The sequence below is a fragment of the Lissotriton vulgaris genome, chromosome 8 (assembly GCF_964263255.1).
Source record: "Lissotriton vulgaris chromosome 8, aLisVul1.2, whole genome shotgun sequence".
Classification (NCBI taxonomy): Eukaryota; Metazoa; Chordata; class Amphibia; order Caudata; family Salamandridae; genus Lissotriton; species Lissotriton vulgaris.
This window is the reverse complement of record NC_141696.1, coordinates 17,925,125-17,997,213: the sequence shown is the minus strand read 5'-3', so window position 1 is coordinate 17,997,213 and position 72,089 is coordinate 17,925,125. Positions and strand designations below refer to the sequence as shown.

General features: G+C 48.4%; 1 long non-coding RNA gene across 1 annotated transcript; it reads left to right on the top strand.

The window, feature by feature from the left end:
• Positions 1–13,246: 13,246 nt before the first annotated feature.
• LOC147693244 (uncharacterized) lies at positions 13,247–54,158 on the top strand. The gene is made up of 3 exons (XR_015299096.1): positions 13,247–13,471; positions 42,537–42,698; positions 53,770–54,158. It is a non-coding gene; the product is annotated as an uncharacterized LOC147693244 (long non-coding RNA).
• The last annotated feature ends 17,931 nt before the right edge of the window (positions 54,159–72,089 follow it).

Below are 72,089 nucleotides of genomic sequence, written 5' to 3'. Positions count from 1 at the left end.
TTCGTGTCTTTCATACGTTTCTGTTCTTGATCCTGTTCTTCTCTAATTCTATTCTGATGGTATTGTAACATTTGTAACATCTGAGATGGCGTATTTGCTTGCCATGTACTCTCAACCTTGTATACACGATTCTTGACTGCTAACAGGGAGTTCTCAACTAACTTTGATACAAAAAGATGCGGGTACGATTCGCTACTTGGTTTAAGACCACTATTAATAATAAAACATTTCTCGAATCTTGAATAAAAGTCACTAGTATCTTCGTCGGGCTTCTGTTTACATGCTGAGATTGCATCCCAGTCTTCTTTTCTAGTTGCCAATAATCTTGGCAGAACCTGTACTATTAAACCTGGTAATGCTTTAGTTTTGTCCCCAAGGCCTACCCCTGGGACACGTTTATTCTCTTCGTCTTCTATTTCTGCCCATACAATCTTTTTCTCTCCCACCTCCCATTCCTTTTCCTTTAGTTTCTCGTAGATGCCCGTGGGCAGCAGTACCTTTAACATTTTCATGATATCATCATATGTGTAATCCCCCATCAGTAACATGTCTTTAAGCTCTCTGTGAAAACCTGCAGGGTCTTTATCATGGCTCGGGACTAGTTTCTTCATTTCTAACAGTTCTAACTTGGTCAGTGGCGTGTGTACATATACACGTTTCAAGAGATTGTCCGCACCCATAACTGGGTGTACTTCTCGTAAGGGGTTCTGACTTTCAATGCCACTCAGGCATTGCATGTGATACGTTTTCCTTTCTGGGGGCGGAGCAGGAACATATTCAGAGCTTATGAAAGTGTTATATCTATGTCGCTGTTCTAGAATTATTTGTATTAACTTAGTACTTAAACCTCTCCATCTATCCATGAGTAGTGCTTCTAATGTTTCGTGTAAGGGACCTGGATCAGAATGTTGGTTTCTGTATTTCGTGAGGAGGTGCTGAATCATGTATACACCTGCTAGTTTCTGTTCGTCTGGGGAGAGGTTCAGAAATGTCTGCGCTAATGTATCATCATTATACATATCCGGATTTTCAGCCCATAATATGGCTGACCGGGCTAGTTCTTGTTCATCCATTGAATTGAGTATATGGTACCCCACTCGGTCTCGGAGTCTTTTATCAGTCTCCTGGAACTGGTGTTCAGAAGAATTCGGGTTTGTTAAGGCAGAGAGGAAAACTCTCTTGCTTTCCGGACGGATACCTTTCCTAAGGTAAGTTCCCTTACCTACATACGCTATAGTATCTGTAGTCTTTTCTGGTTCTTCAAGTTCTTCTTCCTCTTCGGAGGAAGCCTTTTCTTTCTCTTTTTGGTGTATATCTATTACTGCCTTTCTAATTTTCTTGTACATACTGGCTATGCAAGTTCCCCTATCGTGTTTTCCTTCAGATATATTTTGACCCCACTTGTTTAGTGCATCTAATTCACTCTGATCTGTCCCAGGCCTGTCTCGTTCTCTTATTAGGCAATTTATGAAAAAACGTAGTATCTGTGCTTGAACGTCAACTTTCTGTTTCTCCATGGCCTCCTGAATACTGTCAGGGTCTTTCCCTGTCTGAACAAACTCATATATTCTATCTAGGCGCTCCTTCATTCCTGCATAGCATAGCAGAAAATCAGTAGCAGATCTTAACCGTAGTGATGCCATCATCATTACATTGTCTTTACCGGGTACTGGATCATATCTGCAAACTGAAAGGTTTTCCTTGAATACATCAAGGCTAGGAGACTTGAACGTAAAAGGACTCCGCAAGTCCCTGAGCTGTAACCTGCGTGTCAATGGCGGGGTGTGTAGACCCCCGGACGCACCCCCTGAGGCGGAAGCTTGGGCATCATCTCTCGGCGGAGTCTGTATCTGAACTTGAACTTGTCTTTTAGTAGGATCAGGTAGAAGTGGTTTCGGTAGATCAACTTTAAGTGCGGGAAGTGGTGGAGGTGGTGGAACAGGAGGATTCTGTTGTGGTACTGGCGGAATTTGATCTTGGGGCGGGTTACCACCTCCGTCCCTGTCGTTAGGCAGGGCGCGGACAGGCAGATTGGTGTAAGCGGGTGCTACATCCTCTAGATAGGAATTCAGGAATATGTCTTTAGTAGTCTTATGCATTACTTTAGTTGGAACTAATGGTGGCGGTAGATTTTTCGGTATTTCAGAAATGGCCTCAGGCGAACCCTCAGCCGCGAGATACATACCGTTCACGAGGTTATTTCGTGCGCGGTCTACTTGCTCTGTTTTTACTCGGATCCCCTCGGTAACTAACTCGTTTTCTTGGGCCTTTTCTGATTCTTTAAGTCTGTCTTCTCTACGTAGTGCTTTTTCAGCACGCTTATGCGATTCCTTACGCCAAAACTCTATGGCGTCTTTCTGAGATTGTCTGGCTTTCTTTTTCCATAGTACTTCCTCCAGCTTCATGATGCACTCAGCATCCCATGTTCCATTAACAGGCCATCTGTGTCTTTCGTCTAGATGCTTAGTATAGTCGGCCCATAACTCTAGAAATAATATGGCATCTATGCCATGCTTGTGGTACATGAAGTTTCCTGGAGTGTCCCTAGGGGGGATAGGAATTGCTTCCTCTAGTATCCCTTTCCTAGTTCCTATCTGCTTTAATTTGTCGAAAAACGGCATCTTGTTTACTTAATACTGAATGCTCAATCCTCACTACTTAATACTGAATACAGCTAGCTATACAAGAACACAATAAGGCACATTTAAAAACGGTCACATTCATACCACGACATTAATCACATGAAAAGACATTTTGAAACATATATGACTACCCCCTATACTGGATGTACTGCTAAACAGTACAGATACACTGGTAAACAGTGCAGAACTTCAGAATACTAGATATACTGCTAAACAGTACAGATACACTGTCTAAAAACAGTGCAGACCGGACTTGTGTACCCAAACCCGTCTAGATACGTCCCAGCAATGGTACTCACCGGGAAGCACGGAAACAGAAGGCCTCGGAAAACTCGACTGGACTGGACTCGACTCGGCTCGACTTCGGAAAACTTCGGAAAACTGGTGGGCCTCTTGACACCTCGGACCTTGCTTCTTTCGGCTAGGCTCTGGTCGGGATCCTCCGCACTCCTCACCGCCTCGTCTGGGTACTGATCGCAGTCTTCGTCACATCCGTGGGCCAAAGGGAGATGCAGGAAATCCTGCCGGTACGCGTAGTTTCCGTCTAACTGATGGCAGGGGACGGAGCTTGCAACGCACCTACCGGCGCGTGAGGTGGGGGAGGGGTCCCTATTCGGGCGCCAAAATGATGTAAATATATAATTTACCGTCTTAATTTCTATGCAGGTAAGTACTTAATCAATAATAACTCAAATCGGAAAGAAAAAACCAGAGTCCGTGGTGTTAGAGTTCTTAGGGGTTTTATTCCTCAAAAAGGAATGGTCAAGACCAGAATATCATGTTCTTCCCACCGCAGGGGTGGAAGAAGGGATAGAGCGCTACATTTTATTGACAGTACATAGCTTATATACTTAATTCATGTCATAGAAAACAGTACAGTAGGCGTAGCAGCTGAGAGGAGACAAGATAACAGTATCCACGTGTTACTAGTACGTAATCAGAAGGCGTGGACTAGGCGTGAACTAGAGGTGTGTGCTAGAAACGTCACAGGTAGGTGTCACTAGGGGGTGGCACCAAACAGAAATGTTGCAATGTCAGCAGAAATCGGAAGCTTGGATGCGCGTGCAGCTGCATGACGTGTGATAGACGTGAAACTGGAGGGTGCAGGGGACTTGACATTTACACTGACGGAAAGAGACAGAAGTCTGGCATGTCAGATCAACTTGTACTTCTATCATATCTGATATCTGATGTTTGGGAACCATATTATCTGGACAGAAAGGTCTCTGGGGCAGAAGCTATTCTATACTGACTGTGAGTGCGTGTATAAGCGCCTAAGCGTCTGCATGAGAAGCGTGGGGGCATGGGGCCTTCCATGGGAGCATGGTAACAGAGGCTGTGAATTACTTGCACGGAGACAGGTCGGCCCTTTGGCCCTGTAGCTGAGGGGGATGTTTACTGAAGCTAGTAGGCAGGAATGCATTTTCGAGGAGCGGAACAGATAACTCGAAGGTTATAGTCAGTCTTGGCAGGCAGCAGGCTGAGCTGAGCGCGGTGGGCCGCGCTGGAAGTAAGTCAGAGTTCACGGGTACAGAGGCAGCCTGGGCTGAGGCTTTCAGAATCAGAAGCCAGAAAAGAGGCTTGATGGCAGAAATTCAGGGCCTACCTTGCCAGAGCTGAAAAACATGTAAGGTACACTACAAAAAGACGTTGGCATAGCATACTTAGGAACGGACTATTTAATCCTTTCAGGGTGGATCTGAAAGAGGACATGTTAACGTTGGACGCAAATGTATTTGCGTCTTCATAGCTGGCACAGGAGGGAAGTTACATGCACTTTAAGCTGGTACATGGAGACGGTGGGGTACGCGCTAGGGAACACAACTTGACCATAAAATTTATATTTCCTCACTGCAAACAGCCTTCTCTGGCCGATTACATGTAATTGGAGGTAAGTATATCCGTGCTTTCTGGAAACACCCTTCAATGTCCTATTACATGTAATTAGAGGTAAGTAAAGCTATGCTTTTAGCAAACATCTTTCACTGTCCTACTCATGTAATTAGTGGTAAATACAGCTTTACTTACTTCCAATTACATGTAAAAGGGCAGTGAAAGATGTTCTGGGGAAAGCAAAGCTTTACTCTCACCCAATTACATGCAATAGGGCTGTTAAGGGTGTTTCCAGAAAGCACGGATATACTTACCTCCAATTACACGTAATAGGCCACAAACGGCTGTTTTCAGAAAGCATAGCTTCACTTACCGCCAGTTACATATAAGAGGGCAGTGAAGGATGTTTGCAGAAAGCACAGCTTTAAACTCACACAATTACATGTAATAGGACAGTGGAGGATGTTTGCAGAAAGCAAGATTTACTTATCTCCAATTATATGTAATAGGACAGTGAAGAAAGTTTGCAGAAAGCAAGGTTTACTTACCTCCAATTACATGTAATAGGACAGTGAAGGATGTTTGCATAAAGCAAGATTTACTTACCTCCAATTACATGTCAAAGGGCAGTGAAGGATGTTTGCAGAAAGCACAGCTGTATTTACCACCAATTACATGTTACAGGACAGTGAAGGATGTTTGCAGAACGCATAGCTTTATTTACCTCTAATTCCATGTAACAGGACAGTGAAGGATGTTTGCAGAACGCATAGCTTTATTTACCTCTAATTCCATGTACCAGGACAGTGAAGGATGTTTGCAGAACGCAAGATTTACTTACCTCCAATTACATGTCAAAGGGCAGTGAAGGATGTTTGCAGAAAGCACAGCTGTACTTACCATCAATTACATGTCAAAGGGCAGTGAAGGATGTTTGCAGAACGCACAGCTGTACTTACCACCAATTACATGTTACAGGACAGTGAAGGATGTTTGCAGAACGCATAGCTTTATTTACCACTAATTCCATGTAACAGGACAGTGAAGGATGTTTGTAGAACGCATAGCTTTATTTACCTCTAATTCCATGTAACAGGACAGTGAAGGATGTTTGCAGAACGCACAGCTTTATTCTCAGCCAAACCAAACTTCCTACGCCTCTGTGTTGTCCTTGCATCTCGCAAGGAGCGGCGAAGGCTTAAGTAAAATGTGCAAATCCACTCCAGGGCGACCGGCGCCGCCTTGTTTGACTCTGTAAAGAAGTGTAATGCAACGCAGCTGCCAGCATTGTACAGGCGTGCCCTGGATGTGGCCTGGGGGTTCCTGCGCACACACCCATGGGTTCTGACGCATTCCGGATATACCGGCATCATTAATCCTGGAACTGTGTCAAATGGTACATCACCCACAAGAGGCATAATCGTGACACGTATTTTTATTTTTGCTCCTTGCTTCCTCCTTCCATAGATGATGGATGCTGCAGCACATATAGAAAGAGGAAAACGCCTCAGAGGTTTGTTTTTTTGTGGAGGGAGATGTCCCTTCCTGCATAAACCAATCCTGCCTGGAACGCAGGCGCCCGTGCACTATGGCGCCTAGGTGCCTAAGTTGGCGCTTGGCAGCCTCTTGTGTGCCAGAGCAGGTAGAAAGTTGAAGAGCGCCATACCTTAGTAAACATGGTGCTGTTCAGGCCTTCCCTGCTCATGTAACTCAGCACGGCTACCGTGCCTGCTGCCCTGCGCTGTGTGACCTTAGCAAACATGCCACAAACTCACTCCACATCAGCCCACCAAGCTACCTGAGTTAATCTGAAACTCGCAGCTTTTCTCAACCTCCTGAGATAGCTCACTGAAGCCTGGACACAGAGGGTTGCGCTGTGTCTGCAGCAGGTGCTCAAACTCCTGAGATAGCTCACTGAAGCCTGGACGCAGAGGGTGGTGCTGTGTCTGCAGCCCATGCTCAACCTCCTGAGATAGCTCACTGAAGCCTAGACGTAGAGGGTTGCGCTGTGTCTGCAGCAGGTGCTCAACCTCCTGAGATAGCTCACTGAAGCCTGGACGCAGAGGGTGGCGCTGTGTCTGCAGCAGGTGCTCAACCTCCTGAGATAGCTCAATGAAACCTGGACGCAGAGGGTGGCGCTGTGTCTGCAGCAGGTGCTCAACCTCCTGAGATAGCTCACTGAAGTCTGGAAGCAGAGGGTGGCACTGTCTGCAGCAGGTGCTCAACCTCCTGAGAGAGCTCACTGAAGCCTGGACGCAGAGGGTGGCGCTGTGTCTGCAGCAGGTGCTCAACCTCCTGAGATAGCTCAATGAAGCCTGGACACAGAGGGTGGTGCTGTGTCTGCAGCAGGTGCTCAACCTCCTGAGATAGCTCACTGAAGCCTGGACGCAGAGGGTGGCGCTGTGTCAGCAGCAGGTGCTCAACCTCCTGAGATAGCTCACTGAAGCCTGGACGCAGAGGGTGGTGCTGTGTCTGCAGCAGGTGCTCAACCTCCTGAGTTAGCTCACTGAAGCCTTTACACAGACGGTGGTGCTGTGTCTGCAGCAGGTGCTCAACCTCCTGAGATAGCTCACTGAAGCCTGGACGCAGAGGGTGGCGCAGTGTCTGCAGTAGGTGCTCAACCTCCTGAGATAGCTCAATGAAGCCTGGACGCAGAGGGTGGCGCTGTGTCTGCAGCAGGTGCTCAGCCTCCTGAGATAGCTCACTGAAGCCTAGACTCAGAGGGTGGCGCTATGTCTGCAGCAGGTGCTCAACCTCCTGAGATAGCTCAATGAAGCCTGGACGCAAAGGGTGGCGCTGTGTCTGCAGCAGGTGCTCAACCTCCTGAGATAGCTCACTGAAGTCTGGAAGCAGAGGGTGGCACTGTCTGCAGCAGGTGCTCAACCTCCTGAGAGAGCTCACTGAAGCCTGGACGCAGAGGGTGGCGCAGTGTCTGCAGCAGGTGCTCAACCTCCTGAGATAGCTCAATGAAGCCTGGACGCAAAGGGTGGTGCTGTGTCTGCAGCAGGTGCTAAACCTCCTGAGATAGCTCACTGAAGCCTGGACACAGAGGGTTGCGCTGTGTCTGTAGCAGGTGCTCAACCTCCCGAGATAGCTCACTGAAGCCTAGACGCAGAGGGTTGCGCTGTGTCTGCAGCAGGTGCTCAACCTCCTGAGTTAGCTCACTGAAGCTTTGACTCAGAGGGTGGCGCTGTGTCTGCAGCAGGTGCACAACCTCCTGAGAAAGCTCACTGAAGCCTAGACACAAAGGGTGGCGCTGTGTCTGCAGCAGGTGCTCAACCTCCTGAGATAGCTCACTGAAGTCTGGAAGCAGAGGGTGGTGCTGTGTCTGCAGCAGGTGCTCAACCTCCTGAGATAGCTCACTGAAGCCTGGACGCAGAGGGTGGCGCTGTGTCTGCAGCAGGTGCTCAACCTCCTGAGATAGCTCACTGAAGCCTGGACGCAGAGGGTGGCGCTGTGTCTGCAGCAGGTGCTCAACCTCCTGAGACAGCTCACTGAAGCCTGGACGCAGAGGGTGGCGCTGTGTCTGCAGCAGGTGCTCAACCTCCTGAGATAGCTCAGTGAAGTCTGGAAGCAGAGGGTGGCGCTGTGTCTGCAGCAGGTGCTAAACCTCCTGAGATAGCTCACTGAAGCTTTGACTCAGAGGGTGGCGCTGTGTCTGCAGCAGGTGCACAACCTCCTGAGAAAGCTCACTGAAGCCTAGACACAGAGGGTGGCGCTGTGTCTGCAGCAGGTGCTCAACCTCCTGAGATAGCTCACTGAAGTCTGGAAGCAGAGGGTGGTGCTGTGTCTGCAGCAGGTGCTCAACCTCCTGAGAGAGCTCACTTAAGCCTGGACGCAGAGGGTGGCGCTGTGTCTGCAGCAGGTGCTCAACCTCCTGAGACAGCTCACTGAAGCCTGGACGCAGAGGGTGGCGCTGTGTCTGCAGCAGGTGCTCAACCTCCTGAGACAGCTCACTGAAGCCTGGACGCAGAGGGTGGCGCTGTGTCTGCAGCAGGTGCTCAACCTCCTGAGATAGCTCAGTGAAGTCTGGAAGCAGAGGGTGGCGCTGTGTCTGCAGCAGGTGCTCAACCTCCTGAGACAGCTCACTGAAGCCTGGACGCAGAGGGTGGCGCTGTGTCTGCAGCCCATGCTCAACCTCCTGAGACAGCTCACTGAAGCCTGGACGCAGAGGGTGGCGCTGTGTCTGCAGCAGGTGCTCAACCTCCTGAGATAGCTCACTGAAGTCTGGAAGCAGAGGGTGGCGCTGTGTCTGCAGCAGGTGCTCAACCTCCTGAGACAGCTCACTGAAGCCTGGACGCAGAGGGTGGCGCTGTGTCTGCAGCAGGTGCTCAACCTCCTGAGACAGCTCACTGAAGCCTGGACGCAGAGGGTGGCGCTGTGTCTGCAGCAGGTGCTCAACCTCCTGAGATAGCTCAGTGAAGTCTGGAAGCAGAGGGTGGCGCTGTGTCTGCAGCAGGTGCTCAACCTCCTGAGATAGCTCAGTGAAGTCTGGAAGCAGAGGGTTGCGCTGTGTCTGCAGCAGGTGCTCAACCTCCCGAGATAGCTCACTGAAGCTTTGACTCAGAGGGTGGCGCTGTGTCTGCAGCAGGTGCTCAACCTCCTGAGACAGCTCACTGAAGCCTGGACGCAGAGGGTGGCGCTGTGTCTGCAGCAGGTGCTCAACCTCCTGAGACAGCTCACTGAAGCCTGGACGCAGTGGGTGGCGCTGTGTCTGCAGCAGGTGCTCAACCTCCTGAGATAGCTCACTGAAGCCCAGGAGCAGAGGGTGGCGCTGTGTCTGCAGCAGGTGCTCAACCTCCTGAGATAGCTCAATGAAGCCTGGACACAGAGGGTGGTGCTATGTCTGCAGCAGGTGCTCAACCTCCTGAGATAGCTCACTGAAGCCTGGACACAGAGGGTGGCGCTGTCTCTGCAGCAGGTGCTCAACCTCCTGAGATAGCTCACTGAAGCCTGGACGCAGAGGGTTGCGCTGTGTCTGCAGCAGGTGCTCAACCTCCTGAGATAGCTCACTGAAGTCTGGAAGCAGAGGGCGGTGCTGTGTCTGCAGCCCATGCTCAACCTCCTGAGACAGCTCACTGAAGCCTGGACGCAGAGGGTGGCGCTGTGTCTGCAGCAGGTGCTCAACCCAGGGAGTTAGCCGCTGTTCACCTGCTCTTGTACGCTGCGGACACAGGCGCCGATTCTTCCACCTAAAGGCCTTCCAGGGGCTTATTTACTTTTCAGACTATTACCCCCGCCCTCCCCCCTTGAGAGAATGCCAGGCTCCCCCTGCATCTCGCGGTATATCGTGCAACCTGCTGATTGACGTCACACTCCTCCTGGCTTCCAGGTTCATCTGTCCTTAAACACAGGCAGGGCGGGGCTCGGCGCCAGATCCTGTCAGAGGAAGCGGTAATACCGGTTTGACAGGAGAGCTTCTGTTTACAGCCTGTCTTCAGGGAGCGCGGCCTCCGCCCCCTCTGCACCTGACGTCACAACTTAAGGCTACCTATATTCATTTGTTAAGGATCTACAGGAGCACAGGGAGCCTTGGGCTGAGACCACCAGCTCTGTGTCTTCTAGGCGCTAGGTAACCTTCCAGATAGGTATGCCTGGTCTGTGAAGCACCAGTTCTTTCACTCTAAATCGCTGCCCGCTCTCTGTCTTCTAGGCGCTGCGGAATCTTCCAGATAGGTGTGCCTGGTCTATGAACCAGCAGTTCTATTACCCTCCAACGATGCACGCTCTCTATCTTCTAGGCGCTAAGGAGCCTTCCAGATATGTGTGTCTGGTCTATGAAGCTCCAGTTCTTTCACCCTCCGTCGGTCAACGCTCTGTGACTTCTAGGCGCTAGGGAACATTCCAGATAGGTGTGCCTGTTCTGTGAAGCACCAGTGCTTTCAGCCTCCGTCGGTGCACGCTTAGTGTCGTCTAGGCGCTAGGGAACCTTCCAGATAGGTGTGCCTGGTCTATGAAGCAGCAGTTCTTTCACCCTCCGTCGGTGCATGCTCTGTGTCTTCTAGGCGCTACGGAACCTTCCAGATAGGTGTGCATGGTCTATGAAGCACCAGTTCTTTCACCCTCCGTCGGTGCACGCTCTGTGTCTTCTAGGCGCTACGCAGGGCTTTAAGTGGGATGATAAAACTGGGGGGTCTCTCAAAGGGGCGTGGTCAGTGTAATTAGGGGCGTGGCTTTAAATCACTTACACAAAAAATCTGTGCTTAGCATAGTGTGCTGCCCGACTTATATTTTGCTGTTTCTGTCATTGCATCCAGATATTTGATACAAGTAACATCATACCTACATTAATAAGTAAGGGATATTGGTTTTGTCAATGGTTATTACTTGCAGAAGATAAATAAGCTGCAACTATGACTTGTATATAATATTGACAAAGCTTCAAAATAAATCCCTGGTGACCCTACCACAATGATACTGTTCCTGAGTTGCAGAAAGAGAAGGGAAATACAGAAAGAAAATGACTCTTAAAGGATTTCCCTTCCCCACAACGCTCACCTGGCATGACGTCATGCGGTAACTTCTCTACTACTGAGAAGTAGTAAAGTGTGAGCAGTGCACATCCATGTGCCTGCTGTCTCGAAACAGGTCTCTATCAGGCTTTGTTTTGCGCCCTGGCACTTTTTTCGAGACTGCAGTGACAGCAAACAGCTGTCACTGCAATCTGGGGAAAAAACGGACTGCCTGTGTCAGGGCTCAAAACAGAGCCCGATAGAGACCCGTTTCGAGGCCCCCTGAAAAAAACTGCCGGTGCTCAGACCCCTTGAGACCCGGTCCACTTAAAGCCCTGGCGCTACGGAACCTTCCAGATAGGTGTGCATGGTCTATGAAGCACCAGTTCTTTCACCCTCCGTCGGTGCATGCTCTGTGTCTTCTAGGTGCTATAGAACCTTCCAGATGAGTGTGCCTGGTCTATAAAGCACCAGTTCTTTCACCCTCCGTCGGTGCCCGCTCTGTGTCGTCTAGGCGCTAGGGAACATTCCAAGTAGGTGTGCCTGGTCTATGAAGCAGCAGTTCTTTCACCCTCCGTCGGTCAACGCTCTGTGACTTCTAGGCACTAGGGAACCTTCCTGGTCTATAAGGCACAAGTGTTTTGCACTCTCAGTCGGTGCATGCTCTGTGTCTTCTAGGCGCTAGGGAACCTTCCAGATAGGTATGCCTGGTGTATGAAGCGCCAGTGCTTTAACTCTCCGTCGGTGCATGGTCTGTGTCTTCTAGGCGCTAGGGAACCTTCCAGATAGGTATGCCTGGTCTATGAAGCGCCAGTGCTTTAACTCTCCGTCGGTGCATGCTCTGTGTCTTCTAGGCACTACGGAACCTTCCAGATAGGTATGCCTGGTCTATGAAGCGCCAGTGCTTTAACTCTCCGTCGGTGCATGGTCTGTGTCTTCTAGGCGCTAGGGAACCTTCCAGATAGGTATGCCTGGTCTATGAAGCGCCAGTGCTTTAACTCTCCGTCGGTGCATGCTCTGTGTCTTCTAGGCGCTAGGGAACCTTCCAGATAGGTATGCCTGGTCTATGAAGCGTCAGTGCTTTAACTCTCCGTCGGTGCATGGTCTGTGTCTTCTAGGCGCTAGGAAACCTTCCAGATAGTTGTGCCTGGTCTATGAAGCTCCAGTTCTTTCACTCTAAGACCGTGCACGCTCTCTGTCTTCTAGGTGCTACGGAACCTTCCAGATAGGTGTGCCTGGTCTGTGAAGCAGCAGTTCTATTACCCTCCGTCGGGACACGCTCTCTGTCTTCTAGGCGCCAGGGAACCTTCCAGATAGGTGTGCCTGGTCTATGAAGAGGCAATTCTTTCACTCTCAGTCGGTGCACCTGTGTCTGTTAGGTGCCATAGAACCTTCCAGATGAGTGTGCCTGAAGACATGTGTTCTCAGAAGCAGAAGTTCTTTCACCCTCCTTCGGTGCCTGTTCTGTGTCTTCTAGGCGCTAGGGAACCTTCCAGATAGGTGTGCCTGGTCTATGAAGAGGCAGTTCTATCACTCTCAGTCGGTGCATGCTCTGTGTCTTCTAGGCGCTAGGGAACCTTCCAGATAGGTGTGCCTGGTCTATGAAGCAGCAGTTCTATCACTCTCCGTTGGTCAACGCTCTGTATCTTCAAGGCGCTAGGGAACCTTCCAGATAGGTGTGCCTGGTCTATGAAGTAGCAGTTCTATCACTCTCAGTCGGTGCATGCTCTGTGTCTTCTAGGCGCTAGGGAACCTTCCAGATAGGTGTGCCTGGTCTATGAAGCAGCAGTTCTATCACTCTCCGTCGGTCAACGCTCTGTGTCTTCTAGGCGCTAGGGAACCTTTCTGATCCCTGAAGCACCAGTTCTTTGCACTCTCAGCCGGTGCCCCTCCGCTGTGTGGCGCTGTTGTGACTTGTGATGTATAAGTGTTGTGGGTTCTGTTGTCAGCCCTGGGTCCCCCTGCCCTCCGGGCGGGTACATTATTGTTACAGGGGGTGTAGCTCTTTTCCCGGCCCACACTGATTACACAGCCTGATTTGCATATTGTGTAGGGCGTGCGTCGGAGCCTGTAGGGGCCGGGAGTGTGCCACAAACAGGCCCCTAGTCACGCTGTCACCTGGGCACTGCCAGGTATATGTTCCCACGGTAAGTGGCAGCGCCTCCTGCTCGGAGGGGCCCCCCAGTCTGAGTCGGGGTGTCTCACCTTGTACTCACTGACGTCACAACCTACTCCCCACATTCTGGGAAAACTGATGCAGGTCTGGACACGGGCGTTGGAGGAAGGAAGCCTCCCTGCTGGGAAGCGCCCGCCTTGTGCAATCACAAGAGGTGTCATCAGCAGAAAAGTGTTACCCTCCCAGGGTCTCTCTTGCAGTGTCACTCTCCCAGGGCCTCTCCTGCAGTGTCACCCGGGTGAGATCAAAGCCCAGGCCGGGAGCCCTCAGCAGAGCCGGCTGCACCAGCACGATGAAGGCCGCAGGCTCCATCCTCCTCCTCACAGGGCTCGCCCTCTGGGCCGGGGCAGGGTCAGCGACGCCAGTGGGTAAGAGGGGTGTCTGTCCGGACAGGGAGCGCCGTGGGACAGTGTGGAGTCGTGTGCTCTCACTGCATGAGGACTGCTAGCATTGATAGTAATATGATTGTAAAAGTGGCTGGAGTGGGGGCAGCGCCAGTAGGTAAGAGGGGGAGTCTGTCCTGACAGAGGCTAGTGTGGGACAGCATAGCGACAAGCACGCTCCGTGGGAGAGGGCACTCTTACTACACCAACGCTGCTAATCTTAATTGGATTGTTTTTTAAAATATATACATATATGTATTGGTATATTATTTCGAAACAAAAAAAGTGTGTTTCACAGGCGCATGCTGAGCATGAAAAAGTACTCTGCCACGCCCCTCCCCCACCCACGCGCCGCTGCCGCGCAGCCTCTGATTGCCGCTGTCAGGGCTGTCACTGATTGAGACTACAAGGCATGCTATAACTGAGCTAGGTGCAGTACGCAGATGAGACCACTGGGAGGCAGTATACCCAAACAAAGCACCCAGCTGCATTACTGCTCTCGATGTTCAATGCATCTTCAACCTGCTCCCCTTCCACCATCACTACATCTACGGAGGCCCCAAAAAATCAGCAAAAACAACCGCCCATGCATGGCAGTCATGAAAGCCCATGCTTAGAAGTGATAACCCCCCACGCTTAGAAGTGATAACCCCCCATGCTTAGAAGTGATACCCCCCATGCTTAGAAGTGATAACCCCCATGCTTAGAAGTGATAACCCCCCCATGCTTAGAAGTGATAACCCCCCATGCTTAGAAGTGATAACCCCCCACGCTTAGAAGTGATACCCCCATGCTTAGAAGTGATACCCCCATGCTTAGAAGTGATAACCCCCCCATGCTTAGAAGTGATAACCCCCCATGCTTAGAAGTGATAACCCCCATGCTTAGAAGTGATAACCCCCATGCTTAGAAGTGATAACCCCCATGCTTAGAAGTGATACCCCCCCATGCTTAGAAGTGATAACCCCCCACGCTTAGAAGTGATACCCCCATGCTTAGAAGTGATACCCCCATGCTTAGAAGTGATAACCCTCCCATGCTTAGAAGTCATAGCCACCCATGCTTAGAAGTCATAACCACCCATGCTTAGAAGTCATAACCACCCATGCTTAGAAGTCTAAACCACCCATGCTTAGAAGTCATAACCGCCCATGCTTAGAAGTCATAACCACCCATGCTTAGAAGTCATAACCGCCCATGCTTAGAAGTCATAACCGCCCATGCTTAGAAGTCAAAACCGCCCATGGTTAGAAGTCATAACCACCCATGCTTAGAAGTGATAACCCCCCATGCTTAGAAGTGATTACCCCCCATGCTTAGAAGTGATAACCCCCCATGCTTAGAAGTGATAACCAACCCATGCTTAGAAGTGATACCCCCATGCTTAGAAGTGATAACCCCCCATGCTTAGAAGTGATAACCCCCCCATGCTTAGAAGTGATAACCCCCCCATGCTTAGAAGTCATAACCACCCATGCTTAGAAGTCATAACCACCCATGCTTAGAAGTCATAACCACCCATGCTTAGAAGTCATAACCACCCATGCTTAGAAGTCATAACCACCCATGCTTAGAAGTCATAACCGCCCATGCTTAGAAGTCATAACCACCCATGCTTAGAAGTCATAACCGCCCATGCTTAGAAGTCAAAACCGCCCATGGTTAGAAGTCATAACCACCCATGCTTAGAAGTCAAAACCGCCCATGCTTAGAAGTCATAACCCCCCATGCTTAGAAGTCATAACCACCCATGCTTAGAAGTCATAACCACCCATGCTTAGAAGTCATAACCGCCCATGCTTAGAAGTCAAAACCGCCCATGCTTAGAAGTCATAACCACCCATGCTTAGAAGTCATAACCGCCCATGCTTGGAAGTGATAACCCCCCATGCTTAGAAGTCATAACCACCCATGCTTGGAAGTGATAACCCCCCATGCTTAGAAGTGATAACTGCCCATGGTTGGAAATCATAACCACCCATGCTTAGAAGTCATAACCACCCATGCTTAGAAGTCATAACCGCCCATGCTTAGAAGACATAACCACCCATGCTTAGAAGTCATAACCACCCATGCTTAAAAGTCATAACTGCCCATGCTTAAAAGTCATAACCACCCATGCTTAGAAGTCATAACCACCCATGCTTAGAAGTCATAACCACCCATGCTTAGAAGTCATAACCACCCATGCTTAGAAGTCATAACCACCCATGCTTAGAAGTCATAACCGCCCATGCTTAGAAGTCAAAACCGCCCATGCTTAGAAGTCATAACCACCCATGCTTAGAAGTCATAACCGCCCATGCTTGGAAGTGATAACCCCCCATGCTTAGAAGTCATAACCACCCATGCTTGGAAGTGATAACCCTCCATGCTTAGAAGTGATAACTGCCCATGGTTGGAAATCATAACCACCCATGCTTAGAAGTCATAACCACCCATGCTTAGAAGTCATAACCGCCCATGCTTAGAAGTCATAACCACCCATGCTTGGAAGTGATAACCCCCAATGCTTAGAAGTCATAACCACCCATGCTTGGAAATCATAACCACCCATGCTTGGAAGTGATAAACCCCATGCTTAGAAGTGATAACCGCCCATTCTTAGAAGTCATAACCGCCCATGCTTAGAAGTCATAACCGCCCATGCTTAGAAGTCATAACCGTCCATGCTTAGAAGTCATAACCACCCATGCTTAGAAGTCATAACCGCTCATGCTTAGAAGTCATAACCGCCCATGCTTAGAAATCATAACCGCCCATGCTTGGAGATCATAAACACCCATGCGTGAAAGTCATAACGACCCATGTGTGGAAGTCATAACTGCCCATGCTTGGAAAACGTAACTACCCATGCTTGTAAGTCAAAACCACCCCTGCTTGGAAGTCGTAACCACTCATGCGTGGAAGTCATAACTGCTGTGCTTGAAAGCATAACGCCCATGCATGGAAGTCATAAACCCCCATGCGTGGAAGTCATAATCGCCAATGGAAGGAAGTCATAACTGCCCATGCGTGGAAGTCCTAACCACCCATGCGTGGAAGTCATAACCGCCCATGCGTGGAAGTCATAACTGCCCATGCGTGGAAGTCCTAACCACCCATGCGTGGAAGTCATAACCGCCCATGCGTTGAAGTCATAACCGCTGATGCATGGAAGTCATAACCCACCATGCGTAGAAGTCATAACCGCCAATGGATTGAAGACATAACCGCCCATGCGTGGAAGTCATAATCGCCCATGGATTGAAGACATAACCACCCATGCGTGGAAGTCATAAGCGCCCATGCGTGAAAGTCATAAGCGCCCATGCATAGAAGTCATAACCACCCTGTTAGAAATGGGGTCACCAATTCTACGCGGGGTAGCATGGTACAGAGCGGGCAGGCCAAACTCCTGAGGACATGTGTGAAGCATCCACGCAGTACCCACAGACGACACACCAGGCACACCACAAAAAGAGACACTACACCGGTTTGGATGGAAAAGAATAACTCATGCATTGTCTCCAACCTGCAACAGAAATCACAGTAATCACAATGGGGCGCCAACGGGCGCCAGGGCAATGTATACCAGGGGGAATATTTACAGGGAAAATGGGAAAAGCAAGAAGAAGGTAGGTAAGTCCATTAGTTTCCAGGGCTGAAATAAAGACAAAGCGTTATCAAATGACGTGGCACAACAGCACTATCAATGTGAGGGAAAGAAACACAGTATGACCTGCATGGGCGTCTCCTGCAAAAAAGAAACAATAGGCACATAACATTAACATCAGGCCTAGACATGTATAATCATCTGAGCATTGGGCCTAATCGCTAGGCAGGGCACCTCAATGTCACCAGTCATTATAAAGGGAGTAGGGCATAGCACCTCAGGCCCACAACATTAGGCAGAACCTTAGCATTGAAAAGACTAGGCACCCAAGTCCGGCATCACCCCATTAACAGTGGCATCACACATGAGGCAGGACCATCTGCAAATAAACTTCATAGCCTGACTTCCACTATCGGCATGGGATCAGGCAAACTCATTACTGCAGGCACAAACCGGGAATCTGAACCACCAGGGGCCCACACCTACGAGTCTCTGTCCTGGGGGTAATGGGCCTCCACACTGGCAATGTCCGCGGGAGCTTCTGGCTCCCCTTGACCCAACGTTGCAGGGGCCCGCTGACAGACGGGGCACCTGGAGAGCAACACTGTTCCTGGGGGTGGGCACCGACTCTGTGCCCCGACACACCCCCAACCACCACACAGCCGAGCCCCACTCACCGGGCTCCTCGGGATCTTCCTCTGGCTCCGGGCTCTCACTGGCTCCAATGCGGTGTAAAGGGGGCAGGCACTGTCAATGTGCCTCAAGGCCCCCCTCCGTTTCCTTCCGAACAGCCTTTGGCTCAGCAGGGCTCTCCTTCCACTCACGGGAGCCCTGCAGGCTCTCCCCGGGCTGCAGGCATCCTCAGGGCTGTCGGGCTAGCGCAGGGGAGGCTCCCGCCTGGCTCCTTGTTCTACACGGGTCTCCCTCGTCGCCACGGGGGCCCCACAAAGCCACCTCCTCTTTCCAGCTTCACCCAGGTTCCCTCCTGGGACCCGGGGCTTCCGACGGCCTCTTCTCGCATCTCGGCCGGGCGGCAATAAGCGCACAGCGTGAAGGGCGCACCTGCAACCGCCAATCCTAGCGCGGCTTGCAGGGGCGTGGCAGCCTCTGCCAATGGCTGCACGGCGGTAAAGGGGGCATGGCGGATGACGTGGCCGGTGCCCCCGTCATGTGACAGCAGCCCTCTCCGGCTTCACGGGCCCAGTGCGGCCCTCCTCGGCACTGCAGCGGACCTCTCCTGGCTCCGGGGGCCGCCACGGGGGCGCAGGCGGCAGCGGGCACTCCTCCGATGAGGCGCCGGTGACTTAGCAGGATTATGCCTCCCGCAGTGGCACTGGGGCTGCGGCGATAATTCCCCGGCGGCGACGAGGGGTAGGCTCCCTCCGTTATGGATCCCGCTACGCAAGGTAGGCACTTGCTTGGGAAGCAGGCAAATGAGGGTTAGGCACCCGCTTTGCTTTAAACTTGCATAAGGGCACCGAAATGTGGGGTAGGCTCCCGCAGTGCTTTCAGGCAGAATAGCCCCCACAGCACACAGCGCTTTGCAAGCAGGGCCCAACATGGCCTTGGGGCATCCGGCGGTAGCAGCCTTCAGTGATTCAGTGCTAGGGAATTACAGCACTCAGCAGACACAGCGCTTCTTCTAGGCACAGCGCTTACAGGCACACAGCGCTTCTTCTAGGCACGCGCTTTAGGATTGTGGCGCTTAGGGGGCAGACAGTCCCAACAGCAAGCCCCAGGGGGGGGCAGGGGTCCAGTCCAAGGCACTCCTTCCTTTCCAGGCGCTTTTAGGTGCAACGCTTGCGTGGCGCAAGGTCCCAGCAGATTCGGGGACCTAGTCTGGCCCTCCTTCTCCAGGGGCTAGGGAACAGAGCAGCAGGCACTACTGGGCCAGGTCAGCAGTTAGCGGGAACTCATCAAAACAGGGCGGTAGGCCTTAACCATCCCCCACTGTAGCTTGGCCCTCCTCCTACACAGCAGCCTGAACTCCTGCAGTGGGGCTTCCACTAGCCCTGGGGAGAGTAGAGAGGTTCTAGATGGGTGCAGGGTTCAGCACACAGGCCCAAGTGGCGGTATCCCCTGGCAGCAGGTCACCTCACGTTCCTGTCCCTGCTCTGTCACAGCATATGGTGGCACAGCCCACTTATTTATATGCCCCTCACCCCCTCCTTCCAGACAGTGCCAGAAGCTTCTGGAATCCTCTGGGGAACTGGATCTAACTGGTTCAGGGGGAGGAATATAGCACCATGGGTGCCAGGCTTTCCCTCCAAATGCTTTGGTGGCTGGGTACCAAACAACTAGACCGCTAACCTACTGCAGTCAGTTGGCACAACACATAGCCATGGCATCCATTTTAAATACAGCATGTTACCAGGGTACATTTACACAATGGGGGGGCTAATAAGTGCACATACCATTGCATTACATTTTCACAATACACAGGAAATCTCATACCGCACATGGCCTATACAACCTTCTTTATCATGGGGGAGACATCCTAAAATAGGGGGGTAAAAAGCGAAAAACTTTGGGAAAATTGGCCAAATCCAAGACACCCATGCATGGAAGTCATAACCGCCCATGCTTGGAAGTCATACCCACTTATGCTTGGAAGTCATACCCGCCCATGCGTGGTAGTTATAACCATCCATGCGTGGAAGTCATGAACGCCCATGCTTGAAAGTCATAACTGCCCATGCGTGGAAGTTATAACCACACACGCGTGGAAGTCGTAACCGCCAATGCTTGGAAGTGATAACCGTCCATGCGTGGAAGTCATATCCGCCCATGCTTGGAAGTCATAACGCCTGTGCTTCTAATTAATAAATGCTCGTTCTTCAAAGTAACACCCCCCATGCTTGGAAGTCATCACTGCGAATGCTTGGAAGTCATAACCGCCTGTGCTTCGAATTCATAAATGCTCATGCATCGAAGTCATAACCACCCATGCTTCGAAGTCATAACCACCCACGCTTGGAAGTCATAACTGCCCATGCGTGGAAGTCATAACCGCCCATGCTTGGAAGTCATAACTGCCTATGCTTCAAATTCATGAATGCTCGTGCTTTGAAGTCATAACCACCCATGCTTCGAAGTCATAACCACCCATGCTTGGAAGTCATAACTGCCCATGCTTGAAAGTCATAATCGCCCATGCTTGGAAGTCATAACCACCCATGCGTAGAAGTCATACCTGTACATGCATGGAAGTCATAACCACCCATGCATGGAAGTCATAAGCGCTCATGCGTCGAAGTCAGAATGGCCCATGTGTGGAAGTCATAACTGCCCATGCATGGAAGTCATAAGCGCCCATAAGAGGAAGTCATAACCACCCATGCTTGAAAGTCATAACCGCCCATACATAGATGTCATAAGCGCCCATACATGGAAGTCAAAACCGCCCATGCTTGGAAGTCATAATGACCCATGCGTGGAAGTCATAACCGCCCATGCGTGGAAGTCATAACTGCCCATGCATGGAAGTCATAACCGCCCATGCGTTGAAGTCAGAATGGCCCATGCGTGGAAGTCATAACCGCCCATGCGTGGAAGTCATAACCGCCCATGCATGGAAGTCATAACCGCCCATGCGTGAAAGTCACAACCTCCTGTGCTTTGAATTCATAAATGCTCATGCTTCGAAGTCATAACTGCCCATGCTTCGAAATCATAACCATCCATGCTTGGAAGTCATAACCGCCCATGTGTGGAAGTCATAACAACCTGTGCTTTGATTTATTAAATGCTCATGCTTCCAAGTCATACCCTCCCATGCTTGGAAGTCATAGCCGCCTGTGCTTCGAATTCATGAATGCTCGTGCTTCGAAGTGATAACCGCACATGCTTCGAAGTCATAACCACCACGCTTGAAAGTCATAACCGCCCATGCTTGGAAGTCATAACTTCCTGTGCTTCGAATTCATAAATGCTTGTGCTTCGAAGTCCTAACCGCCCATGCTTCGAAGTCATAACCGCCCATGCATGGAAGTCATAACCGCCCATTCATGGAAGTCATAACCGCTCATGCGTGGAAGTCATATCGGCCCATGCTTGGAAGTCATAATCGCCCATGCGTGGAAGTCATAACTGCCCATGCGTGGAAGTCATAACCGCCCATGCGTGGAAGTCATAACCGCCCATGCATGGAAGTCATAACCGCCAATGCATGGAAGTCATAAGCACTCATGCGTGGAAGTCAGAACGGCCCATGCGTGGACGTCATCAATGCCCATGCATGGAAGTCATAAGCGCCCATGCGTGGAAGTCATAACTGCCCATGCGTGGAAGTCATAACCGCCCATGCGTGGAAGTCATAACCGCCCATGCATGGAAGTCATAACCGCCCATTCATGGAAGTCATAACCGCTCATGCGTGGAAGTCATATCGGCCCATGCTTGGAAGTCATCATCGCCCATGCGTGGAAGTCATAACTGCCCATGCGTGGAAGTCATAACCGCCCATGCGTGGAAGTCATAACCGCCCATGCATGGAAGTCATAACCGCCAATGCATGGAAGTCATAAGCACTCATGCGTGGAAGTCAGAACGGCCCATGCGTGGACGTCATCAATGCCCATGCATGGAAGTCATAAGCGCCCATATGTGAAAGTCATAACCGCCCATGCATAGAAGTCATAAGAGCCCATACGTGGAAGTCATAACCACCCATGCTTGGAAGTCATAACCGCCCATACATAGATGTCATAAGCGCCCATACATGGAAGTCAAAATCGCCCATGCTTGGAAGTCATAACCGCCCATGCATGGAAGTCATAACCGCCCATGCTTGGAAGTCATAACGACCCATGCGTGGAAGTCATAACCATCCATGCTTGGAAGTCATAACCGCCCATGTGTGGAAGTCATAACAACCTGTGCTTTGATTTCTTAAATGCTCATGCTTCCAAGTCATACCCTCCCATGCTTGGAAGTCATAGCCGCCTGTGCTTCGAATTCATGAATGCTCGTGCTTCGAAGTGATAACCGCACATGCTTCGAAGTCATAACCACCACGCTTGGAAGTCATAACCGCCCATGCTTGGAAGTCATAACCTCCTGTGCTTCGAATTCATAAATGATTGTGCTTCGAAGTCCTAACCGCCCATGCTTCGAAGTCATAACCGCCCATGCATGGAAGTCATAACCGCCCATTCATGGAAGTCATAACCGCTCATGCGTGGAAGTCATATCGGCCCATGCTTGGAAGTCATAATCGCCCATGCGTGGAAGTCATAACTGCCCATGCGTGGAAGTCATAACCGCCTATGCGTGGAAGTCATAACCGCCCATGCATGGAAGTCATAACCGCCAATGCATGGAAGTCATAAGCACTCATGCGTGGAAGTCAGAACGGCCCATGCGTGGACGTCATCAATGCCCATGCATGGAAGTCATAAGCGCCCATGCGTGGAAGTCATAACTGCCCATGCGTGGAAGTCATAACCGCCCATGCGTGGAAGTCATAACCGCCCATGCATGGAAGTCATAACCGCCAATGCATGGAAGTCATAAGCACTCATGCGTGGAAGTCAGAACGGCCCATGCGTGGACGTCATCAATGCCCATGCATGGAAGTCATAAGCGCCCATATGTGAAAGTCATAACCGCCCATGCATAGATGTCATAAGCGCCCATACATGGAAGTCAAAATCGTCCATGCTTGGAAGTCATAACCGCCCATGCATGGAAGTCATAACCGCCCATGCTTGGAAGTCATAACGACCCATGCGTGGAAGTCATAACCGCCCATGCATGGAAGTCATAACCGCCCATGCATGGAAGTCATAACCGCCCATGCGTTGAAGTCAGAATGGCCCATGCGTGGAAGTCATAACCGCCCATGCGTGGAAGTCATAACCGCCCATGCATGGAAGTCATAACCGCCTATGCGTGAAAGTCACAACCTCTTGTGCTTTGAATTCATAAATGCTCATGCTTCGAAGTCATATCTGCCCATGCTTCGAAGTCATAACCATCCATGCTTGGAAGTCATAACCGCCCATGTGTGGAAGTCATAACAACCTGTGCTTTGATTTCTTAAATGCTCATGCTTCCAAGTCATACCCTCCCATGCTTGGAAGTCATAGCCGCCTGTGCTTCGAATTCATGAATGCTCGTGCTTTGAAGTGATAACCGCACATGCTTCGAAGACATAACCACCACGCTTGGAAGTCATAACCGCCCATGCTTGGAAGTCATAACCTCCTGTGCTTCGAATTCATAAATGATTGTGCTTCGAAGTCCTAACCGCCCATGCTTCGAAGTCATAACCGCCCATGCATGGAAGTCATAACCGCCCATTCATGGAAGTCATAACCGCCCATGCATGGAAGTCATAACCGCCCATTCATGGAAGTCATAACCGCTCATGCGTGGAAGTCATATCGGCCCATGCTTGGAAGTCATAATCGCCCATGCGTGGAAGTCATAACTGCCCATGCGTGGAAGTCATAACCGCCCATGCGTGGAAGTCATAACCGCCCATGCATGGAAGTCATAACCGCCAATGCATGGAAGTCATAAGCACTCATGCGTGGAAGTCAGAACGGCCCATGCGTGGACGTCATCAATGCCCATGCATGGAAGTCATAAGCGCCCATATGTGAAAGTCATAACCGCCCATGCATAGAAGTCATAAGAGCCCATACCTGGAAGTCATAATCGCCCATGCTTGGAAGTCATAACCGCCCATGCGTGGATGCCATAATTAGGCGTGAGCGCAAAATCCGTTCCGCTCGCGGATTTCGCAGATTTTCGGTAAATCCGCAATCCGTGAACTCCCGCGAATTTACCGAAAATCCGCGAATCCGCGAGCGGTGGATTTGGGGGGCAAAAGTTCAAGCCTTCAAGCTTGAAGTTGTAACTATTTCAGGATGGAGCCGGCAAGCTGCCAGCGCCATCCTAAAATAGTTACTAAGTTAGCTTCAACAGGAAGCACTAATAGATAAAATAAAGCAGGTGCTTGAGCACACATGGATCCGACCGGCCTGTCACCTGATTTAATCGATCTACTACTGTCTTCCAGAATATATCCAAACCTTTACATCCCCAGATCATATATAGGAAATCAGCAGTTTGCACTAGACATCTAAGAGAAGCTGAGGTGCATCCTGGGTAAATTGCCTTCAGCATAGCTGGGTTTAAGTATATCTGGTGTGTAACATTATATTGGATCAGCTTGAACCTTGTGTTGGCAGTGGAATTTTAACCAGTCAAGTGCCCTAACTCCCACTCCTTCTCAGTGACTCGGTCTCTCAATACGGTTTGCCATTTCTCTTGACCGGAAAGGGGCTATTTAGAACGTCCTCACTGAGGGCCTGGTTTGGGGAGGAGATTAATCGCCTGGCCCCCGCATATATAGCATGGTGACCAGGGTGCCAGACTATGGTAGAACATCATGTACAGAGGGCCATATAACCCTGGCAGTGGCAGCCACTTTTGCATACTGCAAGAATTGCCCGTGCCTCAGTTGAAACGTCTCCACTGCCTCTTGTAGTGTGTTGAATCTGTTATTTGGGAATACATCCCAGAGTGTGTTACAGCCTCCCTCCCACCATTTATTTAGCACACATGGTACCTCCCATAATACTGATGCATGCATAACAAGGGACAACCTGCTTAAATGACACTGGGTGTTCCTGCGAGGGATGAAACCACATTGGCCTTCATATACTAATTCCCTTATATGTGCCAGGAACCTGGTTGCCGGGAGTTTGCTGAGAATCTTTGCATTCACAATGAGCATGGACAATGGACAGTAAGAGGAAACCTCTGTAGTATCTTTACCAGGTTTAGGAACTACAACTATGAGTGCCTCTCTCATCGAGTCCAGAAGTCTCCACCTTTGTAGGTCTTCTTGATGTACCTATAGTAATCGTTCCGCAAGGCAGTTGGCTTTTTTTGGATAAAATTAATCTAGAAGGCCGTCTCCCGTGGGGGCTTTGCATGTATGAGAAGTACAGATCACCGCCACTATTTCCTCCCTAGATAGCGACACATCCAGGGAGTTCTTTTGTACTACTACAAACTGGGCATCTCTAATATGGCAAGGTACGCCCCCACACTAGTCTGACAGAGTGGTCGCGGTTGCGCGTAGATCTTTTGTAAGTGAGTTGCAAAGACCTCCTCTATTCCCTGCTGTGATGCCAACATCCCACCCTGGGAGTCTTTCACCCACCACCAGATGCCTTTGAGTTTCATTACTGGTCAACCTAGCCAACATCCTACTCGTCCTGTCACCTTCTGCATAAAGGAACTGTATGCAGATGGTGTGTACAAACTTGTCTCGCCTGACCCATGAGTTTAAATGTTTCCTCTTAGTATCCTTCCATCCACCAACCTTGTGTGAGGATCTCACTATCTCCTCCTCCAATTGCTTCAGTTTTCCTTCATGCACACATAGCAAATGCATAAGTTGCATGTTCATTTCATGTGTCACCTCATACATTCCACCCTCAGAACTACGGTCATGGTATCCCCTTCCGTGGCTCGAGTACTAGCACTTTATCAAATTTCCTGAGGGCAATAGTCTAAAGTTTTATATATAGTCAATATTAACTATATCTTAGGCTAACGAGCTAGTAGCAAGACAATAATCTAGTGTGCATGCACCCCCAAACATGCTGGAGCCCCCACATCACCTCCTTTACAGCCCCACTCATGGCAGGTTTCGCAACCGTGGGGGATCACAGTCAGGTTCATCATGAAGCACACTTTTTAAATCCCCAGCCTCCATCACTTCAGTACAAAAGAGAGTGGTGATGGATGGAGCATCTGAACCAATCAAACACTCACACCAAGTCAACAGATCTGGGTTTAGTCCATCAGCGACCTTTAGCCCACTCTGCCACCCCACTTCAGACATGGCCATATGCAAATCAGTCTGACCCTGTGCCTCATGGGAACAGTCCAGCCCGAACTGCCAAGCCATGCCTTCCCTGGACCGGAAACAAGCCTCCGAGGACCGGTTTCTGGCATTCCAGCCGTCTTCAGCCCGGCTTGCTTGAATCCAGTGGCAAAGTGAGCAAGGGACTCACGCCTGAGCATTCCCTGCCACACTTATGGCGAACAAAGCGGTACAAAAGAGGGCGGTGATGGACGGAGCATCTGAACCAATCAAACACTCACACCCAGTCAACAGATCTGGGTTTAATCTATCACCGTTCTTTAGCCCACTCTGCCACCCCAGTTCAGACACGGCCGTATGCAAATCAGTCTGACCCTGTGCCTCATGGAAACAGTCCAGCCCGAACTGCCAAGCCTATGTTACATTCTAATGAGGCCTCATGATCAGCATCGAGCAAAGACACTCGAGCAACACCAGTGTGGCCCTCCAATCTCCTAAGTGACGTCCGAAAGGCCGCCAGCCGCCACTGCGATCAAACAAAACATATTAAACAGATCATGAAAGACCATAAGGCCAATTACCCCAGGGAATGGAGCACAATTTTAAGCATTATGATCAAATTCTAACATATCCCACAAGTCTTCCCCACTTCCCTTTAATGTGACAATTTAGTTCCCCCACAATATGTACTTAACACTGATAATGAGTCAAGTCAATAATACTTGTATTTGATTTTGTTAAAAATCATAAAAGAGTGGAAAAAGCACTTCATACAAAATCGTTAAAAAGGTACAAAAGCCTAAAACATATTGCAGTCATGTACTCAATCATCATCAATAGTTAATACACAAAGTATACATTTGTAATCAGTGCAATTTTAAGCGATGCAAGGTGGTTCACTGATCAAAAAAACAGGAAATAATAGTGCAAATGAGGAAAGTTCAAACAGTCTTGTCGAAGCCTCTCAGGTTCATTCGTTTTTGTTGTCTAATTCTTTGGCTGCCATTTTCCAAAACGTACTGGCTGTGCAAGATAGTTCGATTGGCAGGCCTCCAAGGCATTGAATGACTGCGGCTCTGCATGTCCTTAGTTGTTTTTTTTCCAAAAGCTCGAGGAGGACAATTTTTCAAATTTCTAAAAGCGAGGGGCAGATGCATAGGAGGTGTAATAGACTCTCTTTTCCTTGTCTGCACAACCGGCATTCTTTTTTCAGCCATGCGCGCTTCTATGTTAGGGTTAGATCCTTCTTGGGGAATGACCCCAAACGTAAAATTGTCAGATAGTGCTTTTTATGATGTGAAAAATGTTCTGACAAATACAGTTGTGGTTTAAGAGTCTGATAAGATTAAATCTCTGTCCAAGAATGATTTTTTTTTAGAAAATGCAGTTTTGTCCATTAACAGCGAGATTAGTTTAGTTGCTCTGTTCACTGCATTTTTACAGCCAGAATAGGAGTTATTGGTATACCATGCCTCTTCGAGGTGTAGGTCCGCAAGTAATTCTTTTAGAACGGTGGCGATGGAATTATTTAGCCTCGCTTGCTTTTCAATTTCTTCCCAGCAAGAGTGGGCTTGTGTGTCATCTTCTGCTAGCCTTATCCGCCAATAGTATTTGACAACCACCCCTTGTCCGTTTGGTTTCTGTTTTTTTAGCCCGTATTGCAGTCGAATTTGGGCCTGAGAGTTATGCCGGGGAATTGAAAACAAACTCTTGAAAAAACTTGACTGGGCTTGGTTTAAGACGGCAGGGTCTTTTGTGTACATTATTTCCGACCCATACGATATTTTTGGAATGAATTTTGCTGCAATTACCTTCAGCAGGTGCCCTGTTGAGCAGCCTTTTAATTTCCTATCTAGAGTTTTAAAGGCATGGGGGAGTTGTTTTGCTTTCATTTTCTCTTGGTTCAGCTGTTGTTTAAAGTTGAGGTTGTGATCGAATGAAACCCTAGGTATTTGTAAGACTCCACCTTGGATATTGGTTTATTATCTAGGTTCCAGATGAATTTACCTTTTGACACTTTTGTGTGCTGTTTAGAGAATCACTATGCAAATTATAGACACCAATCTATACTATAAAAAAAAGGTGTCCAACCGGACACGGATTTAATCAATGTAGACGTATATAGACTAACTAGCAGCCCGTCCCAACGTTGTCCAGGTATGAATTGCTGCCGGCCAGTAGTATATTGTTTTGTAGGATTTCGTTTTGATAGCATTTATCTGTGACAGGCCTGTGAAACGTTCCGATTCACAGTGCACTGCTGATGCACTTAGGAGTGCACGTTCAGTAGTGTGTGAACTCGAGTTTCCCTACTTTATTTTTCCTTGCAATATTATATAGCGCAAACTCGACAACATGTCATGAGCACAATTTATTTTACAGAAGAACACATTCATTTGTGGTAGGCACGGGGAGACAAAGCGATTTGCCTGGAATCACAGGATGTTAAGTTTATGCCGAGATTCGAACGTAGCTCCCCAGCTCTAAAGTTCGCAATTCTAGAACTTGTTGGCGGAGGTGTGTCTAAAAGTGTATGTCGGTGCTGGCCATCAATGAGAGAGACCTGTGCGATTTTCAAATCGGTGGTGAAAAAATATGAGTATGTTGCTGGAGATGTGGTCCGCCGTGCCACCAATTTACTTACCGGGGGAGGGTAAACACCCATTATTCTGCAACTTTCTTTCCGCATACCATCACATCGCATACTTTCATTCCAAAAGTACCATGACTCCGCAATGCCATTATAACGCATGGCATTACATTTTATATGCTTTTACCACGCATACATTTACAACGAAATTCGTTGTAAATGCATGAATGGTAAAATAATTTTTTTAATGTTTGGATAAGGTAAGTATGGGTATAGGAGTATATGTTTTGGGGTACTGAGGTATATGTTTTGGGGTGTTTGGGTATTTTAAGGGTTCAGATATAGTTTTGGGTTATGGGGTACAGGGGTAGTTTTAGGGTTTAGGGATAGGTATGGGTTTTGGGCTACAGGGGTATTTTTAGGGTTCAGGGCTAGGTTTGGGTTTTGGGGTATAGGGGTATTTTAAGGGTTCAGGGCTAGGTTTGGGTTTTGGGGTACAGGGGTATTTTAGGGTTCAGGAGTAGGTTTGGGTTTTGGGGTACAGGGGTATTTTTAGGGTTCCGGGGTAGGTTTGGGTTTTGAGGTACAGGGGTAATTATAGGGTTCAGGGCTAGGTTTGGGTTTTGGGGTACAGGGTATATTTATAGAGTTAAGATGGGTTAGTGTTTAAGGGTGTTGTGGTATTTTAAGGAGTAAGGGTGGGTTATGATTATGGGGTGCAGGGGTATTTAAAGGGAGCAGGGTGGACACCCAGAGCTGGAATGTACAGAACCTGGGAAGAAAAAACAATGAAATATTGGGCACAACGCTCGCTTTTTTTTCCGTAATCCCGCACCCCGCACACGCCCACGCCCACAGCACACATATGAGACATGGCATGAAGGGTGGAACGTACCACACGCCCCCAGTGTTTGTCACGCCCCCAGCACCACCCATAGCACAACGCAGACACACCCACAAGGGACTACTTTGCTGGCACAGTTCTTTTACCTTTTAAATCTATATGGTGGGCGTCTGCATAGCCTATGTCCTTCTGCTGCAACTGCCCTTTCCAACGCTGTATTGGGTGTTGTGATTGGTGCTGTGGTTCCTGAGATTACCTGCCTCAAAGGTTTGGGCGCTCTCTTTATTATATTAGTATAGATGAAGTGAACAGTAATACAGTGGGATACAGTCCTGTATCCAGTATATACAACAAATACAACACAACATGGGGTAAGAAGTTGCAGGCAATTGGTAAAAGGAGGAGCTAGTTACAAGTGGAATTCCTCCAGCTAACCTCATGTAGTATACACATTTAGGTTTATATAATAGCAATTTATGTGTCACTACATAGACTGTCGATGGCGTTTCGATCCTACAATTAACTCCTTGACGCTCATGACGAGCTGAGCTCACCATGGCCCGTGGAACGCTTAGGTGTGGGGAGAATTCCCCTGCTGTGCTGAGCGTTCCACACGAGTCAATACACCTTTGATGAGCTGAGCTCGTCATGAGCACAGTAGCACTGTAGCTCATGACGAGCTCAGCTTGTCATGAGCATGGGGGCGCTGTGCGTGCCCCCTCCCCCCAGCACAGCCGGGGAATAACCCCCGCATCGAAGGGGTTAATAAGGGATCATCATCAGGACAAGAAATGTATTGCCAAATCATACAAGCCTATGAACTGCTTGTAGCGGAGATTGTCAGGGTATAACCTGTGGTTTACGCGTCCTAGGGCGGAGGTTTCGGCCTGTGGGCGTCAAGCCCCTTGTTTAAGGAACTAAGTATTTTTAAGTGAGTTGTGTATTTTGACAATTCCTCTCAGCTACAGGAGTCTGTTCTAGGACCGCATTAACGCCCTGTGTGCGTCAATTGCCATGTGATTGAACCTGTTAAGAGAACCGGCAGAGCGCAACAGTGGCGGTTTCGATTGGGTTGCCGCTGTGGTTGATGGGAAGGGAACCGGAACATCAATCAGTTAACAATTAATTAAATAGCGGGTTACGGGAGTCCCTCAGCCAGGGTGACGATATGTCTCAATTTCAGTCTACCAGCCTAGTAACCTAAGTGTCCATGATGGGACATCCTGGGGTACTCCTGGCTCGATGGCGCAATCGAGCTAGGAGTACCCCAGGATGTCCACCCAGACACTTAGGTTACTAGGCGGGTAGACTGAAATTGAGACATATCGCCACCCAGACACTTAGGTTACTAGGCGGGTAGACTGAAATTGAGACATATCGCCACCCTGTCTGAGGGACTCCCGTAACCCGCTATTTAAATCTACCAGCAGGTTTCGAGGCGTAAATCTTGGCTTCATGTCAATAAGTGCAATCAATCTGTAGTTAGCTGGGTCTGAATGTGAGCCTGATTTGTATATGGGATTTAGGATGCTTCCTCGCCAGGATTCTGGAACCGTGCCTGATGATAGCAAGTGTGTGAATAGCGGGTTGATGATATCAGACCAAAATAAAGGGTCAGGCCGGAATAGTGTGTTTGGCAAACCGTTGGGTCCTGGAGCTCCCTCAGGCCTTAAGGTTTTTATGATTTTGAGGACCTGCTCTTGTGAAATCTGCTGGGGGTTCTGGCGGTTCTAACTTCGGTATATCGTGGACTATTCCTGCAATAGAGGTTCTGTAATTTCTAACTCCTGAGGGTGGAGTAGCGTTGTATGTTTGTTCAATATGTGCTTTCCAGGTGTCCTCCTTTATGTCCGAGTTGAAATGTCGGTTCTTGCCGTTTGATAACTGGCTGAATATATCCCAGAAAAGCTTGGAGTCTCTTTGTTCACTGACATGGTGGAGTTTTGCCCAGAGCTGTTCTCTGAAATCTTTTTTAGCCACTTTGTTGTCTCTTTTTAGGTCTTTTCTTGATTTTGATATTAGGGAAAGAATATCCAGAGAGGATTCTGAGCCTCGAGTTCGTAGTTGCCTTAGATATTTATTCAGTGGATTTTTTGTCTCCTTAGACTGTTATTGAACCACGCTGCCCCCGCTGGTCTACTTGCTTTACGGCCATTTCCTTGTTTTGAGAATTCCATGTTTAGATCTTGAGCAAAAGATGCCCAGTCCCTTATACATGATGGTTCAACTTTGAAACTCTCCAAAAGAGCAGTGCATGTGGCCATGATCTCACCAATGTTTTCCTTTTTCCAAATTAATCGTCTCAGGATGTAACATTGCTTTTGTTGGGACATCGCTTTATCTGTTGTTGATAATGAGTTAGCCAAATTACACATTACTGACATCTGACTCCAGGTCTAGCAGTACAAAATGTTATGTACAACAGCAGTCTGTCAATTTGTATACCACCCGGGTAGCAGCCACTCAGCTATTGGGCAGTGACATCTAATTATGTCACAGATCTAAATTCAGATCCCCCATCAGCCTTGTAGTCGAAAGGCATTAAGCCCCTGCATCAGTGCTGTCGCTGATATCCTCTCTGCCCACCCGTGGCAAAGAAACAAGCCACCAGCATCCGGTATACAACCAGAGTCCGCGATAGAACCATCGGGTCAGACAACTATCCGACCAGTGTGTCCGCCCCAGTCAGGGACTCCAATACGTCTGACTTCCGTCGTGCCCTAGTGCTGCATCAAGGGACAGCAGGAGCATCACATTTGTGGCCCTAGGAGGGCTTCTCCCTCACTCCCTCTAGCATGTCAAGCCAATCTTTGCCCTCCTCCTTCCCATGATATTGCACCCTGAGTCATGCCAGGAACAGTAGACCATATTTCAAATGAAGGTTCCTCCGGCACTTAATGACTAACAATAAAGGTTTGTGGAGATCCTGCCCTCTGAGTGTAGTCTGGAAAAATCATAAGGTTCTGGCCCTCGTATTTTGGTGTATTGTGTATCAGGCCGTAGGAGTCGGCTCGTGAACGCCGCGGCACGCAGATTAATTCAGTGCACGCGGAGCACGGCCGACTCCTACGGCCTGCGAGAGCGCTGAGGCAGCCAAACAAGCTACTTCCCGCAGCCCAGAATCGATCCACTCTGTGGCTCTCCAAATCGCCCTAAGATCTTTTCTCATTGTTGTTTTCAAGGATTCTACTCAACCAGGATCCTCCAAGCACTCCTTCATTCAGACAACCAGTCCTGATGATGATCCTAATTAATCCGGATCGAAACGCCGTCGACCTAACAGCCTGATCAATAGGCGCACCTCTTCCTTGTGGCTCTACTTTCAAATTTAATCAACTGTGCCCACTGTGATATCACAATGTCACATGCGCCGTTAAGCCACTCACTGTAAATAGTTTGCACCTTATGCACAGTGCGCCGCCAACGCTGTCCACCTTTCACTTGCGTCGCCAGTGCCACTTTCACCTTTGTACACGTTTTTTGCACCAAGTTCCATGTGGTTGTCATTACTACAAACTATGCAGTGCTGTTCTTAACTGTATACGTCCGACCTTGTAACTAATGTAACCATATAAAGATGAATAACTATCTTTTGACTAAAAAACTAGTATTCTCCTTCTTGTCCACCCAAGTAATGCTATGTGCATGCTATTTATAATTGTCTATCGACTCCCACCTTTCAGGACACTGTGTTCTAGTTGCATCTTACCTGTTAATCTTACAAGCCTTAAGAGCATGGCATGGGACGTGTCAGGCGTAGGGCTCGCTGCATGCGCTTCGGTTGCGCCATGTAGAGCCAGCTCCAGCTCGGACAGTTCACGCTACCGCTCTCTTTTATGGCCCGTTATGGACGTTATAGCCTGTTCCCTTAGCACCGCCTTGTACGCCTCCCACAGGATAGCGGAGGACTGTACCGACTCAGTATTCTCAGCAAAGTAATGCGATGTCGTCGCTTTGAGCGCCCTCCGCACCTTAGGGACCTTGAGGTATGAGGCGTGTTTTGGGTAAATTCTTCTACGTGATTTCTCCTGCATGGACAGTGTGAGTGTGACCGGGGAGTGATCTGATATCCCCCTAGGGTGTATATCAATAGTATCTACGTGTTGCAACCCGCCACCCAGCGCTAAGAAATAATCGATCCGTGACAGACTATTGTGGACTGCGGAGTGGTATGTGTATTGCCTCGCGGAAGGATGTGTGTGGTGCCATATGTCAATTAGGTCCATGGCGGTCAAGAATCTCTGAAAGCGGGAAGGACCACCAGTCTGAGGTATCGCCGGAAACCTGTCTACCAGGGCATCTACAGTGGCATTGAAGTCCCCTCCGAGTATTATGTCCCCTTCGGGTACGTCTAGGAGAAAGTCACCCAGCACTGGTAGCGTGACCGAGTGCAGTGCTGGGGGGATGTACACCAACACCACGTTCAGAAGCCTTCCCTCCCACTGCCCCTGCAGCGCTGCAAAACATCCCTGTGTGTCCACCTTAGTGCTCAATGTGATGAACTGTGCTGATTTCTTAACTAATATTCCCGTGCCACTTGAACCCGTGGTAAACTCCGAATGCACCGCTATCCTGTATCTCTTTCTATCGAGAGCCTTAGATGCCCCCCCAGTGAGGTGTGTCTCCTGGAGAAGCACCAAAACCGGTCCCTGCCTCTTCACCGCGTTTATCACCAACCTCCTTTTTATCTTATCACCCAACCCTCTTACGTTCCATGACATGAGTCGGAGAGGCGCTACCCGTGAATTCAATGACCCCTCCTCAGTTGTATGTAGTTGGGAGTCGTGCATGGTCAGTCTTGCGCCTAAAGTAGTGTAAACCGGATCTTACTACTGGGGTGCACCCGCCGTTTGCATGGCCTAAACAGTACATGTACCTATTAGCGATATTCGACCTTACTTGTGGAACTTCAAAAACTTCTAAACAAACCCCCCCCCACCTCTCCCCTCCCTGCCTCCCTGCTTAACGGACTTTCAACCGCCCGCCTCCCCAACATAACAGAGTGCTTGACCCATCCCCTTAACAGTTTACTTGCACGCTGGGGTGGAGTGTCCTCCGGAGCAGGTGGCATCCCTGCCCTCCTCCGAGCTCCCCAGGCCAGTGTCCAAGTGCGTCCATTCGGCAGAATTCTTCAACGGACAGCACTTAGGCTAACACCGGGAGTTCAGGATTCTACACCCCCTTCTGCTCCCAGAGATTCATGCGTTGGCGACCTGGTTACACCACCTCTGCCTGTTGACTGTGAACCCGCTTGGCTGTTCTATCGGTGGTTTCGGGTATTCTTGTGCGGGGGTGGGGTTGACCTGCGGTCCTCCAGCCCTTCAACCAGTCCTGAGCCGCCTCCGGGGTATCAAAGAACCAGACCTTGTTCTCCGCGACCACTCTAAGCCGTTCCGGGAATAACATGGAATAGGACAGTTCCTTCGCCCGCAACGCCTTCTTGACATCCAGGAAAGTCCTCCTCCGGCGCGCCACTTCAGCAGTATAATCCGGGAAGAAGGCAACCGTGGAATTTTGGATTTGAATGGCTGGAGACACCCTCGCTGCCTGCAGAATTGCATCACGGTCGCGAAAATTGAAGAGTCTCGCCAGGATCGGTCTCAGGGGGGCCACCAGTTTCGGTCTCCCACCGGGTACTCTGTGGGCCCTCTCCACCGAGAAAAAGTGTGAGAGTCCCTTGGGGTTTAAGTGCATCTTAATCAGCTCCTCCACATAGAGGTCCATTGCACCTTTACCTTCTGATTCCGGAACCTCCAGTATTCGGACGTTGTTCCTCCTCGAGCGTCCTTCCTGATCGTCCGTCTTTTCCCTGAGGGATTTATTTTCGGCCACCATCTTCTCCATTGCCACTTGCAGTTCCGATACGTCCTCTACAAAGGATTTCGTCACCACCTCCACTTGTTTCACTCTCTCATTCATTTTTTGAAAGTCTGCTCTGATCAGGGTGATCTCTGTGGCTATGGTTCCTACTGTGGCTTGCACCTGTGCCAGGGCACGCATCACATCCTCTAGCGTAGCCTTTTTTACCCCTTCTCCTTCTGGTGTCTTCCCCGTGGAATTGCGTGGTTCCGCCTGGGGAGGGTCGTGTCTATCATATGTGAACTTGTCGAGTTTGGACTGTGTTGAATTGTGTTTAGGGCCCTTGCCCGTCATGGTCTTCTCTGAATCCGTCTCGCCCCCTTGCTGTGTGTTTGCCGTGCCTTGAGGACCCTCCTTCGGTCCACCTACCCTCTTCTCCGACCGCAGCCGCAGGGTTGTTTGAAGTCCCTTGCTTGCCAGTGCTAGACGTAGGGCGGGCAGGCACTATTAGATATGAGCAGGGTTCACAGGGAGCGCGCCTCCTCGCGTGCTGTGTTGACGCAGTGGTATCACTCTCACAATTGTCCCCCCTACAGCCTGGTGTGGGGGGGAGGCCCCTATATAGCTGCGACCCCGTGGTGTGGGGCCACCAGTGACGCCCTCGCGCTATACTTGCGCTCGACTGTCCAGATCGCCGTCCACAATGGCTGCTTCTGCCTTATGCCTCCTTCCAAGACCTCACTGCAAAGTGTTACAGCCCCACTCAGTTATTCGCCGCCCTCCGGGCGGTGCGCACGGCTGAGACCCACAGGCCTATTCACTAATCCTAACTCCTCACTGCGGGCCCTCGTTGCTTCCTGCCCACTCTTTAGGCTGCTGTCCAGGGTTGACTGCGTGCCCCCACTGTCCCGCTATCGGCACGTTTCAGCCCAATGCTGTTTCACCTGGTGTCGTACGGGAGAACGAGCCCCCGGTGCCGGTGATCCGGTATTTAAGCTTCCTGCACCTTGTCTGCTGGGTCCATTGGTTACAGCGGTCCCCCGTGGTGCTCCACTGCTTTTGCGCTGCAAGTCGCGCCGTGCACCCCCACTTCGATGCCTTCTCCGAGTTACCGTGCGGGGGGAGTGTGTAACATGGAGGACCAACACGTGTCCTGCCCCCCTGATACCCGGGGCGACTCTATAACTTGTGACCCCCCCCTCTTGTCTCCTCAGCCTCAGAGTCACCCGGAATGGACCCGTGCTGAGACATACAGTTGCGATGAGGAAGACGAGATCGGGCCCTTTAACTGGATGGGCGGTCGCATGGAGGAGGAGGAGCCACAAGTCCCGATAAACGTCAGCGGTGATAATCCCCAGGTGTGTTACTACACCGGAGGAGCGGACAATGTGTGGAAGAGCGGAGAGGCGTTGAGCAGAGTGGAGACCGGAGCATCGAGTGAAGAAGAAAGAGAGAAGCAGGAGGTGGAGGAAGAGAACGAGGCGTGTTCAACCTGAGTACCATCAGAGACGGAGGATCCGCCAGGACGAAGCGAAGAACCGGACGGGAGGAAGGACGAGCAAAGGAGAAAGCCAGGAGGCCAACACCACGCGTCGCCCAGCCGCACACCAGGAGGGGTGTGGCTATCCGAGGTGCGTACCCATATCGTGGGCTGGGTGCGAAAGAAAGGCAAAAGCCCTAAGTAGAATAACCCACAGGTTTCCAGGGAACCCTCTCCTTCACCACTTGCACGCCCAGAGCAGAGAATGTAGCACTTGCGGTTTCCCTCACTTCCCCTCCCCTTTGAATCTGAATACTTGTGGATCGTACTGATACTTGCCTATTGTTGTTTCCCCCTTCATCGGTGGAGCCTGAGCCAGAACGGAGCCGACGGAGCCGACCCGAAGGAGGAGCCCGGTCTGACGTCGGGAGGAGGGACTACTCCGGAAAACCCGCCAAGAGAGAAGCCGATCCCCCAGACGAGGTGTCCCTCGCAAGACCTGTACTGATTTGTTGTTTCAAAGAATAAAACCGGCTAAAACCAAGACACTTCTCCTGCCCATTCCTACCCCGCACGCTACAGAGTGATAGCACTGCTATCCCTCCTGTTGATTGCCGACCTCTAGCTGGGTCTCTTCCTGGTGCCGGTGTGGGTCGCGCAGCCCTATTACGCCATTCCTGGAGCCTCCGGGCCGTTTCACCGCTTCCTTGCTGCCCGATGGGCCCCGTTGATGTCCGCTCCCTCCGCTGGTCTTTCGGTCGGCAGCAGATGGTGCTTGTGTCCCGTTGTCGCCAGCCTCACTCGTGGTTTCGCTTCTTGCGCTGGCTTCGGGCGCCGGGGCCCCGCTGCACCCCAACTTCTGCCCGGCCAGTTGCTGTATGACAGTCCACTGCCTGCAGCCGCCTCCAGGCCTCGCTGTGTAGGAATTAGCTACAGCACTTACCGGTGTCGTACTGTGTTCAAACTTGCCCTGCTGGACGCCACTCGGTCCTCGACCCGGTTCGCCCCTTCAGAGTAAATATTTTATCGGATATATGTGCAGGATTGCCGGGGGATGCCGCCTCACTCCTGCAGCCTCGCTGTTAAGCTGCCGCCATGAACGGCTGCCAGCCACGCCCCGAGGACCTTCTTTTCAGTAGAGAATGGAACTTCAAAACACCAAGACACTTCATCTTGGAATGCTGCGGAATGGCCCTCACCGAGAACTATTTTGAGTACAACAATGCCCTATACTAACCATGCCACAGAACTTCAATGGGCAGCACATTTGCCCCTAGTGTGGCCGGGCTCTACATGAGTGAATTCGAAAAGACCCATATACAGACCTACCACCAAAAGATCCTATTTTGGAAACGATACATCGACGACATCATCCTGATATGGGAAGGGGATATAGAAACCCTCAGAGAATTCCATAGATGGATCAATACCAGGGATGAATGGCTCAAGTTCACATTTACAGCAGACAAGAAATCACTTGACTTCTTGGACATCACCATCTACGTGGAAAATGACACGTTGCAAACGAAAACCTTTTTTAAACCAACTGCCAAAACAGCCTTCTCTCATACAAAGGTTTTCACCTGCGACCACTAAGGGAAAACCTTCCCTACAGAGCAATGTTTACGTCTCCGACACAATTGTAGCAAAACCCAGGATTACAGAAAACAAGCAGAAGAACTATGTGATAAGCTGAGACAAACGGACTACTCTGAAAAAACCATAAACAAATGCAAAAAGCAAGCAAGAAATCAGCCACGGGACAGCCTTCTAGAAACCATCCCAAAATCCCCGGAAAGTGACCTAGTGACCTGTGTAATAACATTCAACACAGCCTCTAACAACGTGAAAAAGATCATCAATAAAAACTGGAGAATAATAACATCAGGTTCGCTCTCATGGCCGAAACCTAGATTCGCAAACAAACTAACAAGAAATCTCAAGGACGTCTTAGTCCACACAAGACCAGCACCCAGAACAAGGGAAGGAATAACCCCCCAGTACAGGGACACTACCCGTGTGGTTCTTGCTCCGTTTGCAATCTTACAACTGTGACAAAAAGTATACAATTACAACCTGACTTAAAATGGACAATAAAAAACCACACAAATTGCAACACAACCCATGTAATTTACATGATTACCTGTCCCTGCAGTCTCCGCTATATAGGGATGACATGCCGCAAAGTCAAACAAAGGATTGGCGAACATAAAAGCAACGTGAAGTGTAAAAAGAACACAACAAAGATGAGCAATCACTACATCGAGGCCAAACACACGGTTGAGGACCTAGAATGAGTCATTCTAGAAACCCTGACAAACAAAGATCACAACGCAGAAAGAGTACTATTTGAAAAAGAACAGAGGTAGGTACACCGCCTCAGAATCCATGAAAATGGGCTTAACGATAACATACCTTGGTTAAGATTAAACAGGTGAAGGTCCAGTAAATGAACTAAATAATCCAGAAATCCTTCAAATGATGATGAACCTACAGATATAGGTTCTGTAAATGAACAAAATGATCCAAGAGTCAAATCCTTTACCTGTTGATGAACCTCCAAACCTAAGGTCCAAGAACTGTTATTCAACATCTGTCCTACAATAATTGGGAAATCTCAAGAAAAGCTATCATCCAACACCAGTAATCTACACCTCTAAACATCCCCCCTAAATTGATATGCGTGAACTAAGATCTACTCTAATAACAGATCGCCCCTCCCTCCCTCCCTCCCTCTAAATATACCAACAAACCTACACATGTTTATAACATGTTATTAACTGAATAGACAGAACAGTGCTCTGAATACCCTCCAGGGTTTAATAAAGCTAAGAGCTTCAAAAAATAAAAAGAAAATAGTCCCCTTTTTCAGTTTTTACCATCCTAGCTGCATAAATCACACTACCAGGAAGAGGAAGGGTAATCCGGGACGCCTGTGGCAGAGTCCGCACAAGTCGTGCCAAACATCAGTCAGGTAGAGGAGAGCCTCGAGGAGAGAAGACTACCGCCAATAACCGTACCATATAACACAACAAATGTATACTTATTTTTGTTCCCTAACCCTCACCCCCAGTGTATTGAAGAGCCCCAGGCTGCCTCGATAAAGTCTGGAATTTAAAACACGAGGTAAGCGAAAATACATTGAAGCGTGAAGGAGATTGAGAGAGATCGCTCCCGCATTTCTGTATAAGTATAATGAGGTGCGCGAATCAGGATGTGTTTAAGATATCGTTTAGAGATTAATGATGGACATGGTAATGATACAACCAATTTCAACAGCTTTAACGTTTAGTCTCCGCATCTTTTGAGTTTATGAGTGAATGGGAGATCAAAAGACGCAAACAGCAATGTACAGTGAGAGTACCCGTAAGAAATAGTCAGACCCTTAAGGAGCAGCACGCCATATTCACTGTGACTAACGCATTAACAACAGATGAATATACAGTAACCAGCCCAAGGGAGGCCGTTGAGGAACTCGGTGAAGACGGGTGGAGTGTTTGAACCTCAGTACACTGCCCAAAGGAGACCATTGAAGACCTGTGTGAAGGTGGGTGGAGTGTTTGAACCTCAGTACACTGCCCAAAGGAGGCCATTCAGGACCTGTGTGAAGGTGGGTGGAGTGTTTGAACCTCAGTACACTGCCCAAAGGAGACCATTGAGGACCTGTGTGAAGGTGGGTGGAGTGTTTGAACCTCAGTACACTGCCCAAGGGAGGCCGTTGAGGAACTCGGTGAAGATGGGTGGAGTGTTTGAACCTCAGTACATTGCCCAAAGGAGGCCATTGAGGACCTGTGTGAAGGTGGGTGGAGTGTTTGAACCTCAGTACACTGCCCAAAGGAGGCCATTCAGGACCTGTGTGAAGGTGGGTGGAGTGTTTGAACCTCAGTACACTGCCCAAAGGAGACCATTGAGGACCTGTGTGAAGGTGGGTGGAGTGTTTGAACCTCAGTACACTGCCCAAAGGAGACCATTGAGGACCTGTGTGAAGGTGGGTGGAGTGTTTGAACCTCAGTACACTGCCCAAAGGAGGCCATTCAGGACCTGTGTGAAGGTGGGTGGAGTGTTTGAACCTCAGTACACTGCCCAAAGGAGACCATTGAGGACCTGTGTGAAGGTGGGTGGAGTGTTTAAATCTCAGTACACTGCCCAAGGGAGGCCGTTGAGGAACTCGGTGAAGATGGGTGGAGTGTTTGAACCTCAGTACACTGCCCAAAGGAGGCCATTGAGGACCTGTGTGAAGGTGGGTGGAGTGTTTGAACCTCAGTACACTGCCCAAAGGAGGCCATTCAGGACCTGTGTGAAGGTGGGTGGAGTGTTTGAACCTCAGTACACTGCCCAAAGGAGACCATTGAGGACCTGTGTGAAGGTGGGTGGAGTGTTTGAACCTCAGTACACTGCCCAAAGGAGACCATTGAGGACCTGTGTGAAGGTGGGTGGAGTGTTTAAATCTCAGTACACTGCCCAAGGGAGGCCGTTGAGGAACTCGGTGAAGATGGGTGGAGTGTTTGAACCTCAGTACACTGCCCAAAGGAGGCCATTGAGGACCTGTGTGAAGGTGGGTGGAGTGTTTGAACCTCAGTACACTGCCCAAAGGAGGCCATTCAGGACCTGTGTGAAGGTGGGTGGAGTGTTTGAACCTCAGTACACTGCCCAAAGGAGACCATTGAGGACCTGTGTGAAGGTGGGTGGAGTGTTTAAATCTCAGTACACTGCCCAAAGGAGGCCATTGAGGACCACTGTGAAGGTGGGTGGAGTGTTTGAACCTCAGTACACTGCCCAAAGGAGGCCATTCAGGACCTGTGTGAAGGTGGGTGAAGTGTTTGAACCTCAGTACACTGCCCAAAGGAGGCCATTCAGGACCTGTGTGAAGGTGGGTGGAATGTGTGAAGCTCAGTACACTGCCCAAAGGAGGCCATTGAGGTCCTCTGTGAAGGTGGGTGGAGTTTGTGAAGCTCAGTAAACCAGCCCGAGGGAGGCCAATGATTGCCTCTGTGAAGGTGGTTGGAGTGTTTGAACCTCAGTACACTGCCCAATGGAGGCCATTGAGGGCCTCTGTGAAGTTGGGTGGAGTTTTTGAATCTCAGTAAACCAGCCAAAGAGAGGCCATTGAGGACCTCGATGAAGATGGGTTGAGTGTTTGAACCTCAGTACACTGCCCAAAGAAGGCAATTGAGGACCTCTGTGAAGGTGGGTGGTGTGTTTGAACCTCAGTACACTGCCCAAAGGAGGCCATTGAGGTCCTCGGTGAAGGTGGGTGGAGTGTTTGAACCTCAGTACACTGCCCAAAGGAAGCCATTGAGGACCTCAGTGAAGGTGGGTGGAGTGTTTGAACCTCAGTACACTGCCCAAAGGAGGCCATTGAGGACCTCAGTGAAGGTGGGTGGAGTGTTTGAACCTCATTGCACTGCCCAAAAGAGGCCATTGCAGGCCTCCATGAAGGTGGGTGGATTGTTTGAACCTCAGTGAACTGGACTAAGGGAGAACATTGCGGGCCTACGTGAAGGTGGGTGGATTGTGTGAACCTCAATGAACTAGCCCACAGGAAGATATTGCAGGCCGCGGTGAAGGGAGTGGACTGTGTGGACCCCGGTGAGTATGACAGAGCAGAAATGTTTTTTTGCGGAAAGAATAACCATAGTTGCGCCTTTATTTTTTAGATATCGGTGTACTTAGCCCTTAAGGTAGCTCTGTATATCCTTAGAGCCCTGTGGTTAGCATTTGACTCATGTATTGTTGACTCACCATTTCAACCTTTCTAGAATGCTTTAAAAATGGGGCATGTAATTTGGTGAAGAGCTTGGCAAAAAGCACCATGTGAAGCTGTTAAATACATTGCTTTAGGGTTCAAGTCTTCGTGCGACTGATCTCATGACCACTCTTGTATTTTGTTACAGGTCCCCGCTTTGATGTCTGTCCTCCAGATTTGCGATGTATGTCACATGGTCCAATGTTCCCACCATTACTTGATCATGAGTGTTCCTACCGCTTTGACTGCCTCCTGAACCAGATGTGCTGCCCAACCAACTGTGTGCGCACGTGCATCAGCAAATGGCCAGGTAGGTCATTGTTGGACATCGCCAAAATGTTATGGAAATTGGAGTGATACAAGCTAAGCACCTCCTGGGCTCAGCTCTGTTGGCCATATACCCAGCAGGAGGACCGTAAACTGACTGAGTTCTTGTCCTTGGAACCTAAACTTCTAGGCTCCAATCTTAACTTTAGTGATTGACCTAAACAACAACCATTTATTAATAAAAAAGCATGTTCATTCTGTGTCTAAGAATGTTAAGTACATGTAGTGTAACACAACTATATATAATGCAATTAATGGCCATCTTCTCCAGTTGCCGCCCAATCGCCCACTGGTGTATGAACCTCTGTTACTCCCCGATAGCTTTAACCTATAATCACATCATTACTAACAACATATGTATGTTCTCTTTTTGACTAAGCAATTGAAGCAACAAATGTCACGGAATGCTCGACTAAACATCGCTCCTAGAGAAAGTCCCAAATAAAATATTACCAAAGCACAGCCTGGCCACCATCAGGATGGTTTCTGGGGCACCCTAGCTGAGGGGTTCAATTGGGGGGATCTCGAATGACAGAGTCAGCCTGAGGGACTATCTACAGCCTCTGGTTTGAACGCCGGGTCCCTTCACTAGGAGAGGGCAATCCCACAAATGGGGGGATGACAAAGGTGTCCAGAAAGGTCCTTTCTGCCACCAATGATCATGGTCTCTCTTGTTTATGTTGATCAGTGACAGATACTACCCGTCCAGTCCTGCACCTACACCACCATGCAGAAATGTTGGACAACTGAGATCTACAACGCCACCAAGACTGATAAAAATCTGAGTCAGCTGTGTGACTGTGGAAGTGGAAAACCCCTAGAGCCAGACAAGGTGAGGCCGCGGCTCAACATAAACATTGAACAGACTGCGGGAAAGCGGAGAGGTCTGTGGGCCACCACAGCTCAGACTCCTGTTTCAGGACTCTGACTTAATATCATCACCACTCACAGAACAGATATAGGCCTGCCCCTAGGTAGCTATTGTGCCATTTGGAGCCTGTTACCACTGATGTCCCAGAACCTGATGACGCAGGCCGGCCTCATCAGGCATTCACTCCAAATAATACCCGTAATTAGGTAAGAAGCGCCTAAGTTGGATGTATTGGAATTGATGGGAAGCTGGCAGGTTTCATTCTTGCTGCAACCTCTCCAGAGTCAGGAGCTCCAGCGGACACCATTGTGCCCTAATTGTGATACACCCAGGAGATCCTATTGTTGGAAGCCTTACAGCCTAGTTAAATCCAACAGGATAGCTGAGTCCCAAAGTGGTGTATCTAGCATGTTTATTGTTCTCAACCAATGTCTTATTCCATCGTCTCAGAACCCTTGCCGTTGGGGTAGGCCTGCAGTTCCAATGGATTCCTCCATATAGCTCCCCTCGATATTCTTGTGGTGACATAATATTCCTATCTTCCTGTATGGACAGGTCCTGTACCTCATCAAATTCCCAATCGTTTATTACCGGTAGCCGCTCTGTGCAGGTCACAATGGAGATTTCGTCGGGGAGACCCCATTCATCCTGCCTCTTGCTATTGGGGAAGTGTGGAGCAATTGCACACATGCGTAATATCCCTTTTAAGTATGGCCATTCAATAGAATTAAATGCCTTTTGGGCGTCTCACGCTAGCAGAAGTGCTGTTTCATGGATGGTGGGAAGTTGGGCTAGGATGCCCAGATATCTTCTGAAGTTCTTCTGAGGTTTTGTTGTGTCGCCCTATGAGACATAAAGTCTGATTGATCTGCGGTTGATCAGCACATTGGCTCATGCCATGGTCTCACGTTTAAGCAGAGATACGGATGCACCTGTACAAGAATGTTCTTCAGGGGACTTATCTTGTTCATGGATAAAAATACTGTCGGCCATCCTCAGGCCTCTCAGTTGTATCTCTTCTCTACGCACCTTGTGGAACATATGCAGGAGCAGGTCCTCAATCTTCCCCCAAAGATTTGAAACATTCTGGCGGCAACCTGTTAAGTCCAGGAGACCTCTGGCTATGCAGTTGTGTAATGGCCTCTGGAATCTCTTTTGCCTCAAGTTTACGGGCGAAGTGTGGCTCAATAGGAGAAGTGTGGCTCAATGATTAGAGCGGCAGACCCTGATGCAGAGGTCTAGTCTGGGACCAGGGTTCAATTCCCCGCCTTGGCGGGTCTTGGGCTCAAAATTCCACAGACCTGACAATTCTCGCCTCGGTGCCTATTCCAATCATGGAGTCCCACTCTGCAACTCTGGGCAATAGCTTGCTTAATCTCCACAACGGCCCCCACAACGCTAAGGATGCCTGGCCTCCACCTTGGGGGTGCCCAGGAGTGGACGTATCACAGGGAAAGCCAGGATGGGTTCCACAGCGGTATTCGTACAAGCGCCTTGAGACCCTTGCGGGTGAGTAGTGCGCTATACAAGTATCAATTTATTTATTTATACGGGCCTACCGAGTTGCCTCTTCTCACGTTAGCTCAATCATGGAGACAAACTCCTCCAGTCCCTCTAACGAACAGCGAAATCTGAATCTATGTAAACCTTTAAAATACTCAGCTAATCATGTGCAAGCTCTGTAGCAGATGCCATCTCTCTACACTCCTCTGTCAGTCTTTCGGAGCCACTTTTGGCCTTCACCAATTTGTGCTAACCAGTCAACCAGCTTTCCTGATTTGTTACCACCATCAAATAATTTATGTTGTGAGTCCACAACCTTCAGCTGTCTTCCTATATTTCTCCCTAGTAATCCCTATCTGATGCCTCACATCTTCCCTCTGGTCTTGTGTGTAGCCCATATCCCAGTGACCCAACCTCTCTTCCAGTTCTGGTTTCTTCCCTTGCTGACCGGCAGGTGTAGCGATGACTTGCCCATTTGTGAGCTTCACAGAGCACAACCTTAGAGACCACGGAGCCTAGATTCTCCTAGTCAGTTGTTTTGTGAGGTCTCTATCCCGCAGTATCCATGTTCTGAGCCTCCGTTCAGGTCTAATCCTCGTGAGCTATGGTTCTAGTATGGTGCAGAATGGGGCGTGGCCTGATCCACGCTGGGACTGTGGGACCGAGAAGTAGTCCAGTCTGGAGAGGGCTTGAAGACCATTGCAACCCTAGGATTACTGAGGCTAAATGGCATGCACCTCTTCAGAGGCCCATCAGCTGATAACCCTCACAAGGTTACCTGCGGCCATCTGAACGAAGGCTTTTTGAAGTCACAAACAGGCGGATTCACAGAATTGGGCCATTTGCAAATGTAAAAGGTATTTTGACATGAACCATGAGCATGTTGAGGGCGTGCCCTCCCAATACTGAATAGCAGTGTTATGTTTTGTGACCGAAATGCGTTTGCAAAACATTCGCATTTTACCACTACATTCAATTTGGTTGCAACCCATTCGCAAATAGGATGGGGTCCGTCAGGGATCCCTTCTCCTTTGTGAATGTTTGTAAAACGTTTTTTAAGAAAACGTTTCTTTAAAAAAGAAATGAAAAGTTTTTTTTAATGCATCCCGGTTTTCTTAATGCAAATTTGGATAAATTTACAAAAAAAGATTGCTTCATCTTAAATCAATCACAGACACAGTGGTCTGCTGGTCCCAACAGACAGCAATCCCTGTGATTTTAGCGAATCCCAATGGCGCAAAACCGAGCCCTGTCTCAATAAAATTATTGAGGTACATCTATTTGCGACCCATTGGGAATCGCAAATGAAACTCAAGGGTTTCATACATTTTAAATAGTAATTTCCTAATTGCGATTCACAGGTATTCGCAAATAGGAGCTCCAGATCTACCTTTACCCAAAAACGACCTGCCCTTCCAACTCATTGTCTTGAACAAGCACTGGAAAAGACAATCAGTGTTGCTCATAAGTGAAAGTGATTCTTCAAATGTTTGTGCATGTGGCTGTGTGGATGGATAAGTGGATAAATGAAAGAATGAGTCCACGAATAGATGGAATAGCGAGTAACTGAGAATATGGATGGGCGGCTTGAAGAAGAGGTGAGTGCTTGACTGTATGAACGGTAGAAGGGAGTGTGCGAGGCCAATGAAATGAGGAACATAGCATGTTAGAAGGGACATTAACCATTGAATGTAAGAAAGAGGGAAAGAGACACAGAGAGAGAGAGAGAGACAGAGAGAGAGAGAGAGAGAGAGAGAGAGAGAGGGGGGGAGGAGAGAGACAGAGAGAGAGAGAGAGAGAGAGAGAGAGAGAGAGAGAGAGAGAGAGAGAGAGAGAGAGAGACAGAGGGGAGAGAGAGAGAGAGAGAGAGAGAGAGAGAGAGAGAGAGAGAGAGAGAGGGGGGGGGGAGGAGAGAGACAGAGAGAGAGAGAGAGAGAGAGAGAGAGAGAGAGAGAGAGAGAGAGAGAGAGAGAGAGAGAGAGAAGAGAGAGAGAGGGGAGGGCGGAGAGGGAACTAGAGCGAAGTTACAGACTAATCACTTGCACTTCTAGGCAATTACTTTTCTTTAGCTTTTGGTGGTCCTTGGTAGCCTAATGTTTATGTCAGTGGGCCCGACAGCTTGCATTGCTTGTTTATCCATGAGTTATATGTCTTGTGATTTTCTGTACTTAGCTATCATGATCCACACTGTCACTCCTGATGGGGACTATCAGGCACTACAAGAAGAAATCTTAAAGAAACAGAGCAACAGTGGGAATGGAAAAGAGAGAAAATGAGACTCAAGCTAGAGGTTTAGAGAGAAACAGAAGGAAGGAGGATATAGGAGGAGTGAGGAAGTGGGGAGAGACAGTGCTAGAGTGGAGAGGTAGAAAGACAGAGAAAGAGGAATCAGATAGAAGAAAGAGCGAGGAAACAGAGGATGAGGGAGAAAGAGAGGAGAAGGCGACGGAGAGGGAGAAAGAGAGGAAGAAGAAGACAGAGAGGAAGAGGGAGAAAGAGAGGATGAGGGAGAAAGAGATGGAGAGGGAGAAAGAGAGGAAAAGGGAGAACGCAAGGAAGAGGGAGAAAGAGAGGATGAGGGAGAAAGAGAGGAAGAGGGAGAAAGAGAGGATGAGGGAGAAAGAGAGGATGAAGGAGAAAGAGAGGGAGAAAGAGATGGAGAGGGAGAAAGAGAGGAAGAGGGAGAAAGAGGATGAGGGAGAAAGAGGAAGCGGGAGAAAGAGATGGAGAGGGAGAAAGAGAGGAAGAGGGAGACAGAGAAAGAGGGAGAAAGAGAGGAAAGAGAGACAGAGTGAATGAGTGAATGAATATACATTTGTAAAGTGCATGGCTACCAAAGGCCTCCCAGCGCTAGAGACAGAGCCTAACTCGAGACATGCCAGAGGAAGAGGAAGAGGAAGAGGGAGACAGAGACAAAAAGGGAGAGGGAGCAGAGAGAAAGAGGGAGAAAGAAAGGAAGATCCGAGTGGAAAAGAAAGGAAAGTCAATCTTTGTAGGTTATAGTAGTTTGAAGTGGGCGGGATCTATCGGGAATGACATTCCCAGACTTTTTAACTTTACACTATCAGTTCTGAATCTTCGTGAAGCCTCCCCCCAGACTCGCGGACGGCCTCATAGATATGGACTAAGACAAGGCAGTGTAAGTGGCTGCGTTGGCTCACTCCGCTTCAAGGAGGGCTTTTATGGGGGTGCCAGGGTATTTTTCCACACAACACCCATGGAATCTGGCAGTGCCCTCGATTGACATAATCATGTAGACCTTAGGAAGCGCCAAATCCATGCGGCTCTAAATGTGAGGCAGAACGAGGAGAAATATTTTTTTTTTGCCTCTTTCTATGTGAGCTGCAGAATACTTTTAGGATTATTTTTGTGCTGGAAGATTTATTTTCCTGCACACAAACAATCCTGTCTACAACACAGGCACGCTTGCACCCTGGCACCAGGCTGAAGAAAGGACAGGAAAGAACCGGATTGGAACATACAGTGGATTCCCGCCCTTTCACTGGCGTGCGGCAGAGCAGCGAGGTGCCTTGCGGCGCTGCCCTATGCAAAGGCCCCATAAATGACGGCTTTGTGTCAGTGCCAGGGGAATTACAACACATGGGCCCTTGTTATGAGAATTGTTAACCATCACCCCACGGGATTAAGAGATCCAGGTGAACAGGGCACATCCTAACTTCCCCCCAGAGGTTTCACCTTATAGAAGCAGCAACATTCACGGAGTGAAAATCTGTCCAAAATGAGTCATCACCCTTGAATCAGAGCCAGGGGTATCTACTCCCCTGCAGCTCAGGAAAAAACATGACCCCTCAAATTAACCCGCCACACTCTCAGCCAGGTGTCTATGCCATACCCGTGACGATGTGAATTTGAATATTGTGACGTTTCAGGAGCCATCAATGGCCTGTGTTTGAGGTTTGTATATGCGCATCAGCATGTCAGGCGGTATTATAAACTCTTTACCACTCCCTGAGGAGGTATTTCTAGCTGAGGCCTAGTACTTGGGGCGCTATCCCAGCTTTTCCACACTGTGTGATCCTGGGTGCATCCCTTTCAACATCCTCACCCAGAATGCTGTTCCAAGACTACACTCAATTAGCAACTGACGGTTTGTACGCTTCAAGCAGGCATGCCAGAAATGATACCTTGGGACTCAGGGGCGTATTTACAAGCCCCTTGTGCTGCTCGTGCATCACGATTCATGACGCTCCAGCGGCGCAGAGTGCAGACCCGTATCAACGAGGCCACTCAACGCCACTGTACATGGCTTTTCATGGCCTCCTCCATGGCGTAAGCCAATGAAGCACACGTCAGGGTGGCCCTCCGTGGGCGCCGCAGTGGGGTTTCCAACGCGACACTCATGGGTTTTGACACATTCCTCAATTTACAAGGATCTGTAAACCTGGGAATGCATCGACACTGTGACCCTCCCCAGGGAAGGCGCAATGAGGAGAAATATCTTTATTTCTTTTCGTTTCTTCATCCTTCTATTTGTGCTGCATTGCACCGTATCTTGTAAATTCAGGGCACCCCTGCCCTTTCGATTTGTCGTAGTGCAGTGGAGCAAAGCGTCTTTACTACACCAATTCATTGACAAGGTGATTCACGGCGATACAAGGCAATGCACGGCGATGCAAGGTGACTACGGTGATGCAAGGCAATGCACAGAGTCGCATGGTGATGTAGGGCGATCCAAAGCAATGCGCGGCGATGCAAGGAGATTGCCGGCGATGCAAGGAGATTGCCGGCGATGCAAGGCATTGTACGGCAATGCAAGGCGATGCATGGCAATGCAAGACACTGCAAGGCAAGCACGGCGATGCAAAGCTTCAGGGAGATTTACTAAGACGTGGAAGGCCACCTTGCATGGAATAACGCATGGTAATGCTAATCACTGCCTTGCCTTAGTTTTCATTGGGAATGAGTTTCCAGGGTGAACAGTGAGTGTTACCAAGAATCCACCCGTGGATTTTGCTGCAGTACCAGATTTCCTGAGTGTAGTAAACCCGGAATTGCTTCAAAATGCAGCGCCATCCCAACAGAGCCCTAATGGGGAGAAATATGCTTATTTCTTCTTGTCATTTCCTCTTTCTACGTGTGCTGCGGAATGCAGCACACGAACGAGGAGGTAAATGTCTCAGAGGATTGTTTTTGTGAAAGAAGTTGCACGACAATGATCCTGCCTGTGAAGACAGGCACCATAGCACAAGGGTGCCTGCTTTGGTGCTAGGAAGGCTCGGTGCACCATGCAGTGAGAGAGCAGGAGAGCCCTGTATCTTAGTGAAGATGGCACATTCCTGCTCTCTCCCATTGGCGCAGCGCAGCAAGCTGTCTTGCTGTGTTGCATTGAGTCTAAGGTTAGTAAATCTGGCCCTTCATCTCTGAAATGCATGTCCTTTGCTTCCCGTGGGGTAAGGCAGCAGGCTGTATCTGATGAGGGATTCGCAAGGTTGGATACATTCTTGCTGAGGTCCCGCTAAAATGGATCTGCTGCTCAGAAGAAGCTCCAAGAGGGGCAAGCTTGTTTCTTCAGTACAACGAAGGTGCGCCTTGGCTGGATCAGCTCAGGTGGTTGGCCCCGGTCCTTCGGCAGCTGGAAGCCGGAAGTTTCTAAGGGGCATATTACCAACAACTAGCGATATTTATCACTAAATGGGGTTAGCAAGTATTTTTTTAACACCAAGCATCGCCGGATATTATCACAGAGATAACGTGCTATTAGCAACGTTTATCTTTAAAGCGATAAAATATCCAGCGTTAGCGGCAAAATGCGTGAATATCGCTGGATTACCAGCGATATTCACACATTATCGCTAATGAGGACTTAGCCATAATATCCAACTCCCATTGGATATAATGGCTAAAAACTGGTCTGAGCAGGCGTTAGTTTTTGGAGATATTCGCGCTTAGCGCGAATATTTCCATCGCTACGCCTGCCTTGCTAATAGGCGATAGACTGCTTTCAGTCGCTAACAGGTTGGGTATGCCCAATTTGCATATCATTAGCGATAAGTATCGCTGACATGCAAAGCGGGCCCCAATCCGCTCGCTATCGCCTACAAGCTGTCGCTAACTGCTGTTAGCGACAGCTTCTAATAGGGCGATAGAATTATCGCCGCTTAGTGGCCGAAAACGGCTGCTAAAGCGGTAATAAACACTTTTTCCTTGGTTCTTTACCTAGGGCTCCAAGACTTGACTGTGTTGCTATTAGGACTTTGGGGCTCAATCCAGCCCAGGCTTTGAGCAGTTCCAGTGTGGGTTCTGATGAGACTTGCCAACTGAGAATCATGGAAGTAGTGTGTTTTTTAGCTTTGAATGTTCCTGTGGTCACAAAGGAGGTCAGCCCACTGTCCCTTGGGGTCCTTTTCTTTGTCCAGGGTACAAGACAGAGCCAATCCAGTCCTTCAGAGCAAGCTGGGTCCAGTCCTCTTCTGATCTACTGCATGCCCAAAAAGTGTTCTGAGGAGGGTTTCTTGAGGCGCCACCTTTATGGGTTTCATCAACCAGAGGGTGGGTTGATTCCTGGTTTCTCCCTAACCAGTGGAGTGGAAGTTCCCTGCGGTAAGCCTATGCAAACTTCCAGTAGTTTCCTTTTGCCCAACTGTAAATAACCCCCCAGTGCACCTCACTCCTAAAATTCAATCCTGCCTAACTTATCTAAGCCACTGTGTCTCAAGTTAGGAGAGCAAGCTCTGTGTCCCGGCGTTCACATTGAAACATTGTGTGATCTTGAATACTTGTCATGTTCTATTTTTTTTCACATCTGCCCGTAGCTTTTACTGTCTGTGAGGGGTCTGTCCAAGTTACAGTGAGCCCAACCAATGGCATCCGTTTGGCCTCCATGAAAAATTCATTTGTCCAAAACCACCAAGGAAAAGGCTGTATAGCATAGGGTGCTTTTCATTCTTTACGATGACCATTTCTCCCCCAGTTTTCTATGTTTTCATGACCCCTTTGTCCACTTTTCGCATTTAAGAGTGCACATTTAATGTTACACAACGCCACTCTTTGTAACAGGCAGTGCTTAATTAGAGCCGGTGATGCCTGATGCTTGGCAACAGCAATTGATTCTCAACACTGGCACTTAAGATAACTGCCAGCTGGTGGCGCTGTTTGCATAATTCAGAGATGATCAGAACAACAGTTGTTTATTAATTCAATACACATTTAAAATGACTAGTTCCTGCCACCACAGCCGTCCTTATAGCTTTAGGGCCCTCAAACAGTCTACATTTCACACTTTGCTGGTTAGTAGTTGTGTTTGTGCAGCATATAGCTGTGTCTGAACTGAGGTGGCGAAGTGAGCCAAAGAACGTTGATGGATTCAAGCCAGATCTGTGACTGGGGGTGAGTGTCTGAAAAGCTTCAGCGCTCCGTCCATCCTCTCCTTGTGTTTACTAAATAATATGCCCTCAGATCTCTCTGTAACCCCATAGACTCCACCCGTCTCTACTCCTACCCCCCGCCCTCCACAGCATACCATCTCATTTGAGGTCGAGGTGAAGGGGCAGGGGTTCAGGATGGAGGCTGTACTCAACCCTTGCAGTATCAAATAGAGAGTTTGCCTGTAGAGAGGTCGCCCACAACGAGTTTTGGCCATTGCCTGGTGGGCTGGGCGCCCTAGGAGAAGAGGGTAACGAGGCAGAGGCCAGTGCTCATCTCTTCCCTCAAACCTAACTGAGAAATGGAACCTTTTGGAGAACAACGGGCGTCTAGCAATGCTCAGTCCCTTCCTCTCGAACCACCCCACCTTTATTTCAGATCTCCCTCCACTTGCCCACTTGCCCGTCCACCTTCAGAAAAGATCTCAACGCTCTTCTCTGCGATGGACACCTGGGCTGGTTCCTGTGGTCCTCACCTGCTCTTCTATTTACGTTCTGTCTGCGGTTGTTGAGGGACCCTCAATGTGAGTCTTTTGTTTTGTTCAAATTGTAAAGCACTCTGATGTCACGGGCCATGTCCGCGCTTTATAAAATTACAAAATTCAATAAACGAATAAAGGTGCCGCGCTTGTGTTTTCAAGGTGAGCCTGGGATTGGCATGCAGCGTAGAAAGGGGGGTGATGACAGCGGATGTTGATGTGTGGTGCACAGAACCATGCGTTAATGCCACTGCAGCGGCTCTTTTAAATAGAAGCAGCAAGTGTGTTCCTTACAATAGATGAACACAATATTTATTTTGACTTGAGTTTCCAAAACTAACACTACAGCTTCGTATTTAAGCCGTAAAGCAAACGACACCTTCTCCCATCCAAACTCTTGAGAGAGTTGCAGAGTTTGCTCACACTGACGTGTCCTAGCCGCGCACCCCTGGATGCGAGTATGTACCCCTCGCCCAGCCACCCCCCACACCCCCTCTCTCCTTGGACTGTCAACAGGAAGCCACCCGTTTTCCTCCTTCTGGAAAGGGCGGCCATGTTTGTTCTCTGGGCTCTGGGTGTTTCCAGTCAATATTGACAGTTCTAAACTCTGTTATACAGGAAGCATATGGTTGTGTTAGCTGATGCGAGGTGACCTTAGACATAGCTGCTTGGTTGTGGACGTCTGTGTTTATTCCCTGAAATTTTGTAGTTCCTTCTTTAGGGTTGATTTATCCAGAGATTGTCTGGAATTGGGTCCTGCACCTTAACCCAAGTCCAGTTACCTGTGTCTTAACAGTCTCACTCTGTTTCTTTTCTCAGGTATACCTCCCTTTCACCCACCACCCCCAGACGGTCCAATTTGGATACCTCCTGATGCATGAGCCTCACCAGAACCACCGAATCTGATGTGTGATGCCTGAGAATGGATGTCTGACTCTCCACCGCTCCCCATTCGCCATTGATCCACCATCCCTTTTTAGGTCAATCGCAGAAGAACAGGAAATGTTGCCGCATTAGATGCGGGGATCAGGTTCCAGTCTCCTGATAACCTCCTGCTGAAGTCACTGTGTTGTTGTTTATTGGAAATGTGCCACGAATCTTCACATCATTGTTGTGAGGAGTTTGCTCTAAGAGCGTGTAGACCTAAAGTCCTCAATGCTACTTATCTTCAGAGTAATAAGTTACAGCAATAAAGTTGATGACATGAATATGTGTTACGCGTGTCGTTTTCGTCAACGCGGGTCCTCATGAGATGCACCAGTATTATTAATATGTCAAAAAAGTTGTCCAATGAAGTTAACCATGGTGAACCACACTCTTCCAAAACAACCTCCACCAAACCACCTCTTCCACCTCAGACTATCCATTGCACTTGTCCACACCTCACATGTCTAGACCTTGACTCTCTTGCACACAGAAAAAGATTCTGAAAACAGCCCCTTGAGAGCATGCACAGGCCTACAAAATTTCTAACTCCCATGTACAGACCAGAGGAGGTGCAGTCCCATGCATCCTTCAACAAAACACCCAGGGTACCATCAACACCACAACATCTGCACACAAAACACAACCAGGCCTCAGGCTCAACACACTGATCTGTTCTTGCTGGATATCTGCTTCTCAAGGGACTTCCCATGCACCATCTATCACTCAGGTACCCCACCACAATATAGTGCTACAGAACTGGCACAACAAGGAGGCGGCGCCGCTTGTGCCCACAGGAGAGTGCAGCCGCAAAAACCTTCACTACCTCTCACCCTAGCCGACATAGATCTTGCCTGCTCCACTATCACTATACGCAAAACACTCACTTAGAACCCTACCATTGTAGACACAGGGACTGAATCACTCCCCCTCTACAACCAAATCAGCCGCTTACTACACGCGTTTGTAGACTCACTCACTCACCAGGTCTCCAACATCTTCAACCACCCAGACACCACAATCCTGGGGAATTTGAACTTTTGACTCGATACCTCAAACAAGTCCTCAACGTTCTCCTCCAGGGCATGCATCCGAGATATGCAATCAATGGCTCCATAAACATAGACGACACACACCTGAGGCATATTTATTAAAGAGTTGTACCACCCTTGCGCAAAACAATGGGGATCAAGAGTAACACAACTCTCAAGGTAGATTGATCATGCCACACAAAGCCACCTTGCATGGCCCTGCGTGGTTTGATATATCTAGAGTAACGCAACGCAGCGTAAATCGCTGCGTTGCATTACTCTTCCCCGGAGAGGCAATCAATGGGTGTAGGTTCGGCTTTTGCACGCATCCAGCTGTGGACTTTGGTGCATCCTGAGATTTACCATTACTGGCAGACCCAGAAATGCGTCACAATGCTACGCCTCCCCAGGTGAAGCGTAACGAGGGGAAATATTTGTATTTCTCCTCATTCCTTCCTCTTCTGCAGCACACAGAGCAAGAGGAAAATTCCTCCTAGGATTGTTCCTGCTAACAACACACCCTGGTGTCATGGTATCTGATTTGGTGCTAAGCCGCACATTGTGCGCCAGCACAAGGAAAGGCCAGGAATGCACCATATTACGATAAATACAGCGCATTCCTCCATTTACTGATCAGGCAGCGCTGCATAAATATGGCCCTAGTTGTAGTAGTTCCAACAAATGAACACATTTTCTGTGCAGGTGCCACCTGGTCAGCCCTCTCTGTTGCACAACCTTTCAAGCCACTGGCATGTCACAACTGTATAAAGAGAATAACACCTGCAATCAGCGTCTTCTGCCAGCCTAGCCTCCTCCCACTGAAGGATGACTCCAGTGGTAACACCCTGAGACTCACCTGCAGCAGGGGAACTGAAGCACCTGCTGAGATGGGCCTCACTGAGCCTCAACTCTGCTCCAGAAGAGCAGACCGGATGAACCTGCCTGTACCTCACAGGCATGATTCAACGGAGACACACCCTGCCCTAGAAATGGAGATCTGTCCAATGAGAAGCTGTCGTTCAATCCTTAATGAAGACACCGCACAGAGGAAGTGCACAGTGCCAAACACACACTGTGACAACAGATAAACAGCCCACACACAAGCACGGACGTCGTCACAGCACTCCTTGAGTCCAAATCACAAGAGCATACACCAGGTAATTACCACTCCCAGATGAACTGTGAATGATTAGTGAAGCAGTTCACTAACACTTTCCTGTAGGTGAAATGCATTACATTGTGAAACACCGTCAACATCCCACAAGCGTAACCCCCCGCCACAAAGCACTGGCTTCTTTATGGGATTGTGGCATTGAACAGCTGAGCAGTGGAGCAAGGAACCTTGCTGTGCTGCCCTAGACCAAAGTGAAAGAACAGGAACACACTCTATTTAAGCAATACGGTGCATTCTTGTCCTTTCCTCAGCACTGGCGCCGATCCGGCAGCTGTAGTGGGCACCGGGCGTTATTTCCCGGTGGGCTGCAAGGGTGCAAGGCTGAGGGCTTTTTTGTTAAAGGGGGCCGGTTTTTAAATGCTCGCCCCTAGTAACAAAAGCGGCAGCGGTGAGACGAGAATGCTGCTTCCAACCATCACCATCCCGGGGGCCGGTCGAGCCGTTTGACAGGGCTGGTTTGGTTTCCAGTCCGGCCGTGCACCTTCAAACCATGGTGCAAGGGAGACTCCATTGCAGGCAGGATTGTTTTTGTACAAAACAATCCTAGAGGTGTTTTCCTCTTTTTATGGGCGTTGTAGAATGCAACACAGATGGAAAGAGGAAATAACAAGGAGAAATAATCATATTTCTCCTCATTACTCCTCAACTCGGGATGCGTACGGATTTGGGACTACCCCAGGTTTACGTCACTTTGTGAATCTGGGGCAGAGTCATATTCTATGGGTGCTGCGTGTGAAAACCAACCACAGTGCCCATGGAACGCCGTCTGGGAGCAGAGTAAAGCGACACACAGCCATGAAGGGAGGCTTTGCGTAGCTCCATAAATCGAAATAAGAGCCCTCATCACGCATGTACCACTTTACTTGGTGCAAAAGTAACTCAGGGCTCTCATAAATAAGTCCAGGAGTTTCTTATCCTTCCATACCAACCTGCCCTTAGCATAGGCCCACCAGAGTATAACCCTCTCCTGCTATCCTGAAGGATGTTCTCTCCTTTTTTAAACAGTCAGACTCATCTGTAACCTCAAAAGACACCCATACCGCAAGTGGAAATAGGTCCACCACACCTAATGCATTATTGTATTAGCAGTGTGTTCTCGTTCTCCCTGTAAGTGTATTGCTGTCTCATTATTACAGAATATTTTTGCAAAAAATCAGTCAACTCTCTGGTTTATGAATTTCCTCTTATCTAACCAGCTGCGTACCACTGTCTGACCTTATGTATGACGTTTCTGGTCAATACATCCTGGACCACGCCCCTAAATAAAGAACTATCTATATAAATAAACAATCACTGTCAAATCAGACTGGTATACTCCAAGAAGAAATCAAACTTGCTCAGGCCAAATTACTGGATGAAAAGAACATCCCTTGACCAAGTGGACGGTCCACTCACAGGCCGATTTCCACCATCCTGAACCTGGACAAGTCCCTGTGATTCATTGTTTATATTTGACACTGGCGCTACCTAGAACCCACTCTCAACAAGACTCAGCATTGGTGGACTTCCAACAAGCACATGCTAACCCGCACTGGCAGAGGCATGCATCATCACCAGTTGTAAAATTCATAACCCTCCTTATGGCAAAGACTACCGGAAGCTGTCTCTGTCAATGACACCAGGCTCAAAGGAATATTCACATTGTATGCACCACGGGGCATATTCGTGAGCCCTTCTTTTTCAACTTTTGTGACGCTCTGGAGTGGGCAAACCGCAAAATCATATTTATGCTGGCATGCATTTGAATGGCCTCATCGATATGGAGTAAGGCAAGGGAGTGCAAATCGCGGCTTCGCCTTACTCTGTGCTCAGGAGGCGGCGGTCTATGGGCCTTGCGGTGGGTGCTGCCATGCAACACCCATCAATTTTGAAGTATTGTAGATTTACCAGAAGTAGCAGACCTGGGAATGTGACAAAACCTTACACCTCCCCAGAGGAGGCACACGAGGAAAAACAACCTTATTTCTGCTAGGTGTTTTCCTTTCCAATGCAGCGAACATAGAAAGAGAAAGAATGAGGAGTAATACAAGTATTCTCCTTGTTTCGCCATTCGAATGCCGGCTCTCGCGAGGCGTTAGTTTTGTGGCGCTGCTTCAGATTTACAGATCCTTCATAATCTGGGACGGCGGTAATACCCAAGTGGCGCTGCAGTGGAACGCCCACAGCAACGCCCATTGCCTGCCCCTGCGTGAAAGGGTACCATATTAACAAAGCGGCGGTAAGCATTGGTTTGTAAATAACGAGCAGGGCATAGCGCCACAGGAGCGTTGGGAAAAGTGAAGTTCCGGTGGCGCAGTTCACTTGCACAGATGCACCAAGTTTGGAAGAACAGGTCCTTGGTTAGTGCCACTTATTGAACAATGTTCCTCCTCCCCAATTTAGGACTTCGCCTGACAGCTTCTTTTCATGGAGTACGGAGCTGCTGCGCTCACACTGCTGGTTGAATTGTGCCTTCTTTCTGATGGTCAGATTCAATCAATGGGTTTCTTTGTTGAAATTAATGGCAGCCTGCTGCTCTGTATAGTTCACATCAGCATTATTTGTATTGCTTTCAATGTGTTTCTTTGCTTACAATTCTTATGCAACCCCTTTTCAATTTTTCAGAGTTTAATTTGTATTATTAATTTCCTAATGTTCATAGGACTAAGTGAGCAATTGGGTATTCTTGTGCCCTTGATTGTTTGGTGCTCCTGTCTGTGAAGTGGTCTGGGTTACCTGTTTGTTATGCTTACTTACCTTTTTAACCAATGAGATCTCATTCATGTTTATAGTCTCATTCTTTGCTGGCTGGCGTTATCCCAAGTCAAGCACAGTTGTTTTTTGATATATGCACTCGCACTATGTGGTATTCAGCATATGGAAGGTTCCATCCACAGGCGGTAATCCTGCGGGGTTGGCACAGCAGACTATGGTTAAAGAAACATTACGCACTGGGTGCTCACTCAGATATATCCACTCAATGCTCCGCCACAGGTAAGCTGGTCAATGTTCATGGAACCACCACAAAATCCTGACTCACCCTGATATATCCACTCATTGCTCCACCACATGGGTCAATGTTCATGGAAACACCACAAACTCCTGACTCACCCAGATATATCCACTCATTGCTCCACCACATGGGTCAATGTTCATGGAACCACCACAAAATACTGACTCACCCAGATATATCCACTCATTGCTCGACCACATGGGTCAATGTTCATGGAACCACCACAAAATCCTGACTCACCCAGATATATCCACTCATTGCTCCACCACATGGGTCAATGTTCATGGAACCACCACAAACTCCTGACTCACCCAGATATATCCACTCATTGCTCCACCACATGGGTCAATGTTCATGGAACCACCACAAAATCCTGATTCACCCAGATATATCCACTCATTGCTCGACCACAGGTAAGCCGGTCAATGTTCATGGAAACGCCACAAAATCCTGACTCACCCAGATATATCCACTCATTGCTCCACCACATGGGTCAATGTTCATGGAACCACCACAAACTCCTGACTCACCCAGATATTTCCACTCATTGCTCCACCACAGGTAAGCCGGTCAATGTTCATGGAACCACCACAAAATCCTGACTCACCCAGATATATCCACTCATTGCTCCACCACATGGGTCAATGTTCATGGAACCACCACAAAATCCTGATTCACCCAGATATATCCACTCATTGCTCCACTACAGGTAAGCCGGTCAATGTTCATGGAACCACCACAAAATCCTGACTCACCCAGATATATCCACTCATTGCTCCACCACAGGTAAGCTGGTCAATGTTCATGGAAACACCACAAACTCCTGACTCACCCAGATATATCCACTCATTGCTCCACCACAGGTAAGCCGGTCAATGTTCATGGAAACGCCACAAAATCCTGACTCACCCAGATATATCCACTCATTGCTCCACTACAGGTAAGCTGGTCAATGTTCATGGAAACACCACAAACTCCTGACTCACCCAGATATATCCACTCATTGCTCCACCACATGGGTCAATGTTCATGGAACCACCACAAAATACTGACTCACCCAGATATATCCACTCATTGCTCGACCACATGGGTCAATGTTCATGGAACCACCACAAAATCCTGATTCACCCAGATATATCCACTCATTGCTCCACCACAGGTAAGCTGGTCAATGTTCATGGAAACACCACAAAATCCTGACTCACCCAGATATATCCACTCATTGCTCCACCACATGGGTCAATGTTCATGGAACCACCACAAAATCCTGATTCACCCAGATATATCCACTCATTGCTCCACTACAGGTAAGCCGGTCAATGTTCATGGAACCACCACAAAATCCTGACTCACCCAGATATATCCACTCATTGCTCCACTACAGGTAAGCCGGTCAATGTTCATGGAACCACCACAAAATCCTGACTCACCCAGATATATCCACTCATTGCTCCACCACAGGTAAGCTGGTCAATGTTCATGGAAACACCACAAACTCCTGACTCACCCAGATATATCCACTCATTGCTCCACCACAGGTAAGCTGGTCAATGTTCATGGAAACACCACAAACTCCTGACTCACCCAGATATATCCACTCATTGCTCCACCACAGGTAAGCCGGTCAATGTTCATGGAAACGCCACAAAATCCTGACTCACCCAGATATATCCACTCATTGCTCCACCACAGGTAAGCTGGTCAATGTTCATGGAAACACCACAAACTCCTGACTCACCCAGATATATCCACTCATTGCTCCACCACAGGTAAGCTGGTCAATGTTCATGGAAACACCACAAACTCCTGACTCACCCAGATATATCCACTCATTGCTCCACCACAGGTAAGCCGGTCAATGTTCATGGAAACGTCACAAAATCCTGACTCACCCAGATATATCCACTCATTGCTCCACCACAGGTAAGCCGGTCAATGTTCATGGAAACGCCACAAAATCCTGACTCACCCAGATATATCCACTCATTGCTCCACTAGAGGTAAGCTGGTCAATGTTCATGGAAACACCACAAACTCCTGACTCACCCAGATATATCCACTCATTGCTCCACCACATGGGTCAATGTTCATGGAACCACCACAAAATCCTGATTCACCCAGATATATCCACTCATTGCTCCACTACAGGTAAGCCGGTCAATGTTCATGGAACCACCACAAAAACCTGACTCACCCAGATATATCCACTCATTGCTCCACCACAGGTAAGCCGGTCAATGTTCATGGAAACGCCACAAAATCCTGACTCACCCAGATATATCCACTCATTGCTCCACTACAGGTAAGCTGGTCAATGTTCATGGAAACACCACAAACTCCTGACTCACCCAGATATATCCACTCATTGCTCCACCACAGGTAAGCCGGTCAATGTTCATGGAAACACCACAAACTCCTGACTCACCCAGATATATCCACTCATTGCTCCACCACATGGGTCAATGTTCATGGAACCACCACAAAATACTGACTCACCCAGATATATCCACTCATTGCTCGACCACATGGGTCAATGTTCATGGAACCACCACAAAATCCTGATTCACCCAGATATATCCACTCATTGCTCCACCACAGGTAAGCTGGTCAATGTTCATGGAAACACCACAAAATCCTGACTCACCCAGATATATCCACTCATTGCTCCACCACATGGGTCAATGTTCATGGAACCACCACAAAATCCTGATTCACCCAGATATATCCACTCATTGCTCCACTACAGGTAAGCCGGTCAATGTTCATGGAACCACCACAAAATCCTGACTCACCCAGATATATCCACTCATTGCTCCACCACAGGTAAGCTGGTCAATGTTCATGGAAACACCACAAACTCCTGACTCACCCAGATATATCCACTCATTGCTCCACCACAGGTAAGCCGGTCAATGTTCATGGAAACGCCACAAAATCCTGACTCACCCAGATATATCCACTCATTGCTCCACTACAGGTAAGCCGGTCAATGTTCATGGAAACACCACAAACTCCTGACTCACCCAGATATATCCACTCATTGCTCCACCACAGTTAAGCAGGTCAATGTTCATGGAAACACCACAAAATACTGACTCACCCAGATATATCCACTCATTGCTCGACCACATGGGTCAATGTTCATGGAACCACTGCAAAATCCTGATTCACCCAGATATATCCACTCATTGCTCCACCACAGGTAAGCTGGTCAATGTTCATGGAAACACCACAAAATCCTGACTCACCCAGATATATCCACTCATTGCTCCACCACATGGGTCAATGTTCATGGAACCACCACAAAATACTGACTCACCCAGATATATCCACTCATTGCTCCACCACATGGGTCAATGTTCATGGAACCACCACAAAATCCTGATTCACCCAGATATTTCCACTCATTGCTCCACCACAGGTAAGCCGGTCAATGTTCATGGAACCACCACAAAATCCTGATTCACCCAGATATTTCCACTCATTGCTCCACCACAGGTAAGCAGGTCAATGTTCATGGAACCACCACAAAATCCTGATTCACCCAGATACATCCACTCATTGCTCCACCACAGGTAAGCAGGTCAATGTTCATGGAACCACCACAAAATCCTGGTACCAGATATGGACCAGCCTTGGGGTGGAAGCATTTGCACCAAGGCATGTGACCCTAATCCATTAATTGGCAACATCCCTACTGTGCAGCAGTGTGTGGTCCACGAGAGGCCAATCTTTGGCTGTTCTCCAATGAGGATGTCGACCTCAGAGACGCGTTCATGGTTACCCGTTGTGATGTCATTTGGAGCACCCAACTGGAGAGGATACATCTACTCTTGGAACTGCTGTTCATGTAGCCATCTGATGTCTTCGGAGTGTAGGATTGGTTTACAGGGGCCATTAGAAAGGTCTGTGTGAACAAAGTGGGTGAAGGCTGAGCTTTTATTGGTGAAGGAACAATGACGTTTTAGGAATTTGAAATCATATGTGTGGCGGACCTTCTACCACGATCACTTTAGATCATAATTATAATACTCATTCGATAGGACTCTGATCTGAATTCTAATAACGGATTTGGATATTTGAGTGCCTTCCCAATCATAAGAAAAGCATTTCAGGTGCACACCACCCCACCCAGTTCAAGGGTGCATCAGTAGTTTAATCCTTACTACCCATACCTTTTCCAAGGGCAGTGGGTGTCTGTGTTCCCGCATCCCGCTGTGCTATTGGGTGAGCGTGTTGTGTGCTCCACTTGTCTATTCAGGGTTGAGAGGTGCTTAGTATATTTATTTCTAAATACAGGTGGCAAGTCAAGGAGAACATTGAAAAAAATCAAAGACCATTTGGTAACCACTCTTTCTTCTAAAGAAAGTCAAATAATCTTTCCAGAAATCAGCTTTTCAAGCCCTTGGGCACTTGCATCTGGACAATGGCATCACCCCGCCCCATGGCCCCTAGACTTCACATTACAAACCCCTGAGGGTGGGGTACACGCCTCAGCCTGTCTTTTCCACGGGCTGAAGAAACATGACCACATCACCACCATCCTGATGGAACTCCGTTGACTCCCCTTGCCGACCCCTGCTAGCTTCAAAACCAGCTGCATCATTTACAAAACCATAACGACAAGCACCCCTGTGCATCTACCAGACAGCCCACCATCTGTGGTGGTTCCTTGGACACCCACAGCCAGGACACCGTCAGACTGCAGACTAATATGTGTAAAGAGGAGAATACAAGGCAGCAAGCAGGCCTTTTCGATCCATGCACCCAGGATGGGGAACAACATCCCCTATCCATCAGGACTGCTCAAAACACTGCGACAAGTTAGGAAAGAGCTGTAGATGCATCTCTTTGAAGAACATCACATCACAAGGCATTACCTGCCCATAAACCAGCTGCCTCTCTCGTCACTTGTTGACTTCATGCTTGTCTGTGACCATATACAATGCACTGCTGTCCTTTGTGCGTAGGAATACCACACACATACATAGATGCATAGATGTATACATTCATCCATACATACATACATACATGTGTATATACATATATACATGCATGCATACATACATACACGTGCACAACCATACATACATATATACATACATAGATACATACATACATGCATGTGCACATACACACATATACATACATAAATAGATACATACATAAATAGATACATACATTCATAATATACATTCATAGATTCATATATACATGTGTACATACATAAACAGATACATGCATACATATATAAATACATAAATGCATACATACACATATACATACACACATTCATGTTTGCATGCACTCATGCGGTTCAAGAGCCTCTAGAAGTGCCAACACCCTATTACTCAAACCACAAAAATTCAAGAAAAAAAAAAGACCTATAATCGATCATTTTTAGGTATGGCACCAAGGATCTGGAACTCCCTTCCCCCCGGAGTCAGGGTGATCCCTTCCTCTGCCCGGTTCAAATTGGAAGTTAAAGAGCTCTTGATGAAAAAATATCTGCCTCAGACCTCCTTCCCCCCTTGAGTCTCAGACTATTTGACGCTGCTCTGTGCCCTAGATGCTATGTTCTTGAGACTGTTGGACATTCTAAATATTTTTACCTGTCGATTTGATGTTTATTTATGTGTTCCATGCACTCGTTCTTCGCATAATCTGTAAAGCGCTCTCATACTCTCTGTGTTCATGTTCACCTTATATAAAACTTTTTTTAAAATGCATACATACAAACATAGATACATACATGCATATGTACATACATACATACATAAACACATGCATACATACATACATAATACTCCCCTTAGTGACATGGATTACTGTGGCAAAGTGTGCTTTTTGAGACCCAAAAATATAGAATAATTTTTTATATTGCCATAAATACATGGTCAATATAACAACCATTGACACATCTAAAAGGCTAGCAGCCAACACCTTTCTGGACTCTCCCCTACTCAACTCCTCCTTGCAACATCCGACAACTCTTTCGCTGTACTGATCCCCCAAGACAGACCTTTCTGGGGTCTTCCCTCTGACTCGTCCCCTCCACTTCCCATTTTGCTGGTCCCAGACCTCCTCCTACTGCTGTGACCTCTGGGACAAACTAAAACATGAAGGGGTCTGGATCCTTCGCTCTTCTGTCCCTCCTTTTCAATCAAGGGGGCAGAATATAGTGCCCACTTCTCTGGTTTCATGTTTCACTGTGCTAGTTTGGTAGTGGTCCTTTGTGGGTTCCGGATTGGGATGCTGCTCTTTTGTCCCTCCACTATCCTCTCCGTCCAGGTGGCTCACTAATATCCACCACTCAAACTGTTTTCATGTTTCACTATATCAATTCTCCACTGGTCCTTTGTAGGTCCCGGAGTCGCGTGCCGCTTGCCAGAGAGGCGCTTCGACGCCCCATCAGGGGTGACAGACGCTATATGAATGCAAACCTTTTTCCTTCTTCTATCCCTCCGCTATCCTTCTGAATCCAAATAACTGACTAACCTACCCACCACTCAAATTACTTTTCATATTTCAATATACCAATTCAATGCTTATCCTTTATGGGTTCCACAGTAAAATGCTTACTCCCCGAAAAAGCGCTTCGATGCCTCGTCAGGGGGTAGTAAGCGCTATATAAATGCAATTACAATACAATTACAACACCAGACCAGTGGGGTTTGCCAATGCTTGCTGGGTTCTGTTATATGCACAGAAGAAAAAAGTGAAAGGTGATGAATTCAGTTAAGAACAAATATTGGAGCTTGGAAAACATGAGCAGACGTCACTGAAAGGAAGCCTTGTTTGGCTCTGGTGAAACCTGCTGTTCATTGGCGCTCACCCATGTGCACTGCCTGCGTCATGAGTCATGGGGCAGGCATGACACACTGGCGTGAACGGGAGGGGCGACCTGTTTATGTCAGGGAGGGGCCAGGGGAGGCAGCTGTGACCGGGAGAAGCCTCACGTGCCCTGGACTGTGTGTCCTGGGGTTCAGCTGACACTGCACACCGGGCCCTGTGCACTACCGCACTGCACAAACACCACCTTCAGTGCTGCGAGCCCTACAAGTAATGAAGGACTGCTGAGATTACCTGTTTAGAGTAATCCCAGGTGTAACGCAGCAGAATGTCGTTACCGTCTGTCCTTGCACTGATGGTGGCAAGACATGATTTTCTCATTTTCACTCTTTTATGGCACAATAGCAGGTGTGATGTACTCAGATCACAACACTGCAGGGAAGATTACAGCAGTGGAATTTACCACACTAGAGATTACCACATTGAAGTAACCACAGTGGGGATTGCTGCATTTAAGATTACCGCAGTGAAGATTACCACAGTGGGGATTGCTGTATTTGGGATTACTGCAGTGGAGATTACCTCAGTGAAGATTACTGCACTGAGAATACTGCACTCGTTTATTGCTACAGTGGAGGGTACCACAGTTGAGATTACTGTTCAGAAGTTTACCACAGTGGAGATTACCACAGTGAAGATTACTGCACTGGAGAATACCGCACTAGTTTGTTGCCGCAGTGGAGGGTACCACAGTGGAGATTACCACACTAGATATTACCAGAGTGGAGATTACCACACTAGATATTACCACAGTGGAGATTACCACAGTACAGACGACTGGACTGGAGAACACCACACTAGTTTACTGCCTGAATGGAGGGTATCACAGTGGAGATTACCACACTAGAGTTTACCGCAGAAGGATTTTACCACAGTGAAGATTACTGCACTGGAGACTACCACACTAGTTTATTGCTGCAGTGGAGGGTACCACAGTGGAGATTACCACACTAGAGTTTACAACAGTGGAGATTGTCACAGTGAAGTTACTGCACTGGAGAATATTGCACTAGTTTATTGCCGCAGTGGAGGCTACCACAGTGGAGATTACCACACTAGATATTACCACAGTGGAGATTACCATAGTGAAGATTACTGCACTGGAGAATACCACATTAGTTTATTGCCTCAGTGGGAGGTACCACAGTGGAGATTACAGTTCTGGAGTTTACCACAGTGGAGATTACTGCACTGGAGAATACTGCAGTAGTTTATTGCCGCAGTAGAGGGTACCACAGTGGAGATTACCACACTAGATATTACCACAGTGGAGATTACCATAGTGAAGATTACTGCACTGGAGAATACCACATTAGTTTATTGCCTCAGTGGGAGGTACCACAGTGGAGATTACAGTTCTGGAGTTTACCACAGTGGAGATTACTGCACTGGAGAATACTGCAGTAGTTTATTGCCGCAGTAGAGGGTACCACAGTGGAGATTACCACACTAGATATTACCACAGTGGAGATTACCATAGTGAAGATTACTGCACTGGAGAATACCACATTAGTTTATTGCCTCAGTGGGAGGTACCACAGTGGAGATTACAGTTCTGGAGTTTACCACAGTGGAGATTACTGCACTGGAGAATACTGCAGTAGTTTATTGCCGCAGTAGAGGGTACCACAGTGGAGATTACCACAGTGAAGGTTACCGCACTGGAAAATAATGCACTAGTTTAATTCCTCCATGGAGGGTACCACAGTGGAGATTACAGTTCTGGAGTTTACCACAGTGAAGGTTACTGCACTGGAGATTCCTGCAGTAGTTTATTGCTTCAGTGGAGGGTACCACAGTGGACATTACTGTTCTGGAGATTACGACAGTGGAGATTACCGCAGTGGCGGTGATCGCACTGGAGATTATCACAGTAGTTGTGCTTCTGATAAAAATATACTCTAAGCATCAAAGCTGGCTGGTGCCGCAGGAAGGCACTTAATGCTGGAGCCGAGTTGTAAGCAGTCGAAACCTTGGTATATGCAATTTCTTCAAGTGGCAACAATGTCTGACAGGAGAGCAGCGCTGGAATTGGAAAAATAAATAGTCAGGGAATTCATAAATGAGAGTCAAGGTGTAGCAAAGAAAAGGGGTGGAGTCACGTGGAGTGGAGCTTGAAAAGCAGAGTTTGCGAGCCAACGTATACATTTGTCTAAAAACAAAACCTGTGCTGCAAATAAATTGGCAACTAGGACATGTGTGATAGTAAATCTGTTCTATTTTACTTCATTTGCCACAAAGAGGGTGCAATAAAACATTCCTTAGAGGGTTGAAGCACCTGCTGCAGAGATCTTTATGTAATAATAGCTGTGAAATAACTCTAGGCTTAAGGCATTCTGGGAGAGTTCTGTATTTTGTGTACTCACAGTTTTGACTCATGAAGTAGTATAAAAGGTCTTGTTACAGCGCGCGACGTGACGAGGAACCCTGTTGACATCGACTATCTCACGTAGTGGATTAGGCCTCAGGAGGACAGTGGGAGTCGTGGGCTATCCTGACTGCTTTGGTACCGCGCTGGTGCACGGATGCATGATGCTCTGGTGCTCCGGTGGACCCCTTCCCCTCTGGAGTGCTCCTGAGTGTTGTGGTGTTGGCGGTTTGGTGCCATGCTGGTGCAGGGGTCCTACGGTGCTTTGAAGTTGACCCCTCCCCCGGGGGTGCAGAGCTGCCCAGACCTGCGGTGTTGGCACTGCCCTGTTTGCACTGGCGTTTGCTGTGGTGTTTGCAGTGGGGTTGGTGCTGGTGCCGCGCTCCGCGGAGCCTCAAGGAGCTTCTACAGTGCTTTGGTGCTCCTCTGGCGTTCCTAGTTGAGGTCTCCTCTTCTTCAATCCTTCAGCCTACAGCCCAGCAGGTAAGCAGGCGGGTGAGCAGTGGCTAGAGCCAGGGTCCCTTCTGTGTGTGCGGAGGCGGCTGGTGTTAGGCCACTGCGGCTTCTGCATCCAGATTGGTCCACACTCGCTCCCGCATCATCTACATAATCATCAAAAGGAGGTCAGGCCAGTTGCGTCAGACATTGCCTCGTCCCCAAATAAAGTGGCAGAGAAAGAAGGGAGAGAAAGGAGAAGGTACCCTACATAGCAATCTAAGTATTCCTGTAAGAGACACAAAACCAGAGATAGACAATCTAGCAGCACTATCTTTAACTACATTTGAGGATACCAAATATCAAATAAATCCTACTGGTAGCATTCAACCAACCATTACAGGATATTTTTTTAAAAACCTGCAAAGTGCAAACGAAGAACATGGAAAAGGTACCAAAGCCATTGGAACAAATGGAGCCCAAGTATCTACAATTAAAGCCGCAATATCGCAGAGCTTTATATCGAATCCAGGGTGTACTCCTGATATTGACCTATCCGTCCAAGGAAATAAGGAAGTGAACAGCAACTGTCTACAAGCTGACAATAGCCCCTGTATTTCACCTACAAGCGACAATGGGGTCTTTTCAACAGCGACAGTAAAAGCTCATGGCCGCTTCTGGAAAAAATTTCAGAGGCCTCATTTATGAGGCCCCTGGCGCCATCGGAACTTCACTTTTCATGAAGTTCTGTGGCGCAGAAGCCAGCGTGGTATTTATCAGGCAGCAGTACGGCAGTTTTTGTGGCGCACTGCTCCCTGATAAATATCAGTCCCTTTAACGCAGTGTTCTGCGTTAAAGGGGCGCGCAATGTGTGTTGCTGGGGGCGTTCCCAGCAACATCCATGGCCTTTTGACACTGCCCCAGATTTACGAGGAATCGTAACTCTGAAGCAGCGCCAAAAGCTTACGCCTCCCCAGGGGAGGCGTAAGGGAGGCGCAACAGGGAGAAATGTCTTTATTTCTCCTCGTATTTCCTTTTTCTATGTGCGCTGCATTCTACAGCACACATAGAAAGAGGAAAAGCCTCTTGTGATTATTTTTGTACAGAAAGGTTTCCCTTCCTGCACAAAAATATTCTTCCCCGCAGCGCAGGCACCCTTGCACCATTGTGCGCCGGCGCAGGGGAAAAGGACAGGAATGCGCCGTATCTTATAGATACGGCGCATTTCTGCCCTTTTCTTTTGCCGTAGGGAAGCGCAGCAGGAAGGCCTGCTGCGCTTCCCTACGGCAAAAAGTCATAAATGAGGCCCATGGTGCGTGCCCCCAGCGCAAATACAGCTGAATTACGGCAAACAAGATTACACGGTGGACAAGGTGGTGAAATGAGTCTCTGTTGCTCATCTTCATTAATCTTGGAGCTAATGCCAGCTTTTGCTTCCAAAGCAAGTTCAACCTCTCGATCACAACTGGTTAGTAGTCAAAATCTGAACAACTCTGTGATTAATCTATCATCCGGTCCTGACCAAAATTCAAGTGACAAGGTTTTTATGTCTTCTCCTAGCCAGATACCCTCTCTCGTCCTTCCCTTTCAAGACGCTGTTGGTGGCCACCAAAAAGTGGTACCCGAAGAATCGTCATGCCCAAAAGCCTGTAGGGATGCAATTAAAGCAGATACTTTCATCCTAAACCTGGAAACAGGTTTTATTAATAATAACCGTAAGCAGACTTTGGCCCTAAATGAATTTTCCATAGAGAATGCGTATATTTCGAATGGTCAAAGTAAGGCCGAGCACGCCAACTCTTTGATTGATCCTCTCAACTTGGCAGACTTATCAATATTAGCAAAATATGATAAAAACATTCGGGATGGAGCATGTGCTCCAGAGGAGAAACTAAAAGAGCCAGAGAGTTGAACATGGGGAGGTCTGCTTAGTACAATGGACACCATCACCAATGCTCGTAATTACCATTCAGTTAAACTGAACATTCAGGTGGATTTGTTAAACATCTGGGTCTCTACCAAGATGCGCCACCTTTCAAACCTGGTAGGTAAGGCTCAAACAGACAAAGATATCCAAATGATCTCTTGCACTTGTGCACATATGATTGATAACATTTTGGAGCTACCATCCGTAGTAAGGTCCATGGTGGCGGAGGTCAAGACAAGGTCAGATAGAATTGTAGAAGGCAAAGCAGGCTTCCTTGAACAAGATCATGGTCCCAACCAGACCCTAAAGCTTCAAGTGAAGTTAGGAATTCACAGGGAAAAATGGGTCCAAAAGAAAATCTATAAAAATCATAAAAAGCTCATACAGTCGTAAAGAACAGCAACAGCACACATCATTATCCGTAAGGAAGGATGAAGAAAGTGTAAATCAATCGGTAAGGGATAGGCCTATGCAACCTCAGGATTTTACGGGTGGAAACAAACCTAAAACCCATTGAGCATTCATTAGTTCCAGACGTCAATCATTCCCAAGTTACCTCTAACCAGGCTACAACTTCTAACTCAACACACGAACGACTAACCAAAAGAGCCGGAAAAAGACTAAGAGAAGCCCTTAATAAAACACAGAGATCTACAAATGTTAGCTGGGAAATTAAGCCTAACTTAAAAGAAATGTACAAAATGTTTACATTTTTGGAATCTCGTCATTGTGAAATAACGGCTAAACAAATTCTAAATACAAACAGATCAGCTGCACCATCTTTTTCTGATGATGCAGCTCATGAGCCCATAATGCCTCAACCAATGGAAACATCCAATCATCAGGTGGTGGTGCAAGGCCTAGCACAACGATGGAGTGATGACAAGCAGAGTGCAGTAGAACATGTGGTCTGACTGAAGCAGGTCAATAGTGTTATTTTACATGAAAATATCTTAAACATGATAAAGTCTCCAGTTTTCTTTCGATCCACTTGATAATGGAGATACAGGACCAGGTGACAGGATCATTCAAGACATGAAGTCGTCACCTGAGAACTCTGGTAATATTAAAAAAAAATGGAAAACAAGTGAGTAATAAATATCCTATGACCTCCATGAAATTAACATTCTCTCCGCAGTACGTCTCAAGAGCCCTCACGATATTTTGAACCGCGGTAATATTCTGAATTTGCCGAATTTAATCCCAGAGATCAAAGATGTAATATCGTATGACATTGTTCTGCATTCTGTCCATCAACTGTTGTTTTTGCATTTGTCACCCTGAGTGGGATGGGTATGCTCAGACGTGAGTCCCAGGCTCTCCACACCACTAGAGTCAAGCTATCCTGGCTGAAGAGGGGTGAAACCCCGAAACCGGTCCTAGGATGCTTGTTTCTAGTCCATGGTGGACCTGGCTTGGCAGTTTGGGCTGGACTG